At 39.0% G+C, this 72089-nt stretch overlaps 1 protein-coding gene across 2 annotated transcripts; it reads right to left on the bottom strand.

The window, feature by feature from the left end:
- Positions 1–22460: 22460 nt before the first annotated feature.
- On the bottom strand, positions 22461–25987 carry CCL20 (C-C motif chemokine ligand 20). 2 transcript variants are annotated; one of them, XM_032354689.1, is made up of 4 exons: positions 25824–25987; positions 24546–24660; positions 23750–23827; positions 22461–22879 (listed from the first exon to the last, which is right to left on the bottom strand). In XM_032354689.1, the coding sequence occupies exons 1-4, from the start codon at positions 25900–25902 to the stop codon at positions 22858–22860; spliced, it is 294 nt and encodes a 97-aa protein (XP_032210580.1). In that variant the 5' UTR covers positions 25903–25987; the 3' UTR covers positions 22461–22857. The 2 variants fall into 2 exon arrangements, with proteins under 2 accessions (XP_032210580.1, XP_032210581.1); XM_032354690.1 differs by having other exon boundaries at positions 24546–24657.
- Between the last annotated feature and the right edge of the window lie 46102 nt (positions 25988–72089).

The raw sequence follows: 72089 nt of genomic DNA, 5'->3' as shown, positions 1-72089 counted from the left end.
TTGAATCCCTGCTCGACTCCCCAGACCTGACTTTCCCAGAGCTCAGCCTCAGCATCCCGTGTGTATAATGCTAACCCCTCCCTGGAAGGATTGTCGTGAGAAATAAGTGAGATCATGAGTGTAAACCACCGAATATAGTACCTGGCACACATCACCGAGTGTGGTTCCTCATCCCTTAACAACTGACAGATCTGTTTGGCAGTTTGGCAGCTGGTCATATCTTTTCCAGAAATATAATGAGTAAAAAATGTGCAACATTATAGGAACGGTAAGCAAAGAATTTGTGATATTATCTAACAGGGCATAGAGCCAGAGGAAAGATTACAGCAGTCTGATTTTCTTTTTAGAGGTAGAAAGTTATCTGGGCAAAAGCCCCCTTTAGAACACAGGCCTAATTTCCCATTAAAACTTCTGGACTACGTCTCGGCTTCAACCAGATATATTCGTTGAGTAGTTACTGATGGTAGACCTGGGTTCTCATGTGACCCCTGCTTCCTCTACCATTTTGATTTATTTCTCTGTTGGAGCAGAAAGTGCTATTTAATATGTAGCAATTGCCGAGAGTGATCTTTTTTTAGTCCTTTCCAAGTAAAAGTTCCTAAAATATGTTGTTATGTGCTCTCCATTTTCATGTTAAAGCAGAACTATTTGAAATGCTTGCTCTCAGAATTCACTCACAGTGTTAACCTCCACAGGTGAAAAGAACAAAAATTCAAACTGCGTTTCTTCACCGTGGAAACCACCACTTTTGAAACAATGAAGTGAAGTTGGCTTTCAGGACTTGCTGTCCTACCGATGTTATTGTTCTAGAAATGTGAGTACCTGATCAACCACAGCAGAACAAGAAAGCCATTCACTGTTGAGGAACAAAACATAGAATACGTGATATATTGATAGTGTAACCTGCTCGGTACTTCCCATACGCAAGGCTGAGACAGGAAGTTCACCTTTGAGAACTGGCTGAGAGGAGAGAAGAAATCTGTTTTTTTTTTTATTTCAATATTTCAATCCTTCTAATGTAACTGAAAATATAAAAAAGATGAGCAGATATTTTGATATATGCCCATATAAATATAATGCTTAAATATTGTTTAATATGGGTACTAATTTCACCCATTTATCAGTGGGTGACAAGAAGGAGATAAAGGGAAGAATAGGGGACAAAAGAGAGAGAAAAGTCACAGAGACAGATGGTTAATGACAAGGAAAGAGGAGGCATTAAAAATAGGCCAAGAAGAAGGGAAATACATAGGACACGTGAACAAAGAGAGAGGAAGAGGTAAAGGGAAAGGGGGAGAGGTTGCCTCTAAAATATAAAAGGAGGGGCGCCTGGGTGGCTCAGTGGGTTAAAACCTCTGCCTTTGGCTCAGGTCATGATCCCAGGGTCCTGGGATCAAGCCCTGCATCAGGCTCTCCGCACAGCGGGGAGCTTGCTTACACCCCTCTCTCTCTGCCTGCTAATGATCTCTGTCTGTCAAATAAATAAATAAAAATATTTAAAATATAAAAGGAAACATCGTGCGAATTAATCTGAATCTGAATTCTAGGTCTTGGGAGCAAGTGATCATGCATACAGGCATGAAACTGTCCATGTTCTTTCCTCCCTACTTGCCCAGTCTGAGGGTTCACCACCGCATCCCTCCTGTCAAGCCCAAGGACAATAAACTGTTGTTCACCAGTTAAATGAGGATCAGGAATCATCACAGAAGGTCACTTGCAAAAGACCTTGAAAGGTACCCCCATTCCCAGGCATGGTTCAGCCTACCTTGGTTCTTTCCAGGAATAAGTAATTCACTTCTCAAGGTGGTCAGAGATAGCTTTGTTCTAATGGGATAAACCCGTAGTCTGTATCCGCCTGCAGTCCAGTCCTGGAGACCAGATTCAGAGGAACTAATCAATCTTCTTCAAGACATCCCACAGCAGCTGGCGCTCTGTGCCCTTCAAGGTCACCGTGAAACCCTGCTGGTTCCTCACACCCTCTTCTCTTCTCCTTTTCCAAGTATGGCTCATTCTCTGCACGTGGTGTGAACAACACAAAGGAAAGGGGCTGCCACCTCCCTCATTCTAGAGACCCCAAGTCTGATGCTGTACCGTTAATTCAGATGACTTTCTTTGGGCAGCCACGTGGTAATAGGAACAGTTCACCATGGAGAGCAGTCTAGTTTGCATGCCTTACACTGCATAATGGCTTCCTTCCCCTTCTGTGGGCGCAAAGCTCAGGGAAATTATTCAAACAGAGTAAGGACATTTGTCTTTGTCTCAGCCTCTGCTGCCTTCATGCACCAATTCTCTTTCCCACCAGGGATGCTCCCACCTTCTCTCCCTTCCACATCTGCCCTTCACAAGGGGTCCCCTGGACTCGTGCTCATTGCCAAGGTGTTACAAGCCTTTACAATCGTTGCCCTCTTTAACCATCTGCCACCCCCCAACCTTATCCCTGCCGAATATCCTCCTCCTCAGAGCCTTCTGGAGAAGAGGGCAAGTGTGGAGCCATGCTGCCTCATGACTCAGCTGCGTGAATCCAGGCAACAGAATTAACCCTCATCCTCTCTCTTGTAAAACAAGGAAAACAATAGTGCCAACCCCTGGCATCCTTGGGAGATGTAGGAATACATGTAAACCCCTAGAACAGGACTGGGCACTCAGGAAGTATTCAGAACACGTTGGCTTCTATTACAAGGCTTACTCTGGTTCTGCATCCTAAAAAAGCCCATGTGATTTATAAAATCACAATAAGGAGTAGGTGGCTATCATCTACACGTGTCATGTGTGGGGTTCCTTAATATTGGGCTCATGAAATTGTATGCAAAATTATGTGGATACAAGCATTTTTCCCCTGTTGTTCTCAACTCTGGCAGCAAATTAGAATAATCTGGAAAACTCTTAAAATCTATGGATGCCCAGGCTCCCTCCTGCACCAGATATTCTGATATGAGTGCTCTGGGGTATGGCTCAGGCATTGCTCCCTAAGTAAACATACTTATGGGCATCAGTGAGAATCACAGATGCATATAGTAAGCTCCTTAATTAGAATGGGCACCAGATCATTCTGCAGTTTAAAAATCAACAGCGAAACAAAACCATATGTCAAACATATCCTTTCCAAAATTTTTGATCCCATAGGTCTGAAGTGGAACCAAGTGCCTGAATATTTCTAAAACTGTAGAGGCGATTCTTATACACTCTGGAGAACCACTGGCCAAAAAAGTTTCCTCAGATTTCCAAATGTCATAAAGAAAGGTTAGCTCCCAAACAGAAGTCCAAGATGTGGTTTCTGTTGGGGAAGAGGTTTTCCCCTGTCCAGACCTATATGGGGACCCAGAAGCTTGCATTCAGCTCCCTGGTGGCCAGCCCTAGGTAAGAGGTCACCAGGATGGGAGGGACCCCTGGAGACTCTGGCTCTTTCTTTCCCAATATGGCAAATCACCAAGCAGAGCTGCTTTCATCACTGAGAATATGAAAAATCAGGAGAAATGACTGGAGCCATGAATCCAGGATATTTTAGATGGAGAGAGACCGCCTGAAGAAAGTTGTTTCTATTTCTGTCAACATATGCATCTGAGAACAGATTTTCAGCAATAACTGATAAACATTAAATCCAGGAAGAAGTAGGATATTGTCACCTCATTTCACACCACTTCAAATATAAATGTGCAAATTGACAAGCTTGTATAAAAGAAAAATACACTCCAAGTAAAATAAACTGCTGTGTTGTTCTTTATTTTTTTGTACCTACATGCTGTCATATATTTTATTTTCAAAGAGACATTTAGGTATCCACAGAACTTTACTTCTTGTGCTTTCTTAAGATGAGTTTCCATTACTCTGAAATTATTCTTCCCATATTTATGATGTGAAAATATCCTTTATAAAATGAAATTACAGCCTTTTTACTTGGTCATTAGTCTAATGATTTTGTTTTGAAAAATAAAGACTTGGTAACTCTGTTAGTCAACACCCCTTCGCTGTGAATCCCCCACATTTTTTTTTTTTTTTTAAGACCAATCTGTGAAATCCCAGAGTCTGGGAAACCAGTGGTTTCTACAAAGTGCTCTTCAAAGTATTTAAATAGTATTCAAGTATACAAAGTATACAGAGCCCTGAAACAATATACAAATAGTGGGTGTGGGGTGGGGCTCTTAACAAGTGTCCCAGATGGTTTTTGCCTATGGAAACCTGACAAACAAACTAGAGATACTGCATTTTCATTTTATTTTTTAAAGATTTATTCATTTATTTGAGAGAGACAAAGAGCCTGTGAGCAGGCAGGGGGGCAAGGAGGAAGAAAGAGAGGAAGTAGAGAGAATCTCAAGCAGAATCCCTGCTGAGCAGGGAGCCCAGCACAGAGCTTGATTCCCATGACCCTGAGATCATGACCTAAGCCAAAATCAAGACTCAGACATTTAAGCCACCCAGGCTCCCTTGAGATACTGCATTTTTAAAAAAGGAAATTTCTTTACCCAAATCGATCCAAAACTAGTGACACACCATAATGAAGGAGGGACAAAATGATTAAATTTGGGGGAGGAGTAGGTGAGGACTAGTGAATCTGAACAGCGCTCCTTTGGAATAAATAATGAACAAAAATTGGGAAGAATATGTTGGATAAATGATGGAGGGATGAATGGGTGGGTGGATGGATGGATGGATGGATGGATGGAGAAAAAAATGGGGGCTAGAAACAGGAAGACTGGAAAGATTTTGGAAGAGGGAGACAATGAGATGAAGAGGAAGAGGACAAGAAATATATGAGATTGTGCAGAGAGCGTGGAGGAAAGAACACTGAGAGCTACTCTCCAAGTGAATTAAATGGTCCTCATGTCCTCAGTTTCCTCATCTGAAAACAAGTAAATTAGTTCCATTACCACTAACATACTCCCAGTGTTGGCATTCTCTGTGTCTAAGGGGTAGACAAGGAAGGCAGAAAAGGAAGAAAAACAGAGGAAAAGAGTTTCAGTAGTTCCAAAGTGTTAGGCTACGTATTAATCCCTGTAACTAATTACCACACCCCGGTGACTTAAAACATAAATTTACTTCCTTACTGTTGTGAAAGCCAGAGTCCTGAAATCAAGGCAGGCCTCCTGTACGGTTCTCATGCCAGCTTTGATTCAGAGACATGGGCTCCTTTCATGTTTTGGCTCTACATTCTTCTATTTGAGACTCCCAAGACTGCCTTGGGGATACGGTGGTCAGATTTAGCACAGAAAAATACAAATGTTATTATTAATTTTGAATATCAGATAAACAGCACATAATATTTTTAGTGTAAGTATTCTTCAAATATTGCATGGAACATAATAATGCTAAAATAGGTTGCTTATCCAAAATTCGAAATTAAGTGGTTGGCCTCTATTTTATCTGGCAACCTTCCTTGGGTGATCATACCCGTTTCAACCAGGCAGACGGGAAAATGAGTGGATATTCATGCTCCCAGGGGAGTTTATGGTCCGGGTCAAGATGAAAATTTGTTCATCCGTAAGCAGCTTCCTACGCTAGATCTACACTCAGACCAGTTTCTTCCCCATCATTCTTCCAGAGGCTCTGGTCCCTTCTAACCTGTTTCAAGTAACAAATCTGAGCATATTACCAATCTTTATAGTCCTCATAAACTCCTTCATGTTGCCTGGGAGTCCCTGCCCCCAACTTACTCTATAGACTCACTTCTCCTCACTTCTCACTCACTTCTCCTCAATTCCCTAACCCCCCTCACACAGTCTTCCTTCAGCCCCTCATAGAAATCTCTGAGCCCAAATGGGGTTTATTGGCACTTCCAAGATCACTCAGAAAAGGAGAAATGTCACATCAGAAAGTTGAATGTCTTCTAAGTTAACACCAGAGCCAAGCCAGGAGGGTCTGTGAATAAGTCCTCTTACTATCTTGTGAATTTCCAGTTTCTTTCCAATTCTCTACGGTTTCAGAGTCTAGGGTCTGTGACTGGCTCCAGCAGTTTTTATGAGCATCTCCAAAAAGTTAGAAATGTAAAAAAATGTTAAATCGTGCAAAATATGAATTTGTTGAAGGGAGGGTGGTTTTTTAGGCTTCCGCTTAAAAAAAAAAAACTAGTCTGACCCACTTTTCAACTAGGTCAAGATGTGGTAGACTGAGTTAAATCATGAAAGGCATAAATTACCCTAGAGCAGAGGAAGATTTTTGTGAGGTCACTTCCTAGCTGCTCCTTTAACTTGAGTGGAACTTGCCTTTCCAGTTGAAGGAGTGTCGTGCCCCCAGGAAAAGTGAACTCATGATTTTCCCATCCTCCTCCCAACGGTGATGACGATCCCCATTCCCTCTGGTTTTAATGACTTGGAGTGACCTCAAATGATTGGCTTTGTGGTGTGTTTCATTTTTCTTCTTTTCTGTCTCCTTTTTCCTTTTTTTCTTAGCAAAGTAAGAAGTAAGGACACCAGAAACTTAGAAAAATCTAACCACTTTCATTCTTTTTTCCTTCTATATTTTCTCTAGTGTCATAACTCTTATTTTTGGTCCCATTTGCCTGATGGTTTCCTTCAGCATCTACAAATGAGTAAATTAAGCAGATTTTTGTGACCATTCTTACTTTTTTTTTTCTAAAGGTTTTTCCATTACTTGGTTTTGTTGATCGTTGAAATATGAGCCCCCTTGATTTCCTATAAATGTTTGTTCTTTTAAAAAATAAGCCTCATTTTATTTTTGCTCCTTTTAATTTTCTCATTCCCATTAGCCATGTCTGATCAATTTCTCTTCTTTTCTGTTAAAGCTTGGTTTCTCAATTCTCTTTCATGTGTCTTTTTTCCCCTTCCTGCATCTGAAAACAAATTAGGCTTATCAACCCTCCAGTCTCTCACCATAGGCATTCCTTATACCTTTAGATTTTATTCCTTTCATATACTTTCCCTCAAATTTCCTCCTGACTCATTCCCTACCTTCTTTTCTCCTTTTATCTCCTTTGTATCATTTTCCCTTCTAAGTTTTCATTTAAAAAGTTTCCTCTTTTTTTTTTTTATTTCCAGCATAACAGTATTCATTATTTTTGCACCACACCCCGTGCTCCATGCAATCCGTGCCCTCTATAATACCCACCACCTGGTACCCCAACCTCCCACCCCCCGTCCCTTCAAAACCCTCAGATTGTTTTTCAGAGTCCATAGTCTCTCATGGTTCACCTCCCCTTCCAATTTCCCCCAACTCCCTTCTCCACTCTAAGTCCCCATGTCCTCCATGCTATTTGTTATGCTGACTTTTAATCTCACAAAACAAACTGAGGGTTGCTGGGGGGAGGGGGTTTGGGAGAAGGGGGTGGGATTATGGACATTGGGGAAGTTTCCTCTTTTTTTAGGTCTTTCTGTTCTTGCTTCATAACAAGAATGTCCTTGCTTCAAAAAAAAAAAAAAAAAAAAAAAAAAAAAACCTCCACTAAATCTCCTGAACACAAGCAGGACATCTGGCCCCTGACCTGCCTTACCAGCCCTTCTTATGCTCTCACCCACAAACCTGGGGTGCTGGCCCATCACTTACCCTCCTGGAGCAGTCTTATTCTGTCTACAATGTTTCCTCTTTTCTCTAAGTATCTTCTGCTGCTCTTCCAACACAACTTCTCCCAACTTTCCTAGCCTGGTTAGTCAAATGTCATCTCTGCCTCTATTACCTCATGAATTTAACCTCCTTATCAATAAAAATTCAAGGTGAGATTATAAATTGACCTGTTTTTTTTTAATGTATTTAAAAAATCTTTAAAAAAGGTATGGGGCGCCTGGGTGACTCAGTCAGTTGAGCATCTGCCCTCAGCTTGGGTCATGATCTCAGGGTACTGGGATAGAGCCCCACATCGGGCTCCCTGCTTCTCCCTCTGCCCCTCCCTCGCTCATACTTTTTTTTCTCTCTCTCTCTGAAAAAGAAGAAATGTCAGATATAACAACATGAGAAGAATGCACAAAACAAATATACAATATATTGAATAATTATTTTTTAAAAACCTGGGTCTGTACTCCCCCAAACTTCATGTATCCTTTTGTGTCACACACACACATGGCTTCCTCCCTCCTGAAAATAACTGTTATTCTTGCCCTAATCTTGCTAATCACTCCCTCACACTTCATTAGAGTTTTACCACCTGTCTATGCCTCCTTAAACAACAAAGTTTCATTTTTCCTGATTTCGAATTTTATAGAAATGGGATCACTCCCATGGAAGGAACACGCAGATCTCTCTCTTTTGTCTTCTTTCTTGCACTCAGGCGGTGTTTAAGATTCCAGACTATGGTGTTTAGGTGTAGCTTGCTTATTTTCCCCGCTCTCCAGATTTCAGTCCCATGAGACATTCCACAATTTATTCATTATAAAGTCGGTGAACCCATCTGGAGCTACTGTAAACACGGTTGCTGAAAACATTCTTGGACAAGAAGGCTGGCACATGTGTGCCTGCATTTCTCCAGGTCAGGAATGAGAAAGAACTGCTGAGTCACGGAGCATACTTAGGCTCAGCTTTGGTAGGAAATACCAAACTATCTTCCCAAGAGGTGGTAACAGTTTACATTCCCACTGGCCATCTATGGGAATTCCTTTTGATTCAGAGCCGCACCTTCTTTACCCATCTGATGGGCAAGGATGGGCATTTTTCATCTCTAAATGCCCCGAGCTACCCAAATGACTGGTTTATAGAATATGTTCTCATGCATGTATTAATTCATAAAATTCCCTTATGCTCATGATTCATTACAGACTTATTCTGTGTCTGAAAATTTTCCAAGGATCTACCTTAGGAGAACTTGGGTCAAGTGTGCACGGATAACACCTACTCTGATAATTTATTTTCTTTGACATGTAACAAGCTTTGCTCCACTGATACTGCTGGTAGATGGGATGAAGCTTGTATAAGCCTTTGTGCTGAGCGGGTGGAAGCAAGCTGTGGTACGCATCCCATGCCAGTGCCGTTAGCCCTAAGATAAAGGACTGGCAGCACCCACTGAGTCTCCACATTCCTGAGCTCAGGAGGGGCCTTTCCATCCCGCCTTTCCATTCCAGCAGTTCTGGGATCAAGAGATCTGGGCTTTCCAGGGACTTTCTGTGGAGTTCTGCTACCACTTGAGGCAAGATGCAAACAGAAGAGTTTGTTTCTACCTATGTCATGAGGCCCCTCCTGAAGCTCCCATCCTTCCTGTCAATTAATAGATGCCCACCAGTACATTTTCTACAATCACAAGGTTTTTTGTTGTGTTTTTTTTTTTTTAAATTCAACTAGCCAACATATAGTACAAGTCTTTTTGGACTGATTTTTTTAATTAAAAGATGCAAATGGAGACACATGGGACCAGACCTGACACTGTGTCTTCATACTTCTCTGGAGATCAAATACTGAAGAGGTGGTAGAAGTGAGATGGAGTGAAGTTTCACATGTTAAAGAATTGCCATCATAAACATATGTTCAGGGATTTCATTTTAATGCCAGTGAATTATTGCTAGTAAAAGTTTCCCCGTTTAAAAACAAATGTCTCCTTTAATTTAGATGTTAACTAAATGTATGAGTTAATGCTCTGTAATTTTTTAAATGATTTTTGGTTAGGGCATCTGTGAGAAGCCAGTTTAAAATTCTCATTTTCAAATCTCTCCCACTTTTAATATCTCCTCTATTGGACAATGAGGGTTTGAAAATATTCTTCAAGTTGAATGTAAAGTACATGTCTAGCAGAGAAGTAACTGCAGATCTTCCTCAAGAGTTGGTAGGAGGGGGGTCAGGGTGGCTCAGTCAGTTAAGCATCTGCCTTTGTCTCAGGTCATGATCCCCGGGTCCTGGGATCCAGCCACATCAGGCTCTCATCTTAGTGGGGCATCTGCTTCTCCCTCTCCCTCAGCTGCTCCCACTGCTTATGCTCACTCTCTGTCTCTGTCTCTCTGTCTCTCTCAAATAAATAAATTTTTTAAAAAGTTGATTTGTGAATTGCTGTACCACTCTCAGAAAATGATGTTTGAGATACGTGAAAAGAAAGACTCTCAGGACTTCTACCTGTCCCATTATTTGCCTCTCCTCCTTCATCAAGTTTCCTCTTAATTGATGAACACATCCTTCTTACTGGATTATAGTTAAGAGTCAATGGGACAAATAAGAGATCAAAGCGTAACGCAAAATGATCACGTTTGTCCTCATGGCCAACCATACTATTTTCTTAAACCAGACTGTTTTCTTAAAGTCAAGAACAAGCAACTTTTTGCAAGAAGGTGATGTCATCACTAAGGGGGAAAGCACATGGTCAAATGGGAGAGGCATTGCAGAAAAGAAAGCACTGGGATGGAAATCTCATAGTACACATTCTAGAAGCTTCTTGGTATATACTTGGACAAGCTCCCTACTCCTCATTTTCTATACTTTTAAAAGGTGTTAAATTAAGTAATACCTAAAATCACACACAGACTTTAGTTTCTGTGATGAATTGATACTGAAGCCCCAAAATTAATAAAGAAATAAAACCTTTTTAAAAATCAGGATAAGGGGGCCCCTGCGTGGCTCAGTGGGTTAAGCCTCTGCCTTCAGTTCAGGTCATGATTTCAGGGTCCTGGGATAGAGCCCCGCACTGGGCTCTCTACTCGGCGGGGAGCCTGCTTCCCCCTCTCTCTCTGCCTGCCTCTCTACCTGCTTGTGATCTCTGTCTGTCAAACAAGTAATAAATAAAATCTTTTTTAAAAATCAAGATAAGATCATAATATTTACAAACTCAAAAGATGAAACTATACCACGATAACAAAATTCACTGCACAATTACTGGAATAACTAAAAAAAAATTTTTTTATAACAACATTAAAGACTGACAAGGTTGTGGAAGTCTCCTACATGGTTGGTGGCATTTTAAAATGTTACAACCATTTCAGAAAAAAATATGATAGTTTCTTATAAAGTTAATAAACATTTAGCCTCTGATCCAGAATTCCACTCCTACTTATCTTATCCAAGATAAATGAAAATGTATGCCCACGAAAAAACTTTACAAGAATATTCATAGAAGCTTTCTTTGTAAAAACCCCACACCGGGAACAGCTTAGAGGTCCATCAATAGGGGAATTGAATGAACAAAATGTGGTGTATCTATACAAAGGAATATTACTCAGTAATAAAAAAATAAATACAGTATTAATACATACTTCAATATGGAAGAATCCCAAAACTTTTCAAAGTAAAACAAATTAAACACAGAAAAGAATACAACTTGATCACAGTTTAGATCTTTAAACGTATCCATTTGTCAAAACCCATGGAATGATACATTTAAGATTTGTGCATTTTTTAAAAATATTTTTTTTTATTTGACAGAGAGAGAAAGAGATCACAAGTAGGCAGAGAGGCAGGCAGAGAGTGGGGGAAGCAGGTTCCCTGTCGAGCAGAGAGCCCGATGCGGGGCTCAATCCCAGGACCCTGAGACCATGACCTGAGCCGAAGCAGAGGCTTAACCCACTGAGCCACCCCAGGCACCCCTAAGATTTGTGCATTTTGTTTTATGTAAGTTGGCTTAAAGAATTGGAGTAGTGGAAACAAATATCAAACCATAGTTCTTGATATGCAGACTGAAATGGTTGGGAGTGGAGTGTACTAATGCCTGCAAGTTATTTTAAATGCATCAAAATATGTCAGATTAATGGACGGAGACGGACAAATAGTGTTAAATGTTAATCATGATCTCTAGTTAGTGGGTATATGGGTGTTCATGGTACAATTGTTTCAACTTTTCTACATGTTTGAAGAACCTTATAATAAAATGTTTGAGAAAGAAATAAAAAAAAAAAAAGGAGAAGAGGAAACAATGCACCTAATTGTTTGTCAAATTGATAACAACACAGAAGAAAATATTTATTTGAAGTGATTTTGAACATAGCAGTCTATGTAAACTTAGTGGGATATATTCTATATAGACCTAAAAAAATACAAATTTCATTTATTGGTTTTATTGTTAATAACAACACTGCTACTATTTTGAAACTATTTCATATATACTGTAAGATAAAGCAAGTAAATATGCTGTCATTGTCAGGAGCCAAGAGTGACAATGCAAAAAGAGAGACCAAAACTAAAATCCAAGAAGTTAAGTAAAAACTCTGTAATATTAATTACAATGGCAAAATGTAATACTTAATTGAAAATCTCAATGGGAACTCATATATTTTTAGAAATACATTTCCTGGTTCTTTTCCCCTGGGAGATGTTCAAAGCAGGGCACCTCATGACAATCAGTACCTTAGAACAAAGATCGTGCTTTCTATAGACTCCTCCTATATGCCCAGACTTAACTATGATTTCTTGGAGAAATAGCAGATTCCAGTTTTGAGGGAGAGAAAGTGCAAAAAATGCCTGGGACATCTTGTGCTGAAAGTAGGTAATGTTCAAAGATCAGTGGGTGCATATAAAACACACAGGGGCCAAATTTTAGGACTATGGGATCCAAAAATACTAAGAGGGTTCTTAGAGAACCCCTTCTTATTGAGCAATATGCCTCCTTGTATTATAAAATCTTTCTGATAATACATTAGAAATTTTTTTTGTAGATTAGTAAAAGTGCATTCCTGTTTCCTTGTTACTTTATTCAGAGCTAATAAGCGCTTTCCTTAGTTTTCTAGTAACTAGGTGTAAAAATCATGTGTTGCCGCTTTATAGTTTTTGAAATATTTTAGATATTCTTAAACTATGAACTTTCTTAACATCACTGTCTTGCCAGATCACCAGTACTGTACCCTGACTAACGCTGGCCCTCCCTTCTGCCTCACCCCCCCTGGACACACACCTCTCGCTCTGCCTGACCACGTCCCCTCGGGTCTGTGGGGTTCCGTGAGCCCGTGCTCGTGCTAATCAAGTTCTGTACAGCTTACCCGCTGGCAAGAATACAAGGTTGGACCTCTCAACCACTAGAACAACATTTTTAAAATTGACAGTTGCAGAATCGTGGAGTGTTTTTACATTGATCTTTTGCTAATGCAATTAGCGGTATGTTTTGCATGTATGACTTAATAAATCCTTGAATCATATGACTGTAAAAAAAAAAGCATTGAATAAATAAAAATCCACGCTACTGATAGTTATCTATCATACCAAAACATTATTCTGGATATTAATACCTTTTTGGGAAAATCTTCCCAAAGTGCTGAGGAATAGCTCTTCTTCACAGAGGAATTCCAGCCAATAATATAGAAGGAATAATAGGAGAATTACAACCACCAAAGAAATAATTAATTCATGAAGGATCATCACTGGATGTAAAACTACTATGTAAATTACACTGGGGATACTGACATGACATGAATCAGAAGTGTCACCCCACAAACTGCCTACTCTTTACAAAGAGATACCTCCTTTATAAGAGAGAGATGTCTGTCACCATCTGAGCCAAGTGACCAAATTAGCATCACTAATTGTGGACTAACTGGCATTGTGTGCATTGTGAAGGGAAGCACGTGACATTAACCTCACCTATGAAATCAGGGGAGAAAATTTTACCTGAATCTGATCAGCTCTTAGACTTCACTCCTGGTCTAAAGGGAATATGGAGGACAGAGAATTAAAAAAGACAGTGAAATTAAAAGAAGCAATCGTCAAAGGCAGAATGTGCAGTTTTATGAAACAATCCTTCAAACAATATGATTTAGAAAAAATAAATGGAGCAGGTCTGACATAAATACTTGGTCGGAAGATATGTCAGCAAGCACAACGTGTGAATCTTTGTTGGAAACTAATTTGAAAGAAAAAAACAGCCAAAAAAAAAAAAATCTGTGGAGCACAATTTGGTGGAAGTATAATACGGACTAGGCATTAGATATATTATAAAATGATTGCTAATTTTTTTAGGGGTGATAATTGACCTATTGATGAGGGAGGGGAATTTCACTGTTTTAGGAGATGCCTGTTAAATTCTTATGGTACGAAGAGCACAGTATCTGCAACTTCCATTGAGTAATTTAAATCAATAATTCAGAGAAAGAGAGAGAAGACAGAGATCGAAACAGAGCAAGAGAACAATATGGCAAAATGTTTGTAGGTGTCAAAACTCGTTATTCGGTACATGGTGTTCCTAGTAGCCTTTCAACTTTTCTGTATATCTGAAAATTTTTATAATAAAAATGTTAACAAAAGGAAGGAATTGTAATGAATGAAATCATCTTTTAAAACTCATAATAGAGAGTATAATTTAAAATAAGATAGTATCAAGATAGTATCAAATCAAATATATTTAAAATGATATTATTGAATATGCTCAACAAAGCCCATGATTCCAACCACAGTGAGCAACACAGTGTACCTGGCATCTGGTCCTGCTCTCCACTACCCTATCCCACTCCCTGCAGCCAAAAAAAATCAAATGTTGTTATTCACCCTTCAGCGGTTCAGAGTCAAATCCCAAGTTCCCTTCCACGCCTCCTGACATCTTCCCATTTATATTCCCCATGATGGTCAGACCAGCGACCTCGCTCTACATTACAGAAATGGTCTTCGTACAAGCCATGTGTTTTTCTGGTATGCTGGCTGTCGGAGATGGACCTCCTCAGCCTCCCCTCTACCCTCCTTCTCATAATCAGAGAGGCTGGAAAGCTAAAGCCACCTTTTTCAAACCCCTTACAGCTAGTATGCTGGGTGTGACAGGATCAACCTAATAGATGTAGTAGGTCAAGATTTGGAATGTAGAACTAAGCCAGGTTCACGTTCACATTGCCCTTCTCTGGTTTGTACTCTCCCGCAAAGCCATGAAATCACGAGGTTTGCGAGCCTCTGCAAGCATTCCACATCCATCTCTAGCTTCAAGGGTAACAAGTTACTGGTGCTCCTTGGTGAGGCTTCCTGTTACCTGGATTGCAGCCCTGGGTGCCTACTTTCCATGTTCTAGATAGTCTAAAGGTCCACTTTACTAGCAGCGGGTGACTTCAATCGATATTCTCGAATCTCATGGTCAGTCAATTCCTTCTGGTTCTCGATTTATTCCTGGAGACCCAACTTGGAATGCATTTCTGTCTGCCCTTCCAATAATGTTCTAAGACCTGATTTCCTGTATTACAACTTTTTTTGATCAAAATACTTGTAGTGGTTTTTATCCACACTGAATGCAGACTGATAAAGTTTTCTGGATCTGAGAAATATGCACCCTAAAATACAAGAGATTTTGAAATAACAGGAATTTACCTTTGGGCAGGAATTCCAAAATCTGGAACATCAAACCACATTGTACACTTGAGAGCAAAAAAAAGATTCCCAGACTCCACCCCATAGTGTAAGAATCTCTCTAGAAAGAGCCTACAATCTATTTTTTAAATCTCTCCAGGTAATCATGACGCAACCTGCCTAACATGGAAATCCAGGGCCAGGTATGTAGGATTTTAAGGTGTAAAGGCTTATAGACATCACGAGGTCAATGTTCCAGCTATTCCAAGAACCCCCATGCTAACATTTTGGTATTTCCAAAGTTTCCTGTCCTATGGATTACATTATTCTCTTCAGGAGTTTATCAGCCTAGCAGGAACTCTCTCTGTTAGGAACAGCTAGCTTTGCAGAAAGAATGAAATAACTTCTTTCAAAACCATGCAATAAAAGAAATGCTCAGGTTAAACTGTGACTTACAAATCCACATTTTACTTTACAGAATGTAAACTTTAAAAAAAAATTTACTTTTAAATAAACATAGGGCTTGAACTCACAACGGCAAGTTCAAGAGTCATATGTTTTACTGACTGAGCCAGCAAGGTGCTCCTCAGAATGTAAAGTAAATTTAATAATTGCATATGATACACTACCAAGCTCTTAAAAAATATTTTTGTTAGCTGAAAGCACATTTCAGATATTGTTAATATACCAAAACAGGATCTCAAAAGTAATCCATCACAGATTCATGGGATTACAAAATATAAGATTAGAAGCAATCTTAAAGATTACTATTTTTCTTATTTTTTTTAAGTTTTTTTGAAATTTTCTAGAGAGAGAGATCATTAGCGAGGGTTAGGGGGAGTACAGGAGGAGGGGCAGAGCAGTAGAAGGAAAGGGAGAAACAGACACTCCACTGAGCAAGGAACCCTCCACAGGACTCCATCCCAGGACTCTGGGAACATGACCTGAGCTGAAGGCAGAAGCTTGACTGAATAAGCCACCCAGGTGCCCCTAAAGATGATTATTTTAAAACAGGGACCTAGAGCGGAAGGCACAACTTAAAAATAATGACATTTTTTAAAAAGTGACCTCAGAGGCCTTTACTTTCATCTTTTACTCAGTTGTGACCTTAAGCAAAGAGCAATTCATTCAAGCCTCTTTTCAATTAAATGACAATTTATATCCAGTTCCCTACGGAATCATTCTTTAGTTTTTCCTGGGGTCTCACCTTGAGATACTAAACTTGCCTTCCATGGATCCAGCTCCAACCTAAGCAGTTGGAGAGTTGACAGAAGATGGACAAGAAAACAGAGCAAAACAAAAAACAGAAACATTGCAGAAATCAGTGTTTTTTAAAAAAGACACGTGATCATGGGTATGTGTACAATGAACTTAAATCAATAGTAAAGGCGGAGGAGCAAGTCTCCCACATCACCTTTGAGAGACTTTGAGATAACTGAAAATGGACACTTGTCTGCTTCCAATATTCTGACTCTGATAGTGACATGGAGGTCACCAGAAGAGCTGAGGACAGAGGAAGACCACAGAGGTGCCCAAATTCTTTGTCATTTCTTATCCCTCTTTTGGGTATCAATGCATTGAATTCTCTGAAAATTAAAGACTCAACATTAAAGAAAATCACAGATTTATAGTGTTGTAAATGAGCATGTTGTAAATTATGAAATGATTCATAATCACTTATTGACTTGACAGGTATTTCCTGGGAACCTAGAATGTGACAGGCACTCTGCTGAGCTCTGGGACAGAGTGGTGAACAGGGTCCTAGTTTTCTGGATATGATACATGTGCTTGGAATGCTACCAATAATCTGATGGTCTCATTCTCTTTGGTAGCTCTAACAGTGTGGGTTGGGGACCAACCTGACCCGGGCTCCATTGCCAGTCTCACCTCCTGCTGATCATGCAATCCAGGTCCCCATGGTAGACAGGTCCAATGTGGCACACATGCCCCACAGGGTACCACCTTGAAGCAGGGAGTGACCTGATCCCACTGTGTAGGGAGATAAAGCTCACTCATTTCCTTCAGATGAATAAGGCCAGCCCTTAAGGAAGAAAACAAAAATTTTCTTGCTTTTATCAACTTTTCCTTAATCAACCTCCCAGTTTAGAGACCCTCTGAAGATAGGACTCCTCCAGGGGTGTCTGGATGGCGCAGTTGGTTGAGTGACTGACTCTGTTGCAGCTCATTGAGCCCCTATCAGGCTCTGTGCTCAGCATAGAGTCTGCCTAGAATTCTCTCTCCCTCTTCCTCTGCCCCTCCCCCTGCATGCGCCTCCTCTCTTTCTCTCTCTAATAAATAAATAAATCTTAAAAAAAAAAAAAAAGATAGTTTTCTGGGCTGACCCTAACCTCCACAAGGATAAACAGATCCATTCCCTCATGGAGTTTTTCCAGGAACCAAATTCACTCGATAGTGAGAATCCACTGGGCACTTGTAGAAATAGAGATTCTTGGACCTCACTCAGGACCTAATAAAGCAGAATCTCTAGGAACTTCTACTCTTAACAAGTATGACATAAAATAATGTATCTATTTCTATTTTTAAGTAAGTCCAGATATTTCCTGGTGGAGAATTTTTCAAATATAAAAAGAAATGTTAAGAAAAAAACAAAATTTACCCCTTATTTCAAAGCCTAGAATTAAGAAAAATAATCAGATTGGTGTTTCTCTTTTCATTTTCTTCTAAGAATATGCATATATATATTTTTTATCACACAATATCATACAATAAATATATTTCTCTTCTTGCAGATTTTCTTTGTCTATATGCACATGTCCCGTGAACACATGTCTGATTAGTATTATAATTTCACTAAAATATTTATTGAGAATCCCCTCTAGGCAGTCACTGTTTTAGGTGTTGGAGATGCAGAAGTGAGCAAGTAGAAGGAAATCTGTGAAGCAATGAGCATCTATTACAATAGCAAAAGATGCTCAAGAAACCAGCTAATGAATAAATATTTACAGTTAGTGCCAGTGGCAGGAATGATAATATGTCGGTGTCTATGAGGTGTTAAAGTATAAATTCATTTAATCCTTATAAGAACCCTATTGGGCAGGTGCCAGAATCACCCACTTTAGAAATGCAAAAACAGAAGCCCCAACAACTTATATGCTGCTATGAAATAAGTAGGAAGACCAACCTAGATCAGATGGCCAGAAAGGGGACTGACCCATCAGAGGTTTTGGTTGGTCGGGCCAAGAATTGAAACCTACTGACGGATTGAAAGAAAAGGTAGGAACCAAGAAATTTGAGGCATGCATGAGATTAAAGCAAAGCAGGTGTCAGAAAATGGAATTAGGGAGCAAGAAGAGAGGTAGCCATGCTCAGAGAGGGGGCAGCCCGGCCAATCCTGGTCACTCCATGTCGTTGGAGGTTTCTAGTTTGGTTTTTAGGAGACAATATTTTTACCCCACTTTGTTGTAAAGTGGAAAACACTACTTCACTGTGCTGACATTGCCACCTGGGCTGACTCACCTCGCGAGTAGGCAGGTTTCACATCTGAACTTTGTCAAGCTGATTTGTAGACTGAAGGAGGGAGTGAGGCAGGCCGAGGCAGGCCCAGACAAGGTCCAGAGCCCAGCTGAGTGGTGTGGTGGTGGCAGGAAGATGCAGGTGGTGAGGGCAAACTCTGCCCAGGGAACCTTGAGGGTGGGGACCTAGGAAATGGAATTCCTTCAAGTAGTGAAACACAGCTTCTGAACCAGAGATCACACCTGCCATGTGGAAGCCAGGAAGTCGCTGGAATGATGACAAAGAACTGTCTAATAAGAAAGAAAAAGCACAGTGTTAAAAACTGTCAAACACATTCCAGGGGGGTAGGGCATGGGTGCCTGAGTGGCTCAGGCAATTGAACATTGGACTCCTGATTTTGGCTCAGGTCTTGATCTCAGGGTTGGAAAATCAAGTCCCATATCACTGCTTGAGATCGTCCTCTCCCTTTCCCTCTGCCCTCCAAAATAAATAAATAACTCTTAAAAAAAAAAAAAAAGAAGAAGAAGAAGAAGAAGCATCAAACACCACATATGTGTCTTCACTGACACAGAAACACCTTTATGCCTTAATGTCTGGGCAGAATGTGAGATCAACTGATTCCACAGTATTTCACAAGACTGTATGACACTGGGTAAATCCTTAATTCCTTTGACCCTCAGTTTCTCTATCCTCAAAATGGACACAAAAATAGGACATACATTTTGTTTAAATGAGATAATACATCAGCGATCTTAGCAGGTGATACTAGCACAGAGGCTTAGATATTATTGATGACATGACGGGGACCCCAGCCTAAACCCTTGCATTCATCTGTCCTTTCTCACACATCTCATGTTCCCACTCCAGTACTCTTGAGTGCCTCCAGCTCATCTCCGTGATGTCACCCTTTGGCCTCTTCTGGCAACTATTTTCTGTCCTTCCATCTTTCCCTCCCCTAGCTCCTTTCCTCACTTGAAACCTGAGTCTATGGCAAGAACATCACTGCCCCTAGGGCCTTCTCAAAACAAGCACAAGGTCAGAAGCAGATGGAAAATAGCCTTCCCGTGCTTCTACGATGGAGCTTCTCTATTCCTACTGCCCCCTTCCCCATCACCCTCTTTGAAATACGTGCATGTCATTAGCCCATACACACCACCCTCCAGCTGTCAGGTGAAGGTCTTAATCAATTCTTCACATTCTTTGAAGGCTTGGGCCCAAGCCCACAGTCTCCCCCTCTATATCTGTTGCTGATAACAGTTTAGGCAACTTTATGCCAAGGTGGCACAATGTCACTTGTAAAATGTCCCTTCCTCAAATGAAGCTTCAATGCAGCCTCTATTTATAACTCAGAGTTAGGGAACAGACAAAATCTCAGCATACAAATGCAAATTCAGCAAGACCCAGAAGATGAGAAACTACAGAATATAGGTCCTTATTTCTCCAAAACATAAATCGCAAAGGTGAGGGGTTAAGAAACATACATTAGAAGTAAAAAGAAACAAAGCAAACAAATGCAATGTCTAGACCTTATCTGGATTTTCATTCAAACAAATTCAACTGCAAATATATATATAAATAAATTTTAAAAAAAACTCTTGGGGGAAATAAACTGGATTTTTTTTTTCAAACAGGGATATTTTAACAGTGGCTATTTGGTGATATTAGGGAATCAATTTAAATCTGTGATAATGAAAGTGTTCTTGCATTTTAATTAAATATTATAGACCGAGTACTTTGGTATGTGGGAATTGCTTCAAAGTCACTCAGGGGTATATAAATGGGAAGAAATGAGGTGGGTGTTATAGGTGGAACAAGATGGCATTGGTTGGCTAAAGCTGTGTGAATGAAGCTGGGTGCAAGGTAGGGGGTGGTCTTTGTATGATTCTCTGCTTTTGCTTTTTGAATTTTTTTTTTTTAAGAAATTGGAGGGGGAGATCAACCATGAAAGACTGTGGACTCTGAGAAACGAATCGAGGGTTTTGGAAGGGAGGGTGGTGGGTGGTTGGGTGAGCCTGGTGATGGGTATTAAGGAGGGCACGTATTGCATGGAGGACTGGGTTTGGTGCATAAACAATGAATCTTGGAACACTGAAAAAATAAAATAAAATATAATATAATTGGGGAAAAAAGATTTATTTATATATCTGTCCTTCTACTCTGGTTTTCACTGAATTCCCATCATTTTTCACCTTACTTGCTGCTGGTCTCCCTGCTACATCTACTTCTATTTTCTTCCCCACATCCCTTTCCCTCTGCTTGGACTTTTTCACAAGTTCCCCAGTGTTCCCATGTTCAAGTTCAAACCACTAGACTTGGTTGAGGTAACAGTTTCACTTCACCTGTAACTTACTCCACCCCATCCCCACTCCTTACATACTTTCCACTTCATCCAGTTTGCCAAATTGGTGGCGTGGTTGACATTTTGGATGGGGCAATTCTTCATTGTGCAGGCTATCCTGTGCATTCCAATAGATTGGCATCCCTGCCTCCCACCCACTAAATACCCATAGTATCCCACCTTCAGACATTATGAGAACTAAAATATGTCCCTAGATATTTCTAAACATTTCCTGCTTTTCCAACTGGGTGGCTCCTACTGGCCACTTAAACCTCACCTCAAATATGGAACCATACATAATTGCCACCCCTATAGTTCAAGAACATCGAATACTGGCTATTTAATATGATTCAACCAAAAGTTCTTCCCTTCTGGAAGCCCTCACTGCTGATGACCTACAGAACTCTGTGACTCTCGTTATCCAAGTGCTTACACCATGCGTGGTAAGAGCTGATTTTCTTGTCCCCTCCCTCTAACCTCACTGCTCAGCCCTAATTATCTGGGAGCAAAGACCAAGTCCTGACCTTATCTCTTGGTATTGCAAGCTTCACTTGGCTCAGCACCTGGCACATAATAGGTACTAAACCCATGTTTGATGAATAAACAAACAGGATATTGAGCATACTTTCCCTGATGACTCAGTGTTCTTACTCTTGGGCAGAGAGACAACTTCCAGGCTAAATGGGCCATTTGCAGCTCTTGGCTCTGTACCAATGACCCACCATTGCCCTGCTTTATGGGTTTGTGTGTCTGGATTTGGCATCATATCATCAGTGTGCCTGCCTCCAATGATCCTTCATGGTCTTTGGAGTCTAAGATAGACAGTCCTGAGTGCTGTTTCAAGTTACAGACTTTGCTACTTGAGCACTGTGATCGTGACTCCCTTGGTTGAGGACCCTTTCATCTTTTGTCTGGGTTCTTGCTAAGTTTCACATACCTCAAGTATCTTTTCCACTTAGTGAGGCAATCAGTTCCTAGAACCCTCTGCTTTGTCATTTTCTTTTTGGAAACTGCTTAAGGATGGCTCCAGAGGACTTATGAAATAGAAGAGTGTTTCTGTGCTAAGATGCCCATTCCTAGGTCCCTTGCTAGTGACCATGATGGATGGACAAAAGAATTTCTGAAGACATTTTCTCTGTGGCTATTATGTCCCTGAAGTCACAAAGTATATAGGTACTCTTTATTTTGAAAAGTTTTATATTGATAAGCATGTAACTATGGATTTCTAATGGAGCTATGGATTTTCTAATTTTTGGTTTGGATGACTTTGAATCTAAAAAAAAAAAAAAGACCCTTTCCATTATAAATCATATAGAATAAAAACCAGGACCATGAGGAAGAGGGAAATGGGAACAACCAGGCAGAAGTGAATGGAGAAATATGACCCTCCTCTCCAATTTTTAGATTTACTATCCCCTTAAATATTTTTTAAATTTTTAATTTGTATCTTAGAAGTGCTATATAACTCTATTAACAAACAATTTTAGTTCATTCTTTAATTTTCAATATTTATTTTTATCATAATTTTTCTTTTTTACAGGATAATTACAATAGTTCTGGAAACAAAACAATGTAGGAGAAAAATGTTAAATAGTTTTTTACAAAGAGCTTGCTGCTTACAAGAAAGTCCATATAACCTCATTTCTCTGAACATAACATTATCCCTCATACTAAACAAAATAGCTTATAGAAAATTAATATTAAATAGTAAAAACACACACAAAAAGACACATATAGATATATATATAAATAAAATAAAATAGAGTTTGGTTCTAATGTGATGCTTAACAAAGCAAACTATGATGCAATATGTATCAACTTCATTAATTGGACAAGTCCAATGAAGCACAAATCAGGTATGTGCTACACTCTCAACAGCCAACTCCTGCTAGATTCTTTTTGTTCATAGGCTCTGTCCAATTCCATTCCAGAGAGCATCTGTTTTACATCTTCTTGACTCTGTGGCTGTAAAGAGAAAAAGAAGAAAAAACTAAATGACAGGGTGACTGGCTGGGAGGAATAGATTTTGTACCTAAAGATTGCCTCTTGTTTCCTAATCTCATCTCAGGATGTCAGCAGCTCAAGAGTCTAGAGGGAGAAATCAAGGTTCAGAGAGGAAGGGCCTTGCCCAACATAACTCAGCTAGCTAATGACAGATACAGGACTCAATGCTTGGGTTGCGTCTTTAAATTCAGTGTCTATGGTGCCTTTGTGTTAGGTGACTTCTGTTCATATTGATAAAATAAAATGTAACACCACTGTAAATCACAACCATTGATCTCTTTTTGACTCTTTATTTTTCAGTTTTTAACAAAATCTCATGTAGTTTGTGAATTATATACATAGGAGTCATCTTTGCAAAAAAAAAAAAGTCAAGCTGCTAGCACCTATCTAATGCATAGGAGACTCTTAATACATGATGGAAAAATCACTGAATTTAAAAAAGATAAAAATGATGTGTAAGTGGAAAAAATGAATTTTTGTTTTCATGGTCCAACTCAAATTTCCCCTTTAAAATTCTATGCTGCTGGGGCACTGGGGTGGCTCAGTTGGTTAAGCAACCAACTCTGGAGTTCTGCTCAGGTCGTGATTTCAGGGTAGTAAGATCAAGCCCCGCATTGGGCTCCGGGCTCAGCACAGTGTCTGCTCAAGATTCTCTCTCCTCCCCCCAGTCTTTTCTCTCTAAAATAAATAAATAAATCTTTAAAAATAAACTAAATAAATAAAATGCTATAGTGTTTAGGTTAAAAGGTCCCAGCAAGCCTATGATCGACCACTCTGCACATGACCTTTGCCCCGACATTTGAAGAGAGTCTGATAGTAAATATCCCATACCTGAGGATTTGCACAGCCTTTTTCACCCAGATCTTCTTTGGATCTGCACACACAGCCAATTTTTTCTTTGTGTAAAAGCTTAAAAAAAAAAAACACAGAAAATTTGATTTGTGCTTAAAGAGTTTTGAATTGCTATTTCACAGAACATGCAATAGAAATTTTGTATTCCAATGGACTGCTCTACCCTTTTAGCATTTTATTTGTTTCAGAGGTGAAACAAAATAAAAAAAATGTTTCTAATAAAGCTTGATGCAGGAAATAAAAGTTGATTCTCTCCTACTTTCTCTGTATTTTAACAATTAGCTGTGAGATAACTGGAAAATAAGTCTCAGAATTGTTATTTAATTTTCTTGCTGGTAGTTACACAAAATACGTGTATATCCAACCAATAACCTATACCACTCTGAAGTATAATATCCTATATGGATCAAGATTATTACATGAAAGCATAATGACTCTTGAGTTTTTACTTACAGCCCCAACCATTCTCTGGTAGAAGATGTTCATTTTAAAATTTATGTCTCCCATGTTTTCCTGAGATGGCATGTAAGTAGTTTATAAGTGTATCTTAAAAAGTGATTTGACCCTCAACTCTGTTCTTTAAAAAAAAAAAAAAAAGAAAGAAATACTAAACTTCTGCCTTATTCTAGTCCTAGTTAAACTTTGCAATACATATGTACTATCAAAACAAACATAGCATTGCCACATCAGTTATTTCTGAAATTCCAGAAAGGCAAAAAAAATTTTTTTTTAATTTGAAATTCCCACATACTCCTGACACAATTGAATAACTTACATGACAGCATTGATGTCACAAGCTTCATTGGACAATTGCTGTGTGAAGCCCACAATATATTTTGGATGAAGGATATGTTCTGTATATCGAAGACAGCAATCAAAGTTGCTTGCTGCTGAAAAGAAATTAAAGGTATTGAGTAAACATGATTGAGTTTATTCTGTAGTTGGTATTATGGAACTACCCAAAGTTGTAGTTGTATATGGTAAAGAAACTATTTAGAGAAACAGTTGCAATGTCTTAGAGAAACAGTTGCAATGGTAAAGAAACTATTTAGAGAAACAGTTGCAATGTCTTTGAGTTGCATATGACTTAATGTAGTTTCCAGCTCTCTTAAAAAAAAAAAAAAAAGAGGGAAGGAACTTATTTGCTGGGTGATTTTGGTTTAATAATACAGTTTAGAAGCCTGTGACTTCTAACAAAAGGAATATCTCTAGTGAGGAACACAAACTGATAGTGTTTCATTTAAGTTCATTATAATCATTCAAGAATATGACTATCTCCCACTTGAAGAAACTCTTACATAGAACCTTCCACATTCAGAAAATGAATAAATATGGAGCTTTTAATTTATTACTTAGCTCCGAGCATTGAGAGAAGGGGAATGATAAGAAGTTACAAAGGAAAATGCAATTTATAGGAGCTTCAAAAGCACTTTGAAATTGTGATATTATGGAAATATTTTGGTCATAAAAGTTCAACACGTGCATTTTCAGGAATGCACCTGTTGCTAAAAGGGATGTACTCTCACAGTCATAAAGCAATACTCAGACACTCCCCCAGGTTAAATTATAACCTGTTGTAAGGTAAGGGATAAATTATCTCTAAGTTGACAAGAAGGGGCCCAAAGCTATGTAAGGATGGAGAAGTCAGATGCCGTAATTTGTCTCTAAAGAATGAGTTTTGAACTTAAACTATTTGGGTGGGAGGTGAAAAAAGTCGGAAGAGTGGGAGTGTTTCCTACATTTCAGAATGATCCCATTCACTGGTAATATAACACAATTTATATCACTCCCCAAAATAACACCTTAGCCCTGTTGTGGAGCTTGGGGGTCTCTAAGAACCCAGACACCCCAAATATCTGCTGGGGAAAAAAAAAAAAGCGTGATCAGCAGCAGTAACCGTTCCCTCCTCACTCACCAATGAGTGACAACTCCCATCACTTCTCAAGACTTTCTTACAGGCTCCCTTTCCTTGGGGACCCCCAGGGGAGCTCAAGGTTTCAAGGACAATGAAAACAGTTCTTCCTCCTGTGTCAGCAGAAAGACTGATACTTACCTTCTGACTTGCTGCAGAGGTGGAGTAGCAGCACTGACATCAAAGTAGCCAGGAGCAGATTCTTGCTACTGCACATCATTTTCAGCTCAAAGAATAGATCTTCTCAGTGCTGAGTACCGAGTGCTCTGGGAGTAATGCTAGGTTCTGATAGCAGCCTGGGTCTGGGATGGCCCTTCTTATAGCAAATATTGGGAATGTACACAGAAGGCGTGTTCTGACATGGGTTTTCCCCCATTGATCAACCTGTCCCATCATGTCATCACAAAGAAAAACCACAGGGAAAACTTCCTGCCTTTCCCTAACGTTGGGAAGCTGTTAAGGTCAGGGTAAGGGGGATGGTGTTTGAGAAGGGGAAAATCCTGTTAAATCCTTTGGGTTTTCAAAGAGGGAAAGCAGCCTATCCCTGTGACTCAGAAAAGGGTTTCACGCAGTTTTAATCTCTTGTCTCTGAAAAGAGAGGACAAGGATTAACAATGATGCAAAGGTCAGCCCTACACAGGAACATTACAGGACTCTATTGTTACACTCTATTTGCTTTCCAGAGTCAACTGGGAGCAGGAAGATGAGACAGGATGCCAGGCATACTTAGGGATGCATTTATAATTGCTCAGCTATCACCAAAGACCTGGAATTTCTAGGCTACCATTCAGATTAGGTAATATGACAATGTTATAGTAGTGTTCCCAATGTTGGTGGAAAATACTAGCCCTCAAATAAGACTCAAGCCTCAGCTTCATCTTGGTGTCATGTCAATTCTTCTAAGAATCTTCTACATTTGAATGACTCTAATCAATATTGTGGCCCAGAAAATAATCCCCACCTGCCCTTAACTCTGAGTGCTGAGGTAATTACATAGCACAACACAAAGCCTCAGAAGAGTTGAAGAAAAAAGACAATCAACAAAATCATGGTCAAACAATAGTGATAATGATCATAATGTAATATGAATCCCTAACCTATGATGGTATAATGAGAACTCACCACAAAGGAGAATATCATTCTATGCTAGGAATTAGGTTTGCAAGAGGGGAGCTCTAGAGATAATGTAATTCTTTCTATCCTATCATAGGCATGGTTACACATAACTACACATATGTTAAAATTCCTAGAACTGTGCATAAAGAAAAAGAATGACTCATAGTGTATGATTTATTAAAAAAATAAACTTAGGGGCGCCTGGGTGGCTCAGTGGGTTAAAGCTTCTGCCTTCAGTTCAGGTCATGATCTCAGGGTCCTGAGATCAAGCCCCGCAACAGGCTCTCTGCTCAGCAGGGAGCCTGCCTCCTCCTCTCTCTCTGCCTGCCTCTCTGCCTACTTGTGATCTGTCTGTCAAATAAATAAATAAAATCTTTTTAAAAAATTTTTAAATAAATAAATAAATAAATAACTTAAAAACATTGAAATCATTAAACAAAAACTATTCACTAAACACAGATATGTCGAAAGTAAATAGGTCAAAAAAAGTTATACCATGTAAGCAGTACACAAAAGAAAACTGGAGTTTCTATATCTGGCAAAACAGATGTTAAACTAAAAAATGTTACTAGAGATAAAGAAGGAGCTCCATAATTGTAAAGGATCAATCCATCAGGAGGATACCAGAATTATGACCATATGACATACAACTAACAATAGCACCCAAAAATATATGAAGCAAAATTGACAGAACCAAATGGAGGAATAAATAATTCAATAATAAAAGTCAGATACTTCAATACCACATTCCCAGTAATGAACAGAAAAACCAGATAGAAAACTCACAAACAACACTAGATCTAACAGACATCTACAGAACACCCTACAACAGAACACGAACAGGCATCCTTCTCAAGTGCACATAGAACATTCTCCAAGATAAATCATATGCTAGGTCACAGAACAATTCTTAATAAATTTTAAAGGATGGAAATCATACCAAATATGCTTTCAAAACCACAACGGAATTAAATTAGAATCAATAACAGAAGGAACTTCGGGAAATTTACAATAATATGTGGATATTGAATGATATATTCCTATATAACAAATACATCAAAGAAGAAATCATAAGGAAAGTAGAAAATACCTCAAAATGAGTGAAAACAAAAACATAGCATACCAAAATTCATATGCTGCTGCGAAAGTACTGCTCAGAGGGAAATTTACAGCAGGGATACATGAAATAAGAAAGAACAAAACAATAGAGGAAATCACCGGAACTCAAAATTGGTTCTTTGAAGAGGTCAACATTAGCAAGCTTTAACTACACTAACCAAGACAAAGCAGGCATAGGAGTGTAGGGAATGAAAGAGGGGTCATCATTATAAACTGTAAGAAGTAAAGAGGACTATGAACAACCATATGCCAACAAGTTAGATAGTATAGAGGAAAGGGACAAATTAGTAGAATGTTACAAATTCTGGAAACTAACTCAAGAAAACATAAAGTTTAAAATCTCCATGACAAAGACATTACATTAGTAACTAAAACTATTTCCATAAAGAAAAGCCCAGACCTATACAGCTTCATAGTAAATTCTACCAAATACTGAAAAATAAATTAAAACCAATTTCATGGCAAATGTTTCCAGTAAGCAAAAGAGGAAGGAAAAATTTCTAGCTCATTCTCTGAGAACAGATTTATATTGATATTAAAGTAAGATAAAGACATCACAGGAAAATAAAACTACTGGCCAATATCTCTTATCTGTACAGACACACACAAAAATACTCAATAAAACATTAGTAAATAGTAGCTAGAAACATATAAAAAGGATTGTGTATCATAACCAAGTGGGATTTAGCCTAGGAAATATAATTATATTAACTGAATAAAAAAATTATAAAAAGTATTTGACAAAACCTAACACCTATTATAATAAAAACACTCAACAAACTGGGAAGAGGAAAGAACTTCTTCAACCTGATAAAGGTCATCCATGAAAAATTCCATAGCTAATCTCATACTTACTGATGATGAACAACTGAATGCTTTTCTCTTGAGATCCAGCCCCAGATAGGGATGTCCATTCTCACCAGTTCTATTCAACATTGTACTGGAGATTCTAGCCCAGGACAACTAGACAAGAGAAGGGGAAGTCACCCAGACTGGAAAGGAAGAAGTAACTATCTTATTTGCAGATGGCATGATCTTATATATAGAAAATATTAAGGAATCCACTAAAAAAAAAAAAAAACTAATAAGTTCAGCAAGGTTGCAAAACTTAAGATCAATATAGAAAGATCAGTCCTATTTCTATACACTATCAATGTTCATTGATAATAATGTTCACCTGAAAATAAAATTAAGAAAACGATTATTTTTATAATAGCATCAAAAAAAGAATTGAATACCTATGCATAAATTTCATAAAAGATGTAAAAAATGTAAATAAAACTACAAAATGTTATTAAAGAAGATTCCTAAACAAGTAGAAAGACATCTCAGATCATAAACTTGGAAGACAACTTTGTTAAGATGGCACTACCGCCTAAAAAACTGATCCGCAGATTCAACGCGATTCCTATCAAATGCCAGCTGGCTTTTTTGCAGAAATAGGAAAGCCAAAACTTGAATTCATATGGAATTACAAGAGATTGCAAATACTCAGAACAAACCCAACACAGAAAAGAACGAACAAAGTCAGAGGACTTTCAGCTCCCAATTCCAAAGCTTGCTATAAAACTACAGTAATTAAGATATGTGGTACTGGTATAAATGCACACACATAGATGAATGGAATAGAAGTAAAAGTCCAGACATAAACCCCTTGTATAGTCAACTGACTTTTTTTTTATTGTGCCAAGACCATTCAATGGGGGAAAGAAGTCTTTTCAACAAATGGCGCTGGGACAACTGGATATCCACATGTAAAAGAATGATGTTAACCCCCTACCACACAATACATACAAAAACTAACTCAAAAAGAATCATAGACCTAAATAAAAGTGCTTAAAGTATGAAATTCTTAGACAAAAACATAACTAAACCCTCAAGCTCTTGGCAATGGCTTTTTCAAATATAATGCCAAAGCTCAAGCAACAAAATAAAAAACAAATGGGGGTGACTGGGTGGCTCAGATGGTTAAGCATCTGCCTTCAATTCAGGTCATGATCCCAGGGTCCTGGGATGGAGCCCTTCTTGGCAGGGAACCCTGCTCCTCCCTCTCCCTCTGTCTGCCACTCCCTCTGTTTGTGCTCTCTCTGTGTGTCAAATACATAAATAAAATCTTTTTAAAAATTAAACAAATAAAAACAAACAAAGTGGACTATGACAAACCTATAAACTTTTGTGCTTCAAAGGTTACTATCAAAAATGTAAAAAAAAAAAAAACACAAAAACATAGGAAATAATTTTCAAATCATATACCTGAAATGGGACTTTTACTTATTTCCAGAATATATGAAAAAACTCTTATGAATCAGTAATAAAAAGATAAACAACCCAATTGAAAAATAGACAAAATGTCTGGATAGACATTTCCCCAAAGATATGTAAATAGTCAACAAGCACATGCAAAGATGCTCCATGACATTAGTCATCAGGGAAATGTAAATCCAAACCACAATAACATGTCACTTCACACCCACAGGAATGGCTATAGTCAAAAAGATGGATAAGAAATGTTGACAATGACGTGGAGAAATTGGAACCCTCACACACCGTTGATGAGATGAAAATCTACAGTCACTTTGAAAAACAGTTTAACAGTGCCTCAAATGGTTAATCATGGAATTACCATATGATTCTGCAATTCTACTCCTGGGTATACACCCAAGATAAGGGATAACATATACCCACACAAAAAGTTGCCCATGGATGTTCATGGCAGTTTTATTCATAACTGCCAAAAAGTGGGAACAATCCAAATGGCACCAACTGATGAATAGATGAATAAAATGTGGTAAATTTGTACAATGCAATATTATTTGGCAATAAAAATGAATGAATGATGGATACTACAATATGGGTGTATCTCAAAAACACTGTATTAAGTGAAAAAATGAGCATAAGAGCCATGTATTACATGATTTCATTTCTATGTAATGTTCAAACATGGTAAATCTATAGAACCAGGAAGTAGAATAATGATTATCTAGGGTAGGGTGGAGTGTCAGGGGAAAGGGAGGGGAATGGAGTATAATTGCTAATGGGTATGTGGTTTCTTTTATAATCTAAAAATAGGTAGTGGTGATGATTGCATAACACTATGAGCATACCAAGACACAAACTCTGCACTTGGAAAGAGTGAATTTTATGGTGTATGGATTATATCTCAACAAATCTCATAACAGCAATAAAAAAGTCTCCACCTACCTAGGTCTAACACCCACACCAGCCCACAGGTCCTCTCTCCTCCTCTGACCGCTCTTGACCGCTTGCGATCTCTCTGCATGTTTCCTTCCTCTATTCCTTTGTCTTTCCTCTTCTCTGCCTTCTCTCTTTCTGAATTACTTTAGTTTTTTGAACCGATTATTTGGGTACTTTTTTATAGTTATGAAAATTGCATTTCCTGATACTTAACTTTGACAGATGTGTCACTTAAACAGTTTTTAAAATGTGACCTTCAACTGATTTTTCTTGATCAATGAATATGTTAATGGGAAGTTTAACATAAAATTATTTCCAATCTAATTTATTAGAAAGCTGTTTATCACATTGAAATTTACTTTCTAGCTGTTATTTTCAAATATCTCAGACATATTTCCCAATAAGTCTTCATTCCTATGTGTAGTAGAATCTTGTATCTTTCTCTTCCCTTCCCCCAACCCCCCGCCGCAGCTGACAAATGTCTTATGTGGCAAGTACTTAGTGGTATATACAGATGGCTAGAACATGATTAAATTCAAGAGAACCTAACAATAACAGAACTAAATACAACATGAATAACTACAAAACAAGGCAACATGGGGTAATATTCATACTCATATTTCATAAAGCATTTTCATAGAAATTGTTCACAAAAATGTGATCGTTAAAAAATTACTTAACTCCACTTCCGTTTCTGTGACAGATGAACATGATACGTGTTATCTTGACTAATGGAGTGTCCATCAAAAGTTGTTTTCTTTCTAATACAGTTCCATGAAAAGTTTTTGAGAAGATGATAGGAGTTCCCTTTAAAATAGCATGTACTGAGCACCTACTAGGTACCAGATATTTTAGCAGAGAATGTGCTGTGAAAGCAAAGAAGCATGATGTTTGATTCCAGCAAAGAGAGGTGCACAAAAGACCAGCAGCCTTGAGCCCTCTGGCTTCCATAGAGTGGGGGCTGACTGAAGCTGAGCTTCAGTGACAAAAATGGTTCTTTCCATGGTGTTTGAATTGTACACATTATAGAACTTCTAAGCTAGAGAAGCACAGAGACTTTCTATGTCAATATCTGATTTTTAAAAGATGAGGACACCAAAGCCAGAGAGATGTTTGACTTTGTCAGTGTGGAACCATGAGGACCAGAGCTGGACACCTCCTCTCAAAGTCAGGGGATTGTTCCTCATTTCCTCCTCAAAGATTTACTATCTGATTATCAAATGGATGGTATTACATATCACTAGCTATCACTTTCATTTCTTTCAGCCAGTAATTCAAGTCAAAGCTTCCATACTGGCTTAATCTACACAGCAAATACTGAGGTATTATAGAGATCATTAAAAACCAGAATAATAAACCACAGCTTCAATGGAGGATAGCAGCAATACAAATTCCCACAATGGCTACTTAAAACGAATGAAGTATCTTATTTCTTGGCATCTTGGTTTGGATTCCCTGAAAGAAGATCCTTGGGTACAGATCATTTATCTGAGTGATAAGCCCAAGAAACAAGATTGAAGCAGGAAGGTGGAAGGAGGAAAAAGCTTTCAAGGGGGCTAGAGAGCTGACTCCTCTAGAACCTCCTAAGAAACCAACGGATGTCTTGGAATTAGCCCCCTGAAAGATGGCGGACAAAGGACTCACATCCAGCTGGCTCACATCCCTCATTAGTTGAGGACTATCCCCAGGAGTTTTAAATACCTTACATATTCAAGCTTTCCTTGGGAGGGGAAAGATTAGTCTAGCACTCTCCCTCAGTCCTGAGAACTTCCTAGAGCGGAGAGACAAGCAGAATTTAAGCTAAGTTGTTGTCGGTGTGATGTGATCTGAGCTCATTCCACCACAGCTGAGGCGGAAATCAATGACAGTTGAAGGCATGTGACATGGGGTCCAGAGAGACCTGTTATAACTGCTTGGAAAAGATTTTTTGAAAAGGAAATTTAGTGTAAGTGACTGTGAAGAACTCAACTATCATACATGCTAATGTCAGATGATTCCTCCATAGACCCCAGTAAGACAGCTTCATTTTGTAAAAAGTCTTCTCCCAAACACACCACATATTCACAGCTGTTTCCTTGTGTCCCATTTATGCTGGGACAAGAGCTGTGGCCTATAAATACATTTTGCTGCAAGAATGTGTATCATACTAAGAAACACTTATTTACTGGGTCCATGAAAACCGAGGCCTAATGGTTCTGAAGCCTCAAAAGATCACCATTATCATTAGAGGGATAGTCAAGAGAAGAGTAGCCAAAGGATGCCACTTTGACCTGTGGCAACAGCCAGAGACAAGGTGCGGGGGATCAGGGCAAGCATCACGAGGCAAAGCATCAAGATAAAGAAGGCTTCTACCTTCAGCTTCAGTCCCAACATTAAGTAGGATACATTCAACAAATATGATATTTTATCCAATTCTTAAAGGGAATAGGTCAGATACAAGTTTTCCAAAAACATATGTTTTTATTCTACAATAGCCACTGACAGACTCATGCTACATTGCTTCTTTTCAAGAGCCAAAAGTGATACCACTGACAGACTTGGTTGTAGGTCCCTTAGAACAGGGAGCCAGCTCTCTTCTGTATTCCTGCAGGGTTGTTTAAACCAAAGTAAAGAGCCTCTATAACTAGTCCTGTGATAACTGGCACTATTATCTCCAGAGGGTAGTCTTGAGAGTCACCATGTAAATTTTTCAGTGAGCATTTGGACCCCCACCTGAGTCAATGGCCAAAGAAAGTGGTGTGTGGTGCATGTGTGTGTGCGTGTGTGTGTGTGTGTGTGTGTGTGTGTGTATGAAAACAGTATACTCCTTTTTTGACCTACTGAGAGCCTTTCCAGTTGAAATTTAGTTTATCTGTAGAAGAATTAACATAAACTTCAGCTAATTCCTCTCTGTATTGTTTATCCTGACTGGGAGGCTCTTTGCCTCCAGCTTCCCAGATCTTCAGTTTCTGTGTGGTCACAGCAGAGGAGTCCCCAATAATGACATGTGGGAAGCAATCAACAGGGCTGCTTTAGGAGACATACATGGAACCAGCAGATGCAAACCAAGCCAAAGGTTCCTGTGCAGATCCTAGAATATCACCTTTCCCAAAGCCATCATCAAGGTCAGGCAATCAAACAGTATGAAGATGGCATAATGAGGTTGATCAGAGGAGAAGACAACAGTCCTTCCCTGCCTTGACATCTTCTCCAGGGGTAAAAAAAAAAACCCTGCATTTGGTGGTGTGGTATCCAAGCCAGAGGTGAGCTTATCCAGAAACAGGATAGTTAGATCAGTAATCACTTCTGTCTCAATTCTGGTCTTCATTCTGTCTCCTCCAGACACACCCAAATGAACTGGTTTTCCACTTGGTGTCCACCACTTTGAGTTTAACTCTTGAATAAAATAATTTTGTGATATGTGTTCATTTTTCTTTTTGTCTGACTCCCCTCATGTGCCAAAAGGCTGCTAAAAACTCCATTTTCTCTTAACATCAAAGTCCCCATCATGTTATCATCTTGGACTCCATAACCCTTGGCACTTTTGAAGTTGGCTTGTTGTGGGGCTCCATTTAGCAGAATATCTGCAGGGACACAACAGGGCTCCTTCTTTATAGCCATGATACCTCACAAGGAGGATTTGGCTCCAGTAGAGTGTCCCAGGGTAGCATTAAGACCACATTTCATCAATCTGTGGACATCTTTCAATAATCTTTTCTCAATGGACTAGGAAGCCACTCTTCTCTTTCACTCAATAGCAAATATTAGGATAACTTAGCACAGGTCAAACAGATAACAACCCCAAAACTTTGGAGAACCCAGAGACAGACCATTGGTGCTTGTTATTGACATTGGGAAAATGGAAAACTTTTTGTAGACATCTAAAAAATTATTTTCTCCACTGTGTTGCCATGGGTTGGAATGACTCTTTCCCATGGAATTCTAGATGGAACACTGACTTACGGAATTGCTGGGCTACTACTTTCCCTTTGTGGAAAATCACCTCTACTTAGTCTTGAATTTTAAAACATATGCATATATTTTCACACAAACACACACACACACACATATATACAAAGGGCAAAATAAGAAGGAAGGGACAAAGAATGCAAAGTATTATGAGTCAGAGGAAAGATCCAGAAGGGATACCTCATTTACATGGACCCTCCTATTCAATGGAGAGGAAGTAGAGAAATTCATTTCCTTATTCAATGAAGATTCACTGGGCATATTTAAGGAGAGTGTTTTGTTTTGTTTTTATTTTATTTTTTCAGTGTTCCAAGATTGTTTATGCACCACACCCAGTGCTCCATGCAATACGTGCCCTCCTTAATACCCACCACCAGGGTCACCCAACCCCCCACTTCCCTCCCCTCCAAAACCCTCAGTTTGTTTCTCAGAGTCCACAGTCTCTTATGGTTCATATCCCCCTCTGATTTCCCTCAACTCCCTTCTCCTCCGCATCTCCCCATGTCCTCCGTGTTATTTCTTATGCTCCACAAGTCAGTGAAACCATATGATAATTGACTCTTTCTGCCTGACTTAATTCACTCGGTATAATCTCCTCCAGGATTGGAGGAGATTAAGGAGAGTGTTAAAGGCGTTTCTCTGACTGGCTCAACCAAATCTGCCTTGGAATCCAGATTGAAGAGGGTTAAAAGCTACACAAAACATCATGAGATTAAAATTCCCGTAAGAAATAATATAAATACCACAGAGCACAACAAAATTTTCACTGTTGATACTGGATGTGTGTTTGTATGTGTAGAACAGTTAGAAGACACTTACATGTTAAATAAATAAAGTATTTAGAATTTCTATTAAAACATGTGCTCCAATTGACAAATTGTGCTATAAGACATAGTCTTGATTTTCTATGCCTGCAACATATATGTTAACTTAAATTTCTTTGGGCTAATATGAGGTTTTACTCCTTAAACACTCCAAAAAGCATTGATTGTATTTTCCTTAAAGGACTTTGCTGAAATGCTGTGCTTGGTTTGATAGAGTTTTCTTCTAACAATATTCAGTGGAAAATGCAATAAATACTACTCAACAGTTTTACGATTGATTTCAGTCTGATGGTTTCCATGTGACAAATAGAAGTCAGCCTTTTGTGGAAGGTGCAAGGATTCTGAGGTGGTGTGCAGGACACTGAGGTATCTCAATGTAGTAGAAGATGCTGCTGTGAGACTCTGGGCTCTGACATGAGCACAGCCTTCCCGTTGTTCCCAGAGTCAGAGCAGCTCCTGAAATGTTTGAGTGGTTTTAACGAGATGGTTGAATATTTAGTCTTTTCCTTGCAAAAAGATTTTATCATGAAGACAAAGCATATACATCAAGCTGAAGACATAAATCCTCGAGTGCTTTTTCTTGAAAGTTGAAAAAAATCTCTAAGGCATAATGTAGAAAGAGCAGAGCTTTAAACATCTAAACTTTTGAAAAAATAGTACCACAGGGGTACCTGGGAGGCTCAGTCAGTAAAATATCTGCCTTCTCCTTGGGTCCTGATCCCTGGGTCCTGGAATCAAGCCCAACCATGGGCTCTCTTCTCAGCAGGAAGTCTGCTTCTCCCTCTCTCTCTGCCCCTTCCTGCCCTCTGCTTGTATTTTCTGTCTCTCAAAAAATAAAATCTTTAGACATTCTAAAATATAAATAATTTATAAATATTACCATAATGCATACTCTAGTAAAAGAAAAAAGATATTAAAGAAGTCAAAAGAGAAATTATAGATTATTTTAGATTAACTATTTTTTTAATTTTTAATTATTTATTTGAGATAGAGAGAGCATGACAGAAAGAGCAACGAGGAGTGGGAAAGATAGAGGGAAAGGGAGAAGCAGACTCCCCATTGAGCAGGGAGTGGGATGTGGGATTCGATCCCAGGACCCTGGGATCATGACCTGAGTCAAAGGCAGATGCTTAACAGACTGAGCCACAGAAGTGTCCCTAGATTAATTTTTAAGATTATTTATAGATTAAGATTAATTATTAACTCACCATCTTAGAGAATCGTTAAAAAGATTTTTGTAAAACCTTCTAGACTTGTATCTATTTGTATATTTAACCGAAGTCGGAGCATGGCATACATGTGTTTAAAAACCTATTCTTTTCATTTAAGAATACAGATATGGTCAAATGTTCATATCAAAATATGTACTTTCTGTACCATCATGTTAAATAGTAGCATGGTTTCTCATTACATGGTGTCTGTGATTTAATTTCCTAGGTTGTTTCTAACTTTTCGGTTGTTGTAAATAGTACTATGAAAAATATTCTATGGATGATTCTTTGTACATATTCTTAATCACTTTCTTAAAATAAGTCTAAAAAATGGAATTTAGGATCAAGAAATATGTACATATTTAAGTTTTGAGATTGCAAAGCTAACTACCAGAAATCCCAGTGAACGGACCCAATTTCTTGTACATTTCACAACATAAATAAATAGAAGTAAATGCATTCACTTAAGGCTTTGTGGAAGCAACTAGATATAGTCCTCCATGAAATGTAAGTCTAAATGTGGCAAATGTCTGAATGCTGTCAGCTACTGTGATAGTTCCTAGCCTCGACCTCATTACTGCTGGGACTTTTTTTTTTTCCTGGCACAAAGAGAACATGCTGTGAAATATATATGCCATGCCCTGAACCCTTAAAGTAAATATTTTGCCAGGGACATCGAAGAACCGGAAGAGAACGAATGAAAAGGCAGAGGGCAGTCCCTATCAATCCCGTACTTTCCAAAGGAACCTCTGGATACTGAGTGTATTTACTTAACAGATTAGAGGTTTTAAATATCTAACTGAGTTATTGCTCTGATGATGAAATCTTGGTTGCTCCCTACTGTAAACTAGAAAATTCCCCTGCATGCTTTCTCAAAGCTGACATGAAGGAGCCAGCTATAATAATCTGAGTAGGCAGAGAATAATTTGCTAAGGAATGCTGCTTAGTTAGGGCACAGATGGGACTGGGGCCACATGTTCCTTCAGAGCACACATTTTCATATTAGAGCTAACAATTCTCATTTGGTCCTTATAAATGGCATCAACTAAACCACCACCATGTCGACATGGTTTGAGTTCTATTATGTGACATTTAGATACCTCAATATTATGTAAGTTCACGGCCCTTCTGCAGAGAAAGATTCAGTGTCCACTTGTTAGACATTTCTGGGGTTATTCTGGGAAAGACTAAACCTCATCATTTATTTAAGACAATCTGTATCTATTAAGAATACAATCACGAATGTTTGCAAAAAAGACATGCAGAACTGTTCATTGCAGCCCTGTGTAGCCTAGGAAAGAAAATGAAAATGCCCAAATTATTAATAATAGAGCAGTGATTTAAATAATTATAGGATTTCCATAGTATTGAGTAATATGTTGTCATTTAAATAACTTTAAAACATTTTATGCAAGGGGGAAAATGCTAATGACATAAAAATAGAGTAGTAGGAAGCAAAATTGTGAATAACATGTTAACCCATTATGAGAAATCATGTATATTTGTACTTACGCACTTTTTAATATTTTTTTGCTTTTTTAAAAAATTTTTTTTTTATTTTCAGCCTAACAGTATTCATTGTTTTTGCACCACACCCAGTGCTCCATGCAATCCGTGCCCTCTCTAATACCCACCACCTGGTACCCCAACCTCCAACCCCCTGCCCCTTCAAACCCCTCAGATTGTTTTTCAGAGTCCATAGTCTCTCATGGTTCACCTCCCCTTCCAATTTCCCTCAACTCCCTTTTCCTCTCTAACTCCCCTTGTCCTCCATGCTATTTGTTATGCTCCACAAATAAGTGAAACCATATGATAATTGACTCTCTCTGCCTGACTTATTTCACTCAGCATAATCTCTTCCAGTCCCGTCCATGTTGCTACAAAAGTTGGGTATTCATTCTTTCTGATGGAGGCATAATACCCATAGTGTATATGGACCACATCTTCCTTATCCATTCGTCCGTTGAAGGGCATCTTGGTTCTTTCCTCAGTTTGGGGACCGTGGCCATTGCTGCTATAAACATTGGGGTACAGATGGCCCTTCTTTTCACTACATCTGTATCTTTGGGGTAAATACCCAGTAGTGCAATTGCAGGGCCATAGGGAAGCTCTATTTTTATAATTTCTTGAGGAATCTCCACACTGTTCTCCAAAGTAGCTGCACAAACTTGCATTCCCACCAACAGTGTAAGAGGGTTCCCCTTTCTCCATATCCTCTCCAACACATGTTGTTTCCTGACTTTTTAATATTTTTAATAATTTTATATAATTTTTATAATAAACACATATTGCTTTTATAATCAAAGAAGAATAAACTATTTCCAACCCACATATTGAAAAAAATCCTCACTTCCACAACTAATGAATCATTGAACACTATTTCAAAAACAAATGATGGCTATTGTATCTGTTGGCTAACTGAATACAATAAAAAATTTTTTTTAATTTAAAAACTTTAAAAAATCCACATTTCTTAGTATAATGAACTTAGAAACATGATTTTATTTTATTTTTTTAAAGATTTTATTTATGTATTTGACAGAGATCACAAGTTGGCAGAGATGCAGCCAGAGAGAGAGAGAGGAAGAAGCAGGCTCCCTGCTGAGCAGAGAGCCTGATGCAGGACTCAATCCTAGGACCCTGGGATCATGACCTGAGCCAAAGGCAGAGGCTTTAACCTACTGAGGCACCCAGGCGCCCCAGAAACATGATTTTAAAGAGCTACTTTTATCCATAGTTTTAATATTTTTAGCAAAAGTTGCCACTGGAAGAGACTGAATGACCTTATTTTTTGGAATACCTCATATCAGGCTTTCAGGACAATAGTACAGTAAGTCTTGCAAAATTTTCTCTACCCTCCTAACTTCATGGGTAGACCTAGAAGAAACATAAATATTCCAGAAGAACATCAATTATATATTTTGTGTTTTTTTATTTGCAGGATAAAATGGGTGAAAGGTAGCTAGAAATAGTTTACATTAGGTAGTAGCTGTTTTGAAATTTAATCATGAAGTTGCTTTCTTAGGTTGGTGAAATGTTTCCATGAAACAGTTTCAGAAACACAGATTACTTTGCTGGTGGAGGCAAAAGAATAACTAGCCTTACCGGTAACTTGCTATGTGATTGGAGAAGTCAGTGTATCTTCTGGGTCTTAGCATCTCCATGAGAAAATAAGCAATGTGCAAATACCTGCTCTTTGAATTCTCTTTTAGGAGTAATAAACTATTCAATGACATAAAATAACTATTTTATAGATATTACTATTAACAAATTCATTTCCAATAAATAGAAGAAATGTCTATAAACTCTTACAGTATGATAGCCTTATAATATGTGTGTATGTATGTGTGGTGAGGATATTTAAAATTTAGTCTCTTGGCAACTTTGAAGCATGTAATACAGCATCATTGACTATAACCCAATGTTGTGATTCATCTTCTAACTGCAATTTTGTGCCCTTGACCATCATCTCCCCAATTCTGCTAGCCCCTAGCCCTGGTAACCACCATTCTACTCTGAATAGCCTTATAATTTTAATCAGCTTATAATAAGCCAGTTTAACCAATAGGCTTATAAACACTTCCTTATATTTCACCATGGTCTCACCTTAAGCATCCATTTTGAATCTTGTTATATTTCTTGACTGTGCTACACTCCACCATCTTAATTACACTTCCACTCATAGCAGGACTTATCCCAAGTTACCTTGTCATTTCCAACTACATACATTACCATTTATAGTGCATTTCCACAGGTGCCCACTGGGAGTGAACCCAATGACAGAATCAGATGAACAACTGGAATGCTCCATCATGCCCTCTAGCTCAAGGCAAGAGCTATTGATTTGCCTGGAGTCAGTATGTCAGTTCAGGAAGTCTAAATGAATCATTGGCTTGGTTCAAAGATGTTTCGATTGCTGCAAGAACTAGGTGGAGTGATATAGTGCCAGCCAGGGAATGAAACCAACAAGGCCAAAGCTTTGGACTCCTTGCTGAATGGGCTTACTGATTTGCTTCTGGCCTACAGACCTTAATTGAAGGCCATACGTAAGGGGGCTGGTGAGTGATGGTAAATGGGCCAGAACAAAATGTGGTCTATTCTGAAGTAACAATCAGTACAACATTTCCAAAACAAACCCCCAATCTATTATGAAGCCCAACTAAAAGGATACACCTTAATCAATATCATGACTATTAAGATCTGTACCTTCTGAAATGTTTCCTCCCTTTCTGAGGATGGTTGTGTTCCCTAGGTAGAGACTCACAAGTGAAAACCATCAGACTTTCAAACATCTGTGTTATAAAGTTTTCTAGTAAAGAACTTTCTCTCAGAAATAAGTCAAGTGCCACAGATGATTTTCACCCAAGCTGAAGGATGAGCAGGACCACAGAAAGAATAAAAAGTTGAGAACAAGTATAATATAATTTTAAGAAATTGCGACTCTCACAGTGAAAGTCACTGGAAACCTTTCCACCCTAAAACTATGTGTTACTAATTAGTAAAGATACACAATCACTTTCAGAAAGATGGTTATAAAAATAGGAATGGGGAAGTCAAAGCATCATTGACCCTGGGGAGCACATGAAGTGCCTTCATACAGCTCTCTGATGTACCTTCCTCTTACTCTCCACTTATCCTATTTTAATATCACATGTTTTCTTTAGGAATTTGAGCTCGTCTTCTCTCTCCCTCTCCTTTTTCCTCTTTCTTTTCTGTCTCTTTGTCTTCTTTCCTCCTCCTTCTCATTCTCATTCCTTTTAACATATAAAGTAAAAGATGTACTTTGCCCTCTCTTTCTACTTCTCTTTTCCTTTCTTATTTTCTGTGCCCAATAATGAGATCTAGGAGTACAATTTGCTTAACCAACTCTAAAAACATGTTGGCCCTTTTACTTACTGACAAGTGTGTGTATATGTATATGTATGCACTTACTTCCCACCACTGTCCCCAATAGAAAGATATATTATCTGATCCTCCCACAGGCTCTGGGGAGTTTAGAGTAAGTCAGTAGCATGCACACATAGCTTTAGCCATTACAAATAAGAAAGCTTTTTTTTTAGGGTGAAGGTGACTAAGAAAATAATTCAGGCTTGATAGTCTTCCTCTCTCCAACTCCAAGGAATTCGCACCCTTGTTGAATGTCACAATAAATAAGAGAATAATTACAGCAATATAAATAATTACCTAAAGCACCCGGAAAACTAAATTTAATGAGAGATTTCATTGAAGGAGGATTGTGGTGCGAGGAGAGAAAGAGACTGAATGTTCTACTTCCTACAATTTTTAGCAATAAAACATATTAGAAAGACTGAAAATCTTCATCTTTTAGGAGTTTCAATCATTCCATGTATATAAATAAGAAATTAACACCAAATGTCAAAAATGGTCAAATGACTTTACAGAACTTGAAAGAAGAAACATTTTAGAAACACATATAAACACACAGGAGTAGGGGTTATGGGTAGCTCAGTTGGTTAAGAGTCTGACTCTTGGTTTTGGCTGGGGTCACGATCTCGGGGTCATGGAAACAAGGAACAAGGCACATGTGGGACTTCTCCCTCAGCACAGAGTCTTCTTGGGATTCTCTCTTCCCTCTCCCTCTACCCCTCCCCCTGTGTGCACTTGCTCTCTCTCTCTCAAATGAATAAATAAAACTTTAAAACACACACACATGAATAGTGGTAGAACATATGCTGTCAGTTTGGCTGGAGGAAGCAGCACCAGGCCAGAGTTTAAAGGACTAAGTTCTCATGTCACTTGGGTCACACATTGGTCACGTGGCCCTGACCAAGCCACTGAGTTTTAACCTCAGATCTTCCTCCACAAAGTGGGGATAAATGTGTGTCCAAGGATCACTGAGGGCTGGTGAGACAATGCAAGAGAAAGTGTTTTGTGCCATGCAAAGTAGGAATCAGAGTGAGCTGTTGATAATGGTCTTGCTTTCAGTACACTAAGCAGTGTGGTAAAGACAAAGATGCAAAAGAGAGAGTCCTGGTGGTTGAGAAGTATCTGTTTCAATTAAATACATGTGAATCAGTGAAAAAGTACATTTACCTTGAAACAAACAGGCAGGCATTTTCATAAGTGTTTTGTGTTTTTATGTGTATTTATCTGTTTCATCATTGCAATAACCTCCTAAGGGAGATACTACTATCACATATATATATATTATATACAATAATGACCAGTATTATTTCCATTTAACACATAAAGAAACTACAACCAAGAAATCCAAAACAACTTACCCAGAATCACAGGTAGTCAGTGATGGAAATTAGATTAGAATCCAGGAGTAGAGGGGACACAAGGAGAGGGAGGGGAGAAGGAAAAGAAAGAGAAATAGAAGTAAATGAGGTTCTCAATTCAGTGTATCAGATTCTACGCTATTGAAGGACATTGAATATTTAGGCAACCAATATCCTATAAATATGAGGAACATTTTTGGGGTGGGGTGCTCCGGATATCCAAGAACCCCTGTCCTTCGAGAACATGGAAAACTGTGAAGATGTGAATTAAGAAGGTGATGGGAGGGGTGCCTGGGTGGCTCAGTGGGTTAAGCCGCTGCCTTCGGGTCAGGTCATGATCTCAGGGTCCTGGGATCGAGTCCCGCATCAGGCTCTCTGCTCAGCAGGGAGCCTGCTTCCTCCTCTCTCTCTCTCTGCCTGCCTCTCTGCCTACTTGTGATCTCTCTCTGTCAAATAAATAAATAAAATCTTTAAAAAAAATTTAAAAAAGATAAAAAAAAGAAGGTGATGGGATATATATATATATATATAATGTGACACTACAGAAAAGGAGAAATGAAGTTGTTTACTTTCTCCCTCACTGTCATCTCAAAAGTTGTCTGAAGCATTAGCATATGCTAACATTTCCTCAGCTAAGAGAGAAAACAGATATGGGAAATGGGGTACTAAAAATAAATAAATAAAACATTCTCACTCAGTGTTGGTGTGAAAGACTTTTAGAAGTTCCTCAATGTGAAGAAATTACCTCCTGTCACCTGTAAAAATTTCTCATGTGCAGATCCTCCGGGGGAAAAAAACAAAAGAGCAAGCCTCGTTCCACTCCTATCCCATCATTCCAAGAGCATTTACAATCCACCCACGGTGTGCGTGACACCCTCTGACAGAATTTTCCCCAGCACGTGTGCCATTCTGCCAGGAGGTTTGGCAAGGACTCCACCAACTTCCTCCTCAGCTTCAACTCTTGCAGTTTAAAGACTGCTGATCTTTTCACTCTTGCCTTTCTTGTGACCTATTTACTATTTCCTGTATGCCAGGAAGAGACTTGATTTTGGAGTACAAAGTAATCTGTCAGCAGCAAGTCATAGTAAATGCTTTAGAATTTGAAATGAATTCAGTTCCCAGGAGTGACTAAGAGTAGCTTAGCATGATCACACATGAACTACCTGATCCCCTTCTCCAGGACCATGAGAATGATGCTCACAAACTCAAACAGGGATTCAAGATGAGCTTCTTGTGATCAAGATGCAAGAGGAAAAGTTGGTGTGTTTCCAAATGAGAATTTGGATATGAAAAGGGAGGGAAGACATTGCTTCAGAAAGTAAATGCAAAACCTCTGAATCAGCCTCAGACGCAGACAGAGCCAAGGGTTGGGGAAATGGATTGATTGGTGCTTCTGGGATTATCCCAACCCCTTCGGAGCCAGGCCTTCAGGGCTTCCACCTGGGAAGGCAGTGTCCACTAAACTGGACAACATTCACCATAATATCTACAGGCTGGGAAAGACTCTCAGAAGGTGGGAAGGTCCTCATTTTCTGGAGCTCTGCCCACACCCCTCAATGTACAAGGTCCCAAGACGTCTTTTAGAAATCCAAGATTTTTTTCTGGTCTTATCTCTCATTCAACAATATGGACATATTGATTCAAGGGTCTTTCCCCAATATCCCATTCCTGAAGTAATGCCTTTTACTCCTTCTTCCCTATACCTGGCCCATCACTGTTGGTGGATGGTCATACCCTATTTATCATTCAAGACCTAATTCAAAGGCCACTTTTCTAGAGCAGTTTCCATAATAGGATGAAATAATGCTTTACCTTGAAATCCCATGGGACTTTGTTTTCCACACTGGTAGAGATTCAAGAAGGTGTGCCAGATGAATGAACCAACTGAAGTCTCCTTTGATTATCCCCACCCTCATTTCCCATATCTGTTGGTCACTAATTCTTTTACACACTTGGCTTCCAACTCATTTTCTTCTCTCCCACCATAGTTGCCCTGGCCTCTGGGCAGTTGCCCTGCCCAGAACTCCATTTCTGAATTAGTGCCATAGTTTCCTAAAGCAGCCTCCTCACCCATCACAGAATCAGAGACTAGGGTAATAATGATATGGAGACACCTATTTTCCATTTTGTTCCAGTTCTTGGTCCCCAAAAATAGAAAATATGATGGTGGACCAGTCTACTTTTCCTATAGGGCTGGGCTGTTTTTAAAAGCAAACAAACAAAAACAGAAAAGATCATTTTGTATGAGCTAGATCTTAAGAGAAGACATAAATGAGAAAGAAGAATGATCATGGAGAGAAAATATAAAGAAAATGAAGTGAAGAGATTTTGGAGGGGGCAACAACTATGAGTGTGAAATTTTAGAGAAACGGAAAAATTAAAATACCTATTTAATATTTATAATTCAGAATTATATCCTTCACAGATATAACACTTCCTCTCAAGCTGGGATTTGAACGCAGATCAGTCCAGACTTCTGGTCCATGAGGTTTCGCCATCATTTCTCTCTTCCATATTGTCCATAGAAAGAGAAAGATTGGAATTATCACTGCATACCTTACTGTTAAGCATCATGATAAGCCACACTTGTCCAATTTTATATACCTAGACCATAGTAGAATTGAAATTTCAACTCTGATCAACTATATTCCAAAACCCAAACTCCTTTACTGTACTGCTTGGATTTCCATCTTAGCAACCTTGCTCTTCTCTGATCCCCTATACCCTTTTCCAGTCTTTCTTAGCATTACTAGAGGTAACTCTTTTTTCATGAAGCCTTTCCTAACGATTCTGCCTTTATAATTATTTATTACTTACTGAGGTTTGTTACAACACTTCTAAAGTAAAGAATTATTAATCTCAACTTTGTGGATTCCTAGGACCCACTGATGGTCTTCAAGATATTTACCAAACCCCAGAAATGATATGTAAAGTATTAGGTCTAGCCAACACAATATTGAAGGAGAAGAACAAAGTTGGAAGACTGACAGTACCAGATACTAAGACTTACTCTAAAACTTTAGTAATCAAGACAGTATGGCATTGGTAAAAGAATAGACAAATAGATCAATAGAACAAAATAGAAATTCCAGAAATAGGCTCACATAAATATGGTGAACTGATGATCTTTGATGAAGAGACAAAGGCAATACAATGGAAGAAAGATGGTCTTTTCAACAAATGGTGCAAAAAAAAAACAAAAAAGACTAGGTATCTATATGGAAAAAAAAAAAAAAAAGAATCCAGGCAGACACCTTGCACTCTCCATAAAAATTAACTCAAAATGGATCATAGGCCTAAAAGCAAAACTACAAAACTTCTAGAAGATAACGTAGGAGAAAATCTAGATGACTTTGGGTGTAGCAATGACAATTAGAGATAACATCAAAGATAGAGTGCATGGAAGAAATACTTGATGAGCTGGACTTCATTAAAATTGAAAACGTCTGCTCTGTGAAAGACAAAGTCAAGAGAGTGAGAAGACAAGCCACAGACTGGGAGAAAACACTTGCAAAAAAATATATCTGATACAAGCTGTGCAGAACATGTGCAGAACTCTTAAAACTCAGCAATGAAACCACACACAAAAAATTAAAACCCAATTTAAAAAAAAATTAAAACCCAAAGACTAATAGATACAACACCAAAAAGATATATATATTATCTCAAATAAGCATATGGAAAGATATGCCATCAGGAAAATGCAAAGTAGAACAATATTGAAATACCACTCCACACCTATTAGAATGGCCAAAATCCAGAACACTGACAACACTAAATGTGGCAGAGGATGTGAAGCAACAAAGACTCCCATTCACTGCTGGTGGAAATGCAAAATGATAAAGCCAGTTTGGAAGACAGTTGGGTGGTTGATTATAAAACTAAACATGCTCTTACTACACAATCCAGCAACAATACTCCTTTAGTATCTACCCAAAGGAGTTGAAAACTTATACCATCAAAAACTTGCACACAGAAATTTACTCATAACTGCCTAAATTTGGAAGTAACCAAGATGTCCTTCAATAAACTGTGGAGTACACTCAGACAATGGACTATTCTTCAGTACTAAAAAGAAATGAGTTAACAAGCCAGCCACACACACACACACACACACACACACACACACACACACACACACAAATGGAAGAGCCTTAAATACATAATATTAAGAGAAAGAAACCAATGTGAAAAGACTATGTATGATATGATTCCAACTATCTGACCCTCTGGAAAAGATAAAACTATGGAAATAGTAAAAAGATCAGTGACTATCAAGGGTTGGAGGTGGTAGGAAGGGATAAATAGGGAACGTACAGAGGATTTAGAGAGCTGTGAAATTACTCTGTGTGATGCTATAATGGTGGATACATGTCATTAGACATTTATCCAAACCCATAGAAAGAACAATCCCAAGAGTGAGTCCTAATGACAACTATGGTCTTTGTATGACAATGAGTTATAAATGCAGGTTCACTGATTACAACAGATATCACTCTAGTGCCAATATTGATGGTCGGGAGGCCGTGTATATGTGGGGACAGGGAGTATATAGGAAAATTTTTGTACCTTCCTCTCAATTTCTTATGAGTCTAAAACCAATAAAAAATTGTCTAAAAAAAAGAAAGAAAGAAAGAAAGGTTGGTTCTATGTGCATAGGTGCATATTTCTAAGGAAGCAGACCACGGTTTCCACCAGAGTCTTCAAGGACTCTGTAATTTCAAAAAGTTAAAAAACCTCTGCTTTGGAGATTTTCTATAAATCCTTGGGTTTGCTCTGAAGAAACTTGCATGTTCATTTTTTTTGATTCATTTCCCTGAACTCACTACACAAAGGACTTTCAACCCACCGGAGTCTTTTCTTGGACACAAAATGGGCTCCAAATTGCCTGCTCTTGTTTCCTATGGGCTGGATTCCAGGATTTCTCTTATTTGATATGGTACTTTCCCAGCCTTGGCACTCCTCTCTTTCTTTCCTTTATCCTCTTCAGATAATCACACCGTGTTACTTGCGTGCTATTTGATTCCCCTTCCTTAGAAAATCTAACTGATACCTTGTTCCCAGGCTCTTTATCTCAAGGCTTCCCTACTATGCCTGGCTGAGCAGGTAGTTTCCTGGTCCTGGGACCAAGCCAATCAGTTCTGGTGGCTTTTCTCTTTTTTCTTTTCTTTTCTATCTTCCCTTTCTTTTCTTTTCTTTTTTTCTTTCCTTTTTTTTTTTTAATCTCCAAAATGAAAACTCAGACCAATTTGAAAAGGTGATAAATGTGAACCAATTTTATTTCTGTCATCTATTTTCATCAATTCAGAGATTCAAGTTAAAATATACAATTGATTTGGAGGGAAGAGAGTAAAATGTTCAAATCCACAGTAAAATTTCAGTGTTGTGAGTGATTTTAGAATTCACTCACTCACCTCAACAAATAAGACAACTACACACCCAAGAATTTTGTCCACGTCTTAAAACTAAGCAGTTGCAGAGTCAAGAGATCCACCACCCCCGGCCCCGCCAAACCATTCTGCACCACCAACCTCAAGATACACACATGTTGTTTTCTTGCTTAAAGTATCATTTCTCTAAATCTATCTACTAAAGCTTCTTAGCCATAAAACCAGAAACATGTGAATATACTGCATTGGAGTGATTTTCCTGGCTATATGCCTAAACTGAAGAATACAGATTAGATACTCAGATTGTGGTCGCACCCACTCTGAAAGATTTATGCTTCAGAAAGGAAGAAAGAAAGAGAAAGAGAGAGAAAGAAAGAATGAAAGGGAGGAAGGGAGGGAGGGAGGGAGAAAGGAGGGGGAGAGAAGGAGGAAAAGAAAGACAGAGAAAAGGAGGGAGGGAGGAAGGGAGGATGGAAATAAAGACCAAAGTTGTGGACACATCTCAACCGTGCACAACTAAAGATTTGCAAAATGGTTTCAGGGTCAAGGTCAAGCAACTATTTGTGGGCTCAGCAATATGACCCCAGCCCCTCACTAAAGTATTAAATCTGCAAAGATAGCAGAGAGGCAGGAGGCTGGCAGCAGCTTGGGCTGGTTATGCAGTTTCAGCAGCCCTCCAAATGTAAGGCAGAGGCTCTTCATTCAGCAGCTCTTTATCCTCAACTTTCTTCTCTAGGAAATGATCCACGCCAGAAGTTCTACCAATTCTGCCAAACACCTCTCTCCCCCAAAGGCAGCTTCCCCAGGACAGATGAAAAGATGAAACCACTGGCTAGTTTCTCATTTTACTCTTTGGGTCCCACCATGGAGTCCACATTCAAGAAAATGCTGACATGGAGCACTCTTATCCTGAGGTGTTGAGAATTATATCTCCCTGGTGTCGTATGGATCTGGGCAAGAGAAATAGAGGACAGAAAGCAGGTTTAGGGAGAAAGGCTCTGACACTGGAGTTGAAATTGAGTGGATAAAGCAGGGCAAAGTGGGGGATATTCTAGCAAGAAGTGTGGAGGTCTTCAAAATAGCACTGGAGATGAAGGTGGGTATGTGAGGGATTACTTAGTTTCTCTTTGCTGTAGGTGAGATTATTTCTTCAAAAGTACAACTAAATTTTACCTCTCAGCTAACATAGTGATCAACTCTTCCACACTATTCAGAGCTCTGGTTATCTTCCATGAAATGTCTTTGTTTCCTAATACTTACATAGCACTTATGGACCTTATGGACCAGATCTTGTTCTAAGTGATTTTCAAATACTAACCAATAACATACAAAAGTTTTATGCTAGGGGATTTCATATTTCTTTTTACTTATTCCAGTGTCTCTCAAAATTATATTTGGGAACTAATCATGCCAGAATCAGGGAATTCTTGCTAACAATGATGGTGTCTCAACCAATGATTATTATAACCATGCACTCATTAGTGCCTATTTTACAGATAAGGAAAATGAAACTCAGGGAAATTTGCATCTGGTCCAAGGTCACGTAGCAATGAAGTTCCAGGGCCAAGATCAAAACCTGCGTCTGACTGATTCTAAAGCTCATGCTTTTTTAGCAACAACAAAGAACAGAACTAAACCCTTAGGATGAGCATTGATACTATCCTGCTGTAATTTCAACAATAAATCCTGTGCATCTACTTTGTGAAAGACACTTCAGAGGGGCACTGTCTTATCTCAAACCTCATATCTTTGGATCAATAAATTGCTGTGGGACAAAGGTGCCTGGTAATCCAGGATGTGACATCTCCTGTGCCAGGACCAGGATATGACATGTGACTTAAATCCCAATACAACTGTTAAAAATAATAATAATAATAATAAGGTTTATTGGGAACCTTCCACATACTCACTCTGAGAACAAACGAAAGTCTTTTTTGCCCAGGGTTTGAAGAAATTGGGACTCTTTTTTTGGTTAAGTCACTAAAACTCTGAATTGGGAAAAAATAGTCTTTTTCCAGCTCTATGCCTAGAACATTTACCCTTGACGAAATAGAATGATTTATTAGACATTCTCCCTAGAAACTGGCTGTCTTCTCCTAGGCACATCCTGTTATGTTGATCTTGGGACAACATTGACCCACTAGGAAGCAGAACAGGTAATGGTGAGAGACACTGCCATTTACTGGGTACTTGGCAGGCTATCTCTTAGTAAGAAAAGAAAGAAAGAAGGAAAGAAGGAAAGAAGGAAAGAAGGAAAGAAAGAAAGAAAGAAAGAAAGAAAGAAAGAAAGAAAGAAAAGAAAAGAAAAGAAAAGAAGGAAGGACACTTTTTAAAAAGTATTTTTATAAATGAACTTTTGGGACTTCATCAAAATAAAAATCTGCTGCACAGCAAATGAAATAGTCAACAAAACAAAGAGACAACCCATGAAATGGGAGAAGATGTTTGCAAATGACACTACAGATAAAGGGCTGGTAGCTAAGATCTATAAAGAACTTCTCAAACTTAACACCCAAAAAACAAATAATCGAGTCCAAAAATGGGCAGAAGACATGAACAGACACTTCTCCAAAAAAGACATACAAATGGCTAACAGACACATGAAAAAAAATGTTCAACATCATTAGCCATCAGGGAAATTCAAATCAAAATCACATTGAGATACTACTTTACACCAAATAGAATTGCAAAAATTGACAAGACAAGAAACAACAAATGTTGGAGAGTTTCTGGAGAATAGGAAACCCTCTTACACTGTTGGTGGGAAAGCAAGTTGATACAACCAATCTGGAAAACATTGTGGAGGTTCCTCAAAAAGTTAAAAATAGAACTACCCTATAACCCAACAATTACACTACTGGCTATTTACCCCAAAGATACAGATGTAGTGAGAAGAAGGGCCATATGCATCCCAATGTTCATAGCAGCAATGTCTACAATAGCCAAACTGTTGAAGGAGCCAAGATGTCCTTCAACAGATAATGGATAAAGAAGATGTGGTCCTTATATACAATGGAATATTACTCAGCCATCAGAAAGGATGAATACCTAACATTTGCACTGACATGAATGGAACTGGAGGGGATTACGTTAAGTGAAGTGAGTCAAACAGAGAAAGACAATTATCATATAGTTTAACTTATTTGTGGAACATAGGGAATAGCACGGAGGACATTAGAAGAAGAAAGGGAAAAAATGAAGGGGGGGGCGGGGAATCAGTGGTGGAGATGAACCATGAGAGACTAAGGACTACAGGAACCAAACTGAGGGTTTTAGAGGGGAAGGGGGTGGGGGAATGGGTGAACTCAGTGATGTGTATTAAGGAGGGCATGTATTGCATGGAATACCCGGTGCTATATGCAAACAATGAATCATAGAACACTGCACCAAAAACTAATGATGTACTGTATGGTGACTAATATAACATAACATAACAAAAAATTATAAAAATAAAATAAAATAATAAAACTACAGACAATAAAAAATTTAAAAACTTTGACTCCTCAAAACCATCAAGGTCATGAGGAAAGACTGAGAATCTGTCACAGACCAAAGAAAGACTGAGAGAGACAAACTAAATGTAAAATGTTCACCTCAAGGGGATCCCAGAACAGTACAGGGTAATTAGTGGGAAACCAGTGAAATTCAGTGAAGTCTGGAGTTTAATTCATAAGAAAGTGCCAATGAGATGGTCTCAGTCTTACTACATGTTCCAGAGTTGTGGATGCTGGCTGCATGGGGACATCTGGGTGAAAGGTACACAGGAGTGCTCTGTACTATTTCTGCAACTTTTCTGTAGGTACAAAATTACTCCAAGATGGAAGAGAAATTTTTTGAAACAAAATTTTGATGCACAAACTTGAGTGCAATCAAAGCAGACTGTTATTATTGTCTTAACTTAATCTTGCATTTCTACTGCTTTTTTGGGGGGGGGGGGAATAACTTTTACAAGACCTTACTCCTCTACAACGAGATACAAGAATCAGTTCTTCTGTGCATGGGTTCCAAAGGCCTCACCTATGCCTCTTTGCTGTTTTCTCTCTCATGACGGAAGATTTCCTTTCTTCTTTTCCTTGAAGTCTTCAAGGGAAGAAGAACCCAAAGAAAATCAAGTCACTCTGGGACATGACGGTGAGATATGTTTCCCTGGATGGCTTCAAATCACTTCTAGCTCTGTTACAAGCTCCTCACATTCTCCATTCTCAACAAGAATCAAATAATGCTGCAAACATCATATAATTCCATCTGCTTCTAATCAGAGTTTCTCTGAAGGTCAAACCACCCCTAGCAACCTAAAACTTGGAGCAGAAATCATGAATTTATACTAGTACACTCTTGTTGGGGTTGTTTGTTTGTTTGTTTATTTGTTTTAAACAAATGGCCTGTGTGAAATGATGCCAAGTCAAGAACAACAAGTAAGGACTAATCACGTGGATTGGGACTGCACATGTCAGCACACAAGAAGGAATTAAAAAGTGAACCAAAATGTGTAAATGTCAACATTTTTTTCATTATAAGAAAAATCGTTACTGTTAGCATTGTTTTTCATGTCAGTTTTCAAGGTGTGGGAGAGATTTTTTTCCAGTTTCTATCAAGGGGGACAAAACACCACAACCCCAAGGATAAATTTGAACATCAATATTTCTTAGACACTTCACAGCAGAAATCAGTATTGACAGTGTTCGCATGCTCTATCAAAGTACCAAAAAAGTTAAAAATAGAGAACCCTCCTAGAACTTAAGGTGGAATAGAAATGAAAGATTATTAATCAACAAGAAAGAAAGAGGAGCAATGCCTTTTCCATGCTCAATGGAAATTGACATTAAATTGACAATACCAGAACATTGATTTTAAAAATTGAGAAATGGAAAGCTGTAGACTCATCATTTCCTCTCTTATATTCTTTGTTCTTTTTTAAACTGACTTACATAGATTTGAAATCTTTCTAGGGTCAACTTAGATGTGGAAAAATCTACAACAAAAAGTGACCTACTTAGAGCTCACTGATATTTTCACAGAAACTTTAGAGGTTGTCTGGGACAACCACTCATGTTTCAGATGGGAAATGGAGGCCCAAATCAGTAGAGTGTCTTTTCCAGTGTGAGTTATCTAGTGAGTGGAGAACCGGGACTCCAACACTAGATATTCCAGTGTTATATTTGATGATCTAACATGAACCCCTTGGCCTCTTTTCTGCTTATTTTACTTTGGGTGAAAAAGGTAAAATGTCCATATATAAAGGAAGTGTAAAGTAATTCATTATTATGTTCCCCAAAAAAGGCATTTATAACCCTAAGAAGGCCAAAGAATAAATAGGAAACAATACTTATCTGTTACTGGAAAGCAACTGTTCTATTTTGTTCTATTTGGTTTAGGGAAAAAGTGATGCTTTCAGAGCATTATATTCCTGTTTGAGCCCAAGATCCTCTTGCCCTCGACAATCTTCACCTTCCCCTCCATGAATATTAAAGGATAACTAAATACATAGAGAAAAAGGATGCCATGCTACTATCTTAATGCCTGCTGCCAGAAATACTTTCAACAAGGGACCTGTTTTCACAAACAAAAATGTCGTAAGTGGGTAGGTTCATCTTATGCAAAGACAAGGATACAAAAATGCTTAAGTGTTTGCATTAAAAATCAACAGAAACTAAAACTCCAGTCTATAAAACTCCTAAAAGATAACATAAGAGAAAATCTCCATAACCTTCAGTAAGGCAGTGATTTTTTTAGATATAATACCAAAGTCATAAACCATAAAAGAAATAATAAGTTGGACTTCATTAAAATTAAAAACATATACTCTGAAAAAGATAATATCAAGAAAATGAAAAGGTGGGCAACAGACTGGAAGAAAATATTGGCAAAAGAAACATGTGATAAAGGGTTGGTATCCAAGTATATGGAAAGTGCCCCATAGCATATGTCATCAGGGAAATACAAATTAAAACAATATTGAGATACCTATTAGAATGGCCAAAATCCAGAATACTGACAGCATCAAATGCTGGTGAGGATGTGGAACAACAGGAACTCTTATTCACTGCTGGTGGAAATGCAAAATGGCACAGCCACTTTGGAAGACAGTTGGGTGTTTTTTTATAAAAACTAAATATATCTTAACATATGATCTAGCAACTGTGCTCTTTGATATTTATCCAAAGGAGTTGAATATCTATGACCACACCAAAACTTATACATAGATATTTATAGCAACCTTATTCATAATTGCCAAAACTTAGAAGCAACCAAAATGTCCTTCAGTAGGTAAATGGGTAAATAATCAGTGGTACCTGCGGACAATGGAGTATTATTTGGCGCTGCAATGAAAGGAGCTATTGAACCATGTGAAAAACATGGAGGAACCATAAATATATGTCACTTAGTGAGAGAAGCCAATTTGAAAAGGCTCCATACTGGGGCACCTGGATGGCTTAGCCAGTTAAGCATCCGACTCTTGATCTCAGCTCAGGTCTTGATCTCAGGGTCATGAGTCCAAGCCCCACACTGGGCTCCATGCTGGCCATAGAACCTACTTAAAAAAAAAAAAAAGAAAGAAAGAAAAACGGGGCTTCCTATAGCTTTCAAACCCTCCTTTGTTTGTTTTCTGGATTTGTTTGCTTTGCACTTTGAGAGCTTATTCATGTCACTCTAGGGAATCTCAAGGAGAAAGTACCTGGAGGAGGACCTCTATAATGACCCAGAAGCCCTCAAAAGGCCTTTGAGAAATTAGTGGAGAAACTTGTCAGAGTCGACTTAACTTTTAAGAATCCTAGTATGGGAAAGAAGGAAGGGAACCCACAGAGAATGTAGGAAAGTCCTTTTTCTTTCAACTGAGGAACCAATAACCACAAAAAGCAAATAAACGGCCCCAAATTTGTCATCTGATTAGAACCAGATCTTCTGACATTCAGATCAATGCTGAAAACACATGTATTTTAAAACGTGCTCCTACCTCCATCAAGCATTCAACCATGTTCTCTAGGATGTTCACCATTTCTAACATGACAAAATGAAACACTCCTCCAGCACCATCCGTCTCCTTCTTCAGTTGAAGCACATTCCCTGCACTGTGCTTGAGTGGGGAGCACACCCTGACACAGCTCAAAGCTCCATGACTCATGATTAGAGGGGAAAAGAGTTCCAGAAATTAGGAGACTCGAAGGGAAACACCTACCAGACAAAGATGGGGGGAGCAGGTGGAAGTCATCATGATAGTGCCAGCTGAAACAATATATAAAATAAAAATATCAATTGTAATAAAAAGCTGTCATTCAAGTAAAATGGCATTCCAGCAAACAAATGTCTTGTTTGCTAGCAGGTTGTATTCCTAAAGGATTCTAAAGAAAGCATTTGTCCAGATAGCACTTCCTAAACCTAAAACATTTGCTTTTAGCATAATCGTGTCAGCCTCCTATTTTGCAAATATTTTCAGATGTTATGAGGATTTCCCCCAGACTAAACCTGATCCTCTGGGTCACCCAGTTTGACTAATATTGAAGGAGAAGTGCTCTGATCGGCTGAGCACTGGCCCCCAAAGATCACGAGGTCCTCACCCCGCAACCTGAAAATGTCACCTTACAGAGTAGAAAGGATTCCACAGCCTTGATTAGACTTTTTTTTTTTAAGACTTAGTTATTATTTTAGAGAGAGAAAGAAAGAGAACACGAGAAGGAGGAAGGGGCAGAGGGAGAGAGAATCCTCAAACAGACCCGCCTGAGCACAGAGCCCGATACAAAGCTCGATCTCATAACCCTGAGATCATGACCTGAGCCAAAATCGAGTCTCAACTGACTGAACCAGGCAGCCCCGATTAAGGCTTTTGAGATCAGGTAATTATGCTGGATGATTAGGGTGGGCCCTAAATATGATCACAGGTGTCTTCAGAAGAGGAAGTCAGAAGATTTGACTGCAGAACATGCAGAAAGTGGAGCGACATGGAAGCAGGGGGTCAGAGGGGTGTGGGGAATAGCCTGAGTTGAGACAGGCATGAGGCCTCCAGAGTCCAGAAGAGGCAAGGACATCTTTCCCCCTCAGAGCCTCCAGAGGGAACCAGCTCTGCCCATGCCTTGACTTCACCCCATGAGACTGGTTTCTGGCCTCCAGAACCATAGGACAACAGACATCTGACATCATGAGCCACCATGCTTGTGGAGCTTTGATAGAGTGGCAAGAGGAAACCAGGTGCTGAACAGGACTGACTTCCACGTGGTGACCAAGGCACATGCCCACTTAAAGACAAAGAAGCAGAGACAAACTTACCAGGTAGAATCCCACAGTCTATGTGGGGCCCCGGGGCGCCCCGCACTTCTGGTTTGGCCTCGAAGCCTCATTCAGCATCTGTTTGCACACTAGCCCAGGACACGTTCTTCACACCGCTTTTCTAGGTGCCTTAATCAGGAAGGCTTCGGGCCCTGGAGAATTTCCAAATTATTCCATGAGCCAAGACTATAATCTTATTCACAAACAGTAAATCACGTAGGAACCATTTTCAAGCCATTGCCTTTAGATACTGTTATCAATCATGAACCAGTTAAAAAACATCAACAGTGCTCAGCAAGAGGGACACTTTCCAGGAACTTTAGCAGAAAAGGAGTGTCACCAAGTTAAACTGTTCTGCATTCTATAATTCCAGATCTTTGTTTTGAAATCTGGTAGCAGAAAGACCATCGCTGGGACAGGAGCCAATCCTGTCCTTTTGGTCAGAAGCCACTTGGACAGGAGAGCTGCTGTCCAACCGGGTGCTCACTTCCAGGCCTGATGTCTGGTCTCTCTGTGAGAGCCCAGGCCTCAGCACCTCCCAGGAGAAAGAGAACTCCCTTCCAGAAGCTCCAGGAGGTGAAGCCACCTGAGCATGGGTCAATGCAGGATAGCTCATTTCGTCCCTTACCTATTTCTTTCACCTGTGTTACCTCATAAATAGAAAAAGCTGAGATGCAAAACCGTGAAGACAGTTGACAATGGCTGAAGGCATCTGTCAGAGAAAGACAAACAGTGGAGCTGCTTCCCGTTTCTCCATTTCACAGGAAACCACTTGCCACCTCGCCGCCCCAACACACACACACCCCATCCAAAGTCAACAGAAATTAGTATCGGGCCACCGGGGGAAGGAATGTGAGGAGGGAAACCGTTCAACAGTTCTTGACACAGAAGAATGACGTGTAGCATCATTGACCCAGCAGCCTGCATTCTGTTCCTCTCACTCACCTCTTGTCTTATTATGACAGAACATTTAAACATCGATCCCTACGCCACCCCCGCATAAGCAAATAGTGCAATTTTTCAAAACCAGTGGAGAAACTGAGTCAACTTGCATCCTCAAGCCACAAAACTTATTTCTAGCAAATGTGAGCTTAGCTGTGCTTTACCCCACACTGTCCTGCTTCGTCATTCATTTCATAAATATTTTTGGCATTCAAGAAGGGTGTCCTGTCAGTAGATGATCCCTATGTCTTCGTGCATTGCCCATCTAGACTCTAAGCTGTGGTTTTCCTCAGTTAAAATTGGTACCCAAAACTTAAAAACTCATTTGGTTTTTTTTTTTTGTTTTTGTAAGATTTATTTATTTGTTTTAGAGAGAGAGAGCAAAACTGAGCTGGGGTGGTTGGGGGGCGGAGGGACAGAGGGAGAAGAAGAGAGAAACCCAAACAGACTCTGGGCTGAGTGTAGAGCAAACACAGGGCTCCTTCCAGGGCCCTGATATCATGACATGAGCCAAAACCAAGGATCAGACATTTAAGCCACTGCACCACCCAGGACCCCAGCAAACTCTTTGCTTAAATATTGGCTTTGCCTCAAGAAGAGGGAGTAATGTATTAGAGTCCATGCAAACTTGCAGTGTATGAAGAGTCTCTGAATCACCATAAGGCAGGCTTCTTTCTGCCCTCCAAAGCGTCCTGCACATGCAAACAAGGAATGACTCTTAAGAAAATTGTTCTCAACAGTCAGCCCAGTAACTGGCAGTTAGGGGGAGCAGGTTACTTTCTCTCAAGCAGCATGGTGCGATGTGTGCCTGGTTGGCCGCTGTGGTCAAGAGCTGCTGGTAGAGGGAGGGGCCCACAGGCATCCTGGAGAAGCTGCCCTCCCTTCTCTACACACCCACCCATTGTGGGTTTGCAGCCCTATTCTTGGAACTGCACTTCACAGCACTGATAGTGAAGAAGAGTTCGTGTTTTGTTGAGAATCAATCCCAAAGTCAAGTGTTGGAGGGTCAGCCCATAAAGCTGAAACTCCCATGAGCCTCCTGGTCCACTCTTTGCTCCTAAGAAGGCAGCCTTGGAGAAAGAAAAGGAGAAAAGCCTTGAACCTACCATCAGAACAAACTAATTCCACCTGAAGGGGAACCTTCCTCCCATTAGTGGCCAACTTTATCCAGTGGCTTCCTCAAAGATAAGGCTGTAATCTAGCTGTTGGAGCCTTGGAATGCACTTCTTAGTGCACAGAGACTGACAAAGCCCTCCTGTGGGGCAGGGAACCCTGAATGAACATTATCCCTTGTGGGATGCATTAGGAAACTGCCAGGAGCACAAGGTCTTGTTTTTGTAGGATGGGGTTACTCTGCTCTGGGTCCTGGAGCAGCATGGTGGGGACAGACCCCGCATGATGGAGCCAGTCGGGGGCCCGCTCTGGAGCTTGAACTCAGCAGCCACACAGGCGACACTGACCTCAGTGCATACTGAGGCTGGCCCCATTGACATTTGGGGTCGCATAATTCTTTGTTGTGGAGGTGTCCCAGGCACTGTAAGTTGTTCAGCAGTAACCAACAGTGTCCACCGCCAATTACGAGAATGAAATATGTCTTGGACATTGCCAAATATCTCCTATGGTCAAAAACTTCCCCAATGGAGGGTCACTCCTACAGAGTTTCAGAAACAATGAATGACTGTACCCGTCTCTTTTTCCTGGTGCCCCCAAACCTGATCTCCTGCTTCCTCTCCACTGCGGATCATCATGACTGTGGACCCCAACATCACTCTTCACCCTCTGTCTCATCCCCCACCTCACATCCACTCGCAAGCTCTGGCCATTTGGCCCCTGAAGCCCTCCTTGACTGCCCCGCCCTCCACCAGTAGCTCACCTTCTCCCTGGGGCTCTCTTTTGGCCTTCTGGCCTGATCTCAGCTCTCCCAACCCATTTTCCTTCTTCCTCGTAGCTGCTGGACAATTTGTGTCAAATAGGAATCTCAGCCCATTGCTCCCTTGGTTTGCTCTCCCATCAGCTCAAGTTCAAAGTCCCAGTCCCTACAAGGTACCCTATCACGTGTTCTCCATAACCTCTCCACTTCATCTCCTGACATGTCCCGCTTACCTCTTGGCTCACCAGGATTGTCATGTTCCCCGCGCAGAGCGCCAAAACTGTCGCCTTGCTACCTTGGCACGTGTCTTTCCCTCTGTCTCAAACGCCTCTGTCTTCAGATGTCTTCCCAACTTCTTGTTCAGGTTCACATCTTCCACAGGCTTCACTGACCTCCCCCCACACTGGCCCAGACACACCTCCATTGTTGCACTTTCCACTGTTAGCCACCAGGTGGCAGAACAGGGCTGTATTTAAAAGCTCAGTTCATGGTCCAAGCTGCCTCAATTCAAGAGTGAGATCTGCCTGTTCATTAAATGACAGTGGGTAGACCGTAGGCTTCTGCGTGCCTCATTGTCTTTACATGTAAGATAGAGGTAAAACAGAATTTAGATCATGGAATCGTTGCATGGATTTTATGAGCTAATATATGGGAAGGGCTCAGAAAGTCCTCTGGTAAACAGGCAGCAAGAGCTAACTGTTGTTATATCATAATTTTCTGTTGAGATGTCTACCCCTCCGGGCACACCGCTTATTGTTCCATGTTTAAACATGAAGGGTGGAAAGTCCACTTCACCGGAGTCTCTTATTCTCTCGTAGGGGTTTCACATTTTCTGAATTGTTTGCAGCCTTCCCAGTCATACAGCCCCTGCCCTGTGAATAGCTTGTTCAAACCCTTTGCTTTACCATTTCCTCATCGGAGAGGACTTTGGAGAGTTCAGATCTGGTCTTGCCACTCCCTTGCTTCAAAGTCCTGTCTGGTTCAGGACTGCCTGGAAGATAAAGTCTGGCTTTGCCCAGCTTACAAAGAGTTATGGGGTGGGGGTGAGGGGTGGTTGTTTCAGGATTAACGGTAGGTCATCTCCTGTGGTCACACACTTCCCCACCCCACATGCCAGCACCTGTGATCACACACTTCCTCACCCCACATGCCTTTCTCACATTCATCACTGTTTACAAGGCAGTTTCTGCCTACCCACACTTACTCTCTACATGGAACTTCTCCTCCTCATTATATCTCCCTTAGCACCCCAAAATTTCCTCTTCTCCGTTCCAGTGTGGGTTCCATACATTACTCTAGTCACAGTTATCACATAGTCTCATAATTACTGGTATTGGTATCTGACTTTCATGAGTGGATTTTCACATAGTACAAATTCACTCATTTTCCAATAAAGACAGCTTTTGGTTTTATGTAAATGCATTTTTTTTTCCTATTAAAGTAATGAAACTGGAAGCCAAGTATAAAGAGATTTGACCTTAAAAGCTCAGGAAATTATGCTGAACCACAAAGGAAGGATCTAAGCATAGGCCAGTATCATGAATTCAAAGGTGGGCAGGAGTTCCTTTTCACTCTCCTTTCAAGACAAGGAGAAAATGACTCAGACATGCAAATGAATGAAACTGGACCACTTTCTCCCATACACAAAAATAAACTCAAAATGGATTAAAGACCTAAATGTGAGACCCAAAGCCATGAAAATCCTAGAACACAGACAGTAAGTTCTTTGACATTGAGTGTAGCAACATTTTTCCAGATGTATCTGGAAACAAAAGTGGCAAGGGAAACAAAAGTGAAAATAAGCTACTAAGACTACATCAAATAAAAAGCTTCTGCACAGTGAAGGAAGCAATCAACAAAACTAAACGGCAATCTATGGAATGGGAGAAGCTATTTGCAAATAACAAATCTTATAAAGGATTAATATCCAAATATATAAAGAACTGATACAACTCAACATCTAAAAACCAAATAATCCAATAGGATTTTTTTTTAATTTTTAAAATTTTTTAATAGTGTTTTTGTATTCTTTAGGTAAATACCCCATAGTAAGATGACTAGATCGTATGGTATTTCTAGTTTTAATTTTTTGAGGAGCCTCCATACTGTTTTCGAGAGTGGTTACATCAGCTTGAATTCTCACCAATAGTGCAAGAGGGTTCCTTTTTCTCTGGATCCCTACAAACACCTGTTGTTTCTTGCCTTCTTGATGATAGCCATTCTGATAGGTGTGATATCTCATTGAGGTTTTTTGTTGTTGTTGTTGTTGTTTTTAATTTATTTTTTATTTATTTTCAGCATAACAGTATTCTCATTGAGGTTTTGATTTTCACTTCCTCAGTGATTAAAGCTATTATGATGTATGAGCATCTTTTCATGTACCTGTATGTGTTCTTTGGAAGAATACCTGTTTATGTCTTCTGCCCACTTTTCAGTTGGATTATTTGGGGTTTTTTGAGGTGTGTGAGTTCTTTATATATTTTGGATATCAGTCTCTTATCAGATATATAACTTACAAATATTTGGTCCCGTTCAGTAAGTTCATTTTTCATATTGCTGATAGTTTCTTTCTCTATGTAAAAGATTTTTAGTTTGATGTAGTCCCACTTGTTTATTTTTACTTTTGTTTCTTTTGCTTTTGGTGTCTGATTCAAAAAATCACCACCAAGACCTAGGTCAAGGAGCTTACTCCCTATGTTTTCTTCTTAAAGTCTTATGGTTTCAGGCTTTATGTTCAAGTTTTTAATCCATTTTGAGTTTTGCAGATGGTATAAGATAATGGTCTCGTTTTCTTCTTTTGCATATAGCATAAAATAGTTTTCTTCTTTTCCCAACACAACTTATTGAATAGACTATCCTTTCCCCATTGCATATTTTTGGTTCCTTTGTCTTAAATTAATTGATCATAAATGCACAGATTTATTTCTGGAGTCCTTATTCTGTTCCACAGACCTAGGTGTCCGATCTTTTTGCTAATATTATAATGCTTTAATTACTACAGTTTTGAAATTTATAACATAGTTTTAAATCAGACAGCTTTATACCTCCAGCTTTGTCCTCCTTTCTCAAGATAGCTTTGGCTATTTGGGGTCTTTCTGTGGGTGTGTGCTTTCATACAAATTTTAGAATTATTTGCTCTTTCTGTGAAAAAATGCCATTGATATTTTGATTTTACTGAATCTGTAGATTGTTTTCCATAGTATTGACATTTTAACAACATTGGTTCTTCCAGCCAATGAGCACAGAATATCTTCCTATTTATTTGGGTCTTCATATTCTTCTATCAATGATATAGTTTTCGACATACAGGTCTTTCACCTCTTTTGTTAAATTTAGTCCTAGACATTTTGTTCTTTTTCTAATGCAATTGTAAATGGGACTATTTCCTTTATTTCTCTTTCTGATAGTGTATAGAAACATGACAGATTTTTGTATATTGATTCTGTATACTGCACTTTACTGAATTTATATATTAGTTCTAACAGGTTTTTGGTGGGGTCTTTAGGCTTTTCTATACATAATATTATGTCATCTGCAAATTGTGATAGTTTTGCTTCTTTCTTTCCAATTTAGGTGCCTTTTATTTCTTCTTCTTTCTAGGCTATGTTGAAAAAAAAAAAAGTAGTGAAAGTAGGCATCCTCATATTGATTTTAAAGAAAAGACTTTAAATTTTTCACTGTTGAGTATGATGTTAGCTGTGGAATTGTCATATATGGCCTTTATTATGTTGAGGTGCTTTCCCTCTATACCCACTTTGTTGAGAGTTTTTATCATAAATAGAAGCTAAATTTTGTAGAATGCTTTTCCTGCAACTACTGAGATGATTATATGATTATTCTTCTTTTTGTTAATGTGGTGTATCACACTGATTGGTTTGCAGATGTCAAGCCATTCTTGCATCCCTGAGATAAATCCCACTTGATCATGGGGTACAATCTATTTTTATAACCCATTTTTTAAACTGAAGTGTAGTTGACATAAAATCTTATATTAGTTTTAGGTGCAGTATAATATTTTTAATGTATGGTTGAATTTGGTTAGCTAGCATTTTGTTGAGGATTTTTGCACCTATGTGCATCAGGGATATTGGCCTATAATTTTCATGTGGCATCCTTCTCTGGTTTGGGTATCAAACTAATGCTGGCATCATAAGATGAATTTGGAAGAGTTCCCTTCTCTTCCATTTATTGCAAGACTTTGAGAAGGATTAGTATTAATTCTTCTTTAAATATTAGATAGAATTTAACAATGAAGCCAAGTGGTCCTGGACTTTGGTTTGTAAGAAGGTTTTTGATTACTGATCCAATCTCTGTACTAGTAATCAGTCTGTTCAGATTTCCTTTTTCACCATGATTCAGCCTTTTAGGATCTATGTTTCTAGGAATTTATCCCTTGCTTCTAGGTTGTCCAATTTGCTGGCATGTAATTGCTCATAGTGGTCCCTAATTATCCTTTGTGTTTCTGTGGTATCAGTTGCAATGTCCCTTTCATTTCAAATTTAAGTTGTTATCAACTTAACATAGATTGTTTTAGATATAAATTACTATATGTAAACCTTGTGGTAACCATAAAGCAAAAGCCTATAGTAAATATACAAAAATTAAAGAGAAAGGAACATAAGCATACCTCTAAAGAAAACCACCAGGGACACCTGGATGGCTCAGTCAGTTGAGCATCTGACTCTTGATTTAAGCTCAGGTCATGATCTTAGGGCCATGAAATTGAGCCCCACAACAGTCTCCACACCGAGCATGGAACCTGCTTAGGCTTCTCTCTCTCCCTCTGCCCTTCCCTCCCCACCTCACATGCATGTGTACTCTCTCTCTCTGAAAGGAAAGGAAAGAATCAAATCACAAAGGAAGAGAACAAGAAAGGAATGGAAAATTATAAAAATCGTGAGAAAACAAATAACAGAATGTAAATACTTACCTATCAATAATTACTTTAAATCAATCAAAAGATATAAAATGGTTGAGTCAATTAAAGAAAAAACACCTATCTATATGCTGCCTATAAGAGAGTCATTTTAGATGTAAGACACACAGAGACCGGAAATGAAAGGATGGAAAAACATATTTCATACAAATGGAAACCGGAAGAAAGCTGGAGTAGCTATACTCATATGAGGTAAAATAAACTTTGAAACAAAAAACAGTAATGAGACAAAGATGGGCACTACATAACATAAAGAGGTCAATCAAGAGAGGGTATAACATTTGTAAGTATTTAAGTACCCAACATAGGGTGCATAAATGAAATAGATGACAAATGAATGAAATAGAGACAAAAAGACTACAGAAAAGATCACTAAAACTAAGAGCTGGGGGCGCCTGGGTGGCTCAGTGGGTTAAGCCTCTGCCTTTGGCTCAGGTCATGATCCCAGGGTCCTGGGATCGAGTCCCACATCTGGCTCTGTGTGTGTGTGTGTGTGTGTCTGTGTGTGTGTGTGTGTCTGCCTCTCTGCCTACTTGTGATCTCTCTCTTTCAAATAAATAAATTTTTAAAAATTTAAAAAAAAAATAATTAAGAGCTGGTTCTTTGGAAAGATAAACAAAATTTAGCCAGACTCATCAAGAAGATGAGAGTGAGGACTCAAATAAGTAAAATCAGAAATTAAAAAGGAAATGTTACAGCTGATAACACTGAAATACAAAGGATTATAAGAACCTTTTATATTTTTTGAAGGGTCATTTTTATGGTAGAATCTGTATGTCCATATGGTCAAGGATTCTCAATGCAGCACTAATGACGATATCAAAAAACCGGGCACAACCTAAATACCCCATAACGGTGACATATAAGTTTTAAAAACAATTGCAGTAAATCTATGAGATGGAAAACTTTGTAAGAATTTCTAAAAGATATGGAGAGGCCAGAGAGATGGCATGCAGTCTTAACAAATGAAAAAGGAAAGTTGCACTGAAGTATATAGATAGAACTTAGTCTTGTTTTGCAAATATTAACTATATGTTAGTATATGTGTAGACAAAAAAAAATCTGAGTGTAGCTACCGAATGTAAAGGTGATTATATTTAAGTGACAAACTTCACAGTGGACTTTTACTTTTTACTTTGTCCATTGCTGGACATTTCTCCATGACCATGATTTATTTTCATGATATAAAATCAACACCGGTTTAGATAGACAGATAGATGTGTATCTTCTCTGTGAGGCTGCATTGCCCTGTGGTCTGTCTTAACAGAGTCAAGTTATCCAGGAAAAAATAAGATATGAATATTCACTGCAATCTCTTAGCAGAGTTCAAAAGTAGGAAGCAAACTGTAGAAGTCAGGGGAAAACATCCCAAACATTTTTACCCTCCAATCTCTCAAGCGCCTCCGCATCGCAGCGTGGCCCACCTCCTCATCCCCTTACCTTCTGAAAATGACCCATGAATTCCCAAAGAACTCAGCCTTGGCTTTCTTCTTGCAGGGACTTACCCATTTTCTTTCCTTACTTAATCCTTTCTCTGTCCTCCAAAGATAAATTCATTTTGTCTTTCTGGAATTCTTTCAGCTTTCCACTCTCAGAACTGGAAGACACACTCAAAACTTGAAAGGCGGAGGGGAGGGCATGCGTATTGACATATGACTAGCATGTATGTGTGTAACACATGCTCTCTCTTTAAAAAAAAAAAAAAAGATTTTATTTAATTATTTGACAGAGAAAAAGCACATAAACAGGGGCAGAGGGACAGGGAAAAGCAAACTCCCCACTAAGCAGAGAACCCTATGAAGGGTGAGGAGGGGCTTGATCCCAGGACACTGAGACCATGATCTCAACCAAAGGCAGCCACTTAACCCACTGAGCCACCCAGGCACCCCCACACACTACCTTTTTTATAAGGTATGTTGCACACACCTACATACATCATGATTCCACTTCAGTAATTTTCCCTATTTAAAAAATGGCTAAGAGGAAAAAAAAAAAGAAAGAAAGAAAGAAAACAAGAGATCTATGGTGGTTATCACTGCTTGATTTAAAGTGCCCACCCCTAACAAAACATCTCCTGCTCTTCTGAAGACAAAGAACAGCAGCTATCAAATAGTGTTAAATGTTTAAGACGCCATTTTCCCTGCTAGAAAAACAGAGCCTGGAGAAATGGCCATAAAGTTGCATTACAGCCAATTATTAAACATTGTCCTTCTCTGAATCTGGGTGCACTCTACTTTCTTGGACGACTATCTAGTGCACCATTAACTCTTATTTTGCATAATTATTATTTAAGTGGATTAACATTCTGTGTGCTATCTATGCAGGCAGCTTTCCTCTCGAGACCAGAGCTTGTGCAGAACATCACAAAAGCGCTTCAGCCCAGACTAGTAATCACAGTTGACAGTCCTGCAAAGGCACACGGTTCCCAGTTAAAATATTAAATGAAATTTTGCTTGGGACTAGTCACCTTCAACCTTTAAGAAGTGATTTATGTTATCAAATATTTACTGAGGAGGTTTTGAGAAAGAAAGGGAACGCATGAGTCACCGAAGACAGTTGAAAACACGAGCCCACCCCATCACCACCACTGACTTAAGACAAAGCAGAGGAACAGGAATGAGAACTCCAACGTCAACCTTTATCTTCCTCACCTGTTGCTTCAAGCTAATCCTTCAAGACCTGATCCCGGGCTTCAGACAACACTCCCTCATAAACTAGCACCATCAGAGGCGCCTGGGTGGCTCAGTCTAAGCATCTGCCTTCAGTTCAGGTCATGATCCTAGGGTACAGGGATCAAGCCCGGCATCAGGCTCCCTGCTCAGCAGGAAGCCTGCTTCTTTCTCTCCCACTCTCCCCTGCTTGTGTCCCCTCTCTCAATGTGTCTCTAATAAAAAAAAAAAAAATCTATAAAGATAAATAAATAAATAAATAAGCTGGCACCACAGGGAAACACAGCACCCCTGCTCACATCTAAGCAGACGGAAGCACCGACATCTGACCTTGCAGAAAGCTTTTGGCTATGGGATGTGCTAAGTGTCCTCCTTTGTAAAGTGTAGACTGAAAGATGGAATCAGTGCTCAGTGACTCCCAAACATGTCAAAGAAGGTTGTCGTGGTCCGAGTCTTAACCAAAAAATGTCCAAGGAAAAGAGAGTGGTCCTTGCATGCAGAATATGCTGTGACAGTGTAATTGTGAAGATATACACATAACAAGCTATTTTTGAAAACGAATGAAGCTTTATCTTTCATTATTTAAAAAAAAAAGCCACCAGAAAAGCTGTTTGTATCTTCAACAAAATTAAAGAAAAAAATAAATTTTTTTCTAAACACTGTATTCTTTTATTAGTTATGTGCCACTTTATTTCATATATATGTATATACCTATATACATACATACATTTCATATATATACACATATTTCATATATACATATATTTCACATATATTTCATATATTTCACATATATATATATTTCACATATATGTATATACATATATATTTGATTTTTTCAAGTGTAGAAACAAAAACGGAATGACAAGGAAAGAAAAGAAGGAGTGAAGTCAAGAGTGAGTTTCATTCAGAGAAAGGACATCATGACATCTTAATAAGAAATCTCAAATTCAGGGGTGCCTGGTGGCTCAGTTGTTAAACAACTGCTTTCAGCTCAGGTCATGATCTCAGCGTCTTGGGATCAAGCCCCACATCGGGCCCCCTGCTTAACAAGGAGCCTGCTTTTCTCTCTGCCTTTCTCTCTGCTTGTGCTCTCTCTCTCTCTCTCAAATAAACAAATAAAAATATTAAAAGAAAAATAAATAAATAAATCTCAAATTTGGATTTGATATCTCCAAAAGCAGTCTCTGCAAAACAAAGATGAAAACACATTACCAAGTTGTAATTTGGGTTTTTGAGACCAGTCACAGCATGAGACAACACAGAGACAGATGGCTACATCTCCAGTCAGATCTTAGGACAAGAGGTCCTGTGTATCTGTCTTGAGGGCCTTTGGTCAAACCATTTTTCTCTTCCATTTGAATGGACGCTATTCAAAAATCTTTGTTAGCACATATGGCCTTGAGAGATGACTAAGTGGGATGAGAGAAAAACAATTTTAAAAATATGGAAAAAGATGTCTACTTTACAGAAGAATTTACATAGATCATTGAAAACAATGACATCTGAATTTCCACAAGATAAGACTACTAAAATCTACCTCTCTGAACAAGACAAAAGGTAATTTATCGTGGTACAGGTGAAGTTCCTCTTTTCCAATCTTACCTGCCTCTCTTTAGCATTATGCCCAATTTAGTGTTTGGAGGAATTATTGGGTCCATTTTTCACTGTGCATCAAAATAAGGTAGATGGAAGAAGAGGGGAAATGCACATAAAGAATGGTTTTTCATAACACATGGATTTTTCCTGTAGAAAGAAAACTGCTCAGGGTAGGCCAATAGGAACCAATCCGAGAAGCTGAATCCTGGGAAGTTGCAGCAAGGGCAAGTAACTACCAACATTTTCCTTGACTGAAGTGCTTGCTGATTTATATCCCACTTGATTTCACAAAGGACTTGAGATGGCTTATAAAAAGAACACACAGAAAGATAAAGAGTTGAAACATGATGAAAGGGAGCATTGGAGCTATGTGAGACACACTAAGAAGAAAAACTAATATGGAAATACAGACATGACACAGTCAGGCTCCTCACTGGAGTGTGCAGAAAAGTTGATGTAAGCATCTTCCCAGCCAAAGTCAGGCAGAGAAAGCTAAGAGACCCATGTAACATTTTACCCATAGTGTGTTAAGTGCACACACAAGAAGTGCGTTCAGAAGATAACTTGCAGGGAGGGACACTAGACTATGACCTGCTTTCAAAAGCTCAACCAGCTGATGCCTGCTTGGGCCCAAAAAGGCAATCATAGGGATGCCTGGGTGGCTCATTTGTTTAAGTGTCTGACTCTTGGTTTCAGCTCAGGTCATGATCTCAGGGTTGTGGGATCCAACCCTATGTGAACCCCACGCTCAGCAGGAAATCCACTTCACTCTCTCTCTCCCTCTTCCCCTGCCTCCACATGCCCATGCACACTTACGTGTACTCTCAAATAAATATGTTTCCAAGATAAAGAGAGAGAATCATAAAGTTGCTGTGCCTTTCATGAACAGACATTTCTCCAAAGAAGACATACAGAGGGCCAACAGATACATGAAAAGATGTTCAACCTCACTCTTTATCAGGAAAATGAAAATCAAAACCACAATGAGACCCCCTCGCACCTGTCAGAATGGCTAAAATGAACAACACAAGAACAAGTGTTGGCAAGGATGTGAAGAAAAAGGAATGTGCCACTCTTGGTGGAAATGCAAACTGGTGCAGCCACTGTGGAAAACAGTATGGGGGGTCCTCAGAAAGTTCAACGTAGAACTATCCTACTCCAGCAATTGCACTACTGGGTATTCATCCAAAGAATCCAAAAACACTAATTCAAAGGGATACACGCACCCCTATGTTTACTGCAGCATTATTTACAATAGCCAAATTATGGAAACAGCTCATGTGTCCATCAGTAGATGAGTGGATAAAGAAGATATGGTACGTATATACAATGAATATTATTAAGTTGTAAAAGAGAATGAAATCTTGCCATTTGCAACAACAGTGATGGAACTAGAGGGTATAATGCTGAGCGAAATAAGTGAGAGAAAGACAAATACCATATGATTTCACTCCTATGTGCGATTTAAGAAATAAAACAAATGAATAGGGGAAAAAGTGAAAGACAAACTAAAAAACAGACTTTTAACTATAGAGAGCAAACAGATGGTGACCAGAAGGGAGGCAGAGGTAGGGGAAGTAGGTGAAGGAGACCCACAGCATACTTACCTTGATAGGCACCGGGTGATGTATGAACTGTTGAATCTCTATATTGCACAAGTGAAATTAATATAACACTGTATGTTAACTACATTGGCACTGACTTTTTTTAAGCTGTGTCTTCCTCTTTTTAAAAATAATTTTTAAAGTAATTTCATTGTCTTGCTGTATCTACTCACTGTTGGTGAGCTCTATATCCCTCGGTTGTATCTCATTCATGTTTTGTTTCATCTTTCCCCTCTACTGGGAATCAATTTGTTTAACTTTTTTAATTAACCTTGCATTTTTTAAAATTATCAACAACTACACATACATTTTCAAGTACCCCTTTCTTAGTTAATCCTACCAAATTCTTTAAAATGCTCAATTTCTTATTTATAAAATTGTTCTATGAAATATTTTTTTAAAAAGAAAGCTGCCTGGCTCATTTTATAAGGCAAGTGTTAATATCGATTCTAAACTAGGTAGGGATCATACCAAAAAAAAAAAAATGTGTAGGGCCATTTCACTTAGAAAATTCACAGTTTTGATGGACTTAAGAGAAAAGACTACTTCAACTTCTACAGAAAAAGACATCTCATTATACTTGACAGCTTTTTATTATTTTTTTTTAAAGAGTACCCCTTAGCAACCTAGAAATGTCCCAGTAATCTACAACGAACATTATATTTACTGGAGAGGCTTTAGTGATATTACCATTACTATCAGGAGCAAGACAAAGATACCTAGGAATAGTAATGCAATCAATTAAGAAATCATTAGTGCTGGTTAGAGAGCTCTTCACAGTGACCACATACAGGACCAAATGAAAGAAATCAATAGCAATTCTTTACATGCTACTCTTAAACGCAGGGTACTTAACCCCTGTATTAGTTTCCTAGGGTTGCTGTAACAAGGAATCACAAGTTGGGCAGCTAAAAACAGCAGAAATTTATTATCTCACAGATAATACTTCTGGAAGCCAGAAGTCAGAAATCCAGAAGCCTGCTCCCTTTGAAATCCTTAGAAGGACCCTTCCTTGCCTTTTTCTAGCTTCTGTGGTTTTCTGGCAATCTGGCATCCTTCGGGTTACACCCGCACAACTCCAATTTCTGCAGCTATTACCGCATGACATTTCCCCGTGTGTCTGTTCTCACTGAGCTGAGTTTCTCTAAGGATGCCAGTTCTCTGGTATTTGGAGATAAGACCTTGTTAGGTCTTATCTTAAGGGTGGGGCTCTAATGTAAAATGACTGGTGTTAGCCTTACAAGAAGAAAGATGCAAACAGAGAAAAGATCAGGTGAGGACCCAGCCAGAAGATAACCATCTTCAAGCCAAGGAGAAAGGCCTCAGGAGAAGCCAAACCTCACCAAACTCTGATCTTGGGCTGAGAAAAGAACTTGCTGTGATTTAAGCCATCCAGCCTCTGGTGGTTTGCTACCACAGTACGCCACTCTTGGCAGATGATGTCCTTACAAGAAGTAAATTAAAAAGTCATTGAGTA

This window comes from Mustela erminea, chromosome 8 (genome assembly GCF_009829155.1).
Source record: "Mustela erminea isolate mMusErm1 chromosome 8, mMusErm1.Pri, whole genome shotgun sequence".
Classification (NCBI taxonomy): domain Eukaryota; kingdom Metazoa; phylum Chordata; class Mammalia; order Carnivora; family Mustelidae; genus Mustela; species Mustela erminea.
This window is presented reverse-complemented; position numbering and strand designations above follow the sequence as displayed.

Excerpts from the sequence above, each read along its gene's own strand:
- CCL20 (XM_032354689.1), bottom strand. The coding sequence starts at position 25,902 with ATGATGTGCAGTAGCAAGAATCTGCTCCTGGCTACTTTGATGTCAGTG. Across the intron at positions 24,661-25,823 it reads CCTCTGCAGCAAGTCAGAAG|CAGCAAGCAACTTTGATTGC; the intron begins GTAAGTATCAGT and ends ATTTCTTTTCAG. Across the intron at positions 23,828-24,545 it reads TGTGACATCAATGCTGTCAT|CTTTTACACAAAGAAAAAAT; the intron begins GTAAGTTATTCA and ends TTTTTTTTTAAG.